Here is a 72,089-nt window from a genome sequence, read left to right on the forward strand (position 1 = left end):
TTAAATTTTCATCTCCCTTCACTACCTGAATAATTTCTTTTATCTCATCATACATTTCATCAATTTCCTCATCATCTGCAGAGCTAGTTGGCATATAAACTTGTACTACTGTAGTAGGCGTGGGCTTCGTGTCTATCTTGGCCACAATAATGCGTTCACTATGCTGTTTGTGATAGCGTACCCGTACTCCTATTTTTTAAATTTTTTATTAGACCTACTCCTGCAGTACCTCTCTTTGATTTTGTATTTATAACCCTGTATGCACCTGACCAAAAGTCTTGTTCTTCCTGCCACCGAACTTCACAAATTCCCACTATATCTAACTTTAACCTATCCATCTCCCTTTTTAAATTTTCTAACCTACCTGTCCGATTAAGGGATCTGACATTCCATGCTCCGATCCGTAGAACGCCAGTTTTCTTTCTCCTGATTACGATGTCCTTTTGAGTAGTCCCCGCCCGGGGATCCGAATGGGGGGCTATTGGGGGGCTATTTTACCTCCGGAATATTTTACCCAAGAGGACGCCATCATCATTTAATCATACAGTAAAGCTGCATGCCCTCTTGAAAAATTACGGCTGTAGTTTCCCCTTGCTTTCAGCCGTTCGCAGTACCAGAACAGCAAGGCCATTTTGGTTAGTGTTACAAGGCCAGATCAGTCAATCATCCAGACTTTTGCCTTTGCAACTACTGAAAAGGCTGCTGCCCTCTTCAGGAACCACACGTTTGTCTGGCCTCTCAACAGATACCCTACGGTACGGCTACCTGTATCGTTGAGGTACGCAAGCCTCCCCACCACCGGCAAGGACCATGGTTCATGGAGGGGGATTCTGGCTATGATGGACTCGCATTCGGGAGGACGACGGTTCAATCCCGTTTCCGGCCATCCTGATTTAGGTTTTCCGTGATTTCCCTAAATCGTTTCAGGCAAATGCCGGGATGGCTCCTTTGAAAGGGTACGGCCGATTTCCTTCCCAATCCTTCCCTAACCCGAGCTTGCGCTCCGTCTCTAATGACCTCGTTGTCGACGGGACGTTAAACACTAACCACCACCACCACCACCTGGCTACGACACTAATGGAGTTATGAAAACACTTAAATGGCCCAAAGTTGGAGTCACATGGGAAATCTGTGTGCAGGTTCAGTAAATTGTTCATTTTTGTGTTTTCTTTCTTTCCTTAGTTGCTTGTATATTATTATTATTACTATTATTTGCTACGAAACTATATAAAAGGGTGTTCAATTATGTGCATTTCACTGGCTTCCATTTACGAAGGATCCTCAGTAGTGTTTTTTTGTGATCTTGTTATCACATGTGTGTCGTTCTGGAGTTGGATCTCGTTGTCCTGCGTGCATCAGTAGCGCCGTTTTCGGCGTTTACAAAACACATTACAAATTTTAGGTTTCGACATAACTGTCATCATGGAGTGTGACCGAAAGAAGTTTATAATGTTTATTTGATACCACAAACGGTCGTCACGCCACAGTCACTAAAACAATGAAATTTTTAAACGGCTACATAACTAGTTTCAACGCACTGCGTTATCGTTTTAAAATGTAATCACAAACCTGGAAAACTGCATTAATAACTGCAACCACACTTCTTTCAAATATTACGAAAAATACACTGAAAGCAGTAAACACAATCAAAGGCACCAAAAACGGGTCACAAGATGTCACAACAATTTTTGATTGATCAGTCATTTCGCACCTTAATGCAGTGTAGATGAAAACTCATTACACTGCATTAAGGTGTGAGATGACAGATCAACCAAAATTTTTCATGACGTCTTGTGACACTTTTTCCTGCCTTTGCTTCAGTTTACTGGTTTCAGTGTATTTTTTGGTAATATCTGAAAGAAGTGTGGTTGCAATTATTAATGCATTTTTCCGGATTTTTGATTACATTTGAAAAGCAACCAAAATTTTTCAAGACGTCTTGTGACACATTTTTCCTGCCTTTGCTTCAGTTTACTGGTTTCAGTGTATTTTTGCTAATATCTGAAAGAAGTGTGGTTGCAATTATTAATGCATTTTTCCAGATTTTTGATTACATTGCAAAATGACGACTCAGGGCGTCGAAAGTAGTTACGTAACCTTGTAAAAATTTCATTGTTTTCGTGACTGTGACTTGACGCCCGTTTGTGGTGTCAAATAAACATTTTAAACATTACATTAAAATACTTGATTTTCATTTGGTATGTACGTTTCAAGAATGTATGTTAGTGTTGTGTGTTTACTGTTTATAATCACAGCGACAGTTAGTCGTTTGAAGATGGTTAGTGGGCAAAATGCGTGAGGAGAAGTGATTCAATAAAAAAATTATTCTGGTCAAGTTTGTACGATTGTGTTACATAAGATATATCACTGAAGTCATGGCTGGCGAAGAGGTCGAAAAAGACCATTTTAGTGTACAGACAGCAGAAACATTAGGGAGAGATATGAACGTGTTTATTGTAGGTGAACTCTTGTAGAATAGTGATGGTAGGCAACATTTTATGAATATCATCTTGTCCAATTGCATCACACATAAGGGAACAATTAGTAGCGCATGATAAAGGAACTAGCACCAATGTGTCCTTGGAATATTCGTGCTGGGGCGATGAAAAGTGGAAAACTGAATATAAGTTTTGAAAGGCTATTTTCATTTGATCCTCAATGAACATGTCGATGAGAGAGTGCTATTACTTTTCGATTTTACTCAGTACATAAAGACTGTAGTCTGACTGCAGAATATTTTCCCAAGTAGGGCATTACACAAGATATATTGTCAATGGATATTACCACCCAACACAACCAGGTGCTGCCCCAATGTGCATAAAGTGCCTGTTGCAGGAAGAGTCTGCGACAACTAATTCGATTTATATGGGCATCTTACCGCCCACCACCACCATGTGCTGCCCCAATGTGCGTAATACGCATGCTGCAGGAGATGTTTGCGGCAATTAATTTGATTTACATGTGTGTCTATGTAAAATTTTACCTATATTACGTTAGACTGGGCATACATATCACTTGCAACCTGAAAAAAATGACTGTGAGAGAGCGTGTACCTATTAAGTGACATACAATATTCTAACATCGATATCTTCAAAGCAAAAGTTATTGACAACAGAAAAACACGATCTAAGTAGCCAGCTGGCTCTCCCTGTTCCCGCTGTGCAGTCATAGTGGACTCAAACAAATAAAACTTGCAGCATTAACACCACAACTCCACATCAACTTGAACTCTGAACACGATAGATTGGTCAATAACACAGAAAGGCAACTCTCGACTTCATGGAAGTAACTGAGTCCACATATACATGAATGATATGAAAAACAAAAATTTATTGTCTTTTTTTTCTTCTGAAATGGCACTGAAAGAAATTAGCACCCAAGAAGCCACAGCTGTGACAGAATTATTCAAGTGAATGATATTTATGAAACTTAAGCCTTGCATTGGTAGGTTGTCAGGAATAGTAGGTAGTCAAGAAATTCACTTACTTGTGATGTCCTCATAGCTTTGAAACTGTTCCCTACTTAATACTTTGGAAGGAAGTCTATAATGGACAGTGTCGATAATTTTCAATGACTTGAGAAGATCAAATATCTTTTGTTAGTGATGTATTCCCTGAGAAAATGGTGCTTTCTGTAAAACGAATTTTGAACCATTGCCACATCAATAACTTCAGTTGGTAACACACTGAGGTGATAAAAGTCATGGAATACCTCCTAATATCACGTCGTATCTTCCCACCCAGTGCAGCAACCCTACATAGCATGAACTCAACAAGTTATTGGAAGTTTCCTGCAGAAATATTGAGCCATGATGCCCCCATATCCATCCATAACTGCGAAGCCGGCCGCTGTGGCCGAGCGGTTCTAGGCGCTTCAGTCAGGAACCGCACAACCGCTACGGTCGCAGTTTCGAATCCTGCTTCAGGCATGGAAGTGTGTGATGTCCTTCGGTTAGGTAGGTTCAAGTAGTTCTAAGTTCTAGGGGACTGATGACCTCAGATGTTAAGTCCCATAGTGCTCAGAGCCATTTGAACTATAAATGGGAAGCTGTTGCGAGTGCAGGATTTCGTGCACGAACTGACCAATCGATTATGTCCCATAAATGTATGATGAGAGTCATGTCGACCGATCTGGGTGACCAAATCATTCTCTCGAACTGTCCAGAATGTTCTTCAAATTAACCGCATGCAATTGTGGTCCATCCATAAAAATAATAACGTTGTTTGGGAACATGAGGTCCATGAATGGCTGCAAATGGTCTCCTAGTAGCCGAACATACCCAGAACCTAGTCCACACCATGTAAGCATAGCATATGCCATTATGGAGCCACCACTAGCTTACACAGTTGCTTATTGACATCTTGGGTCCATAGTTTTGTGACGTCTGTGTCACACTCAGACTTCACCGTCAGCTATTATCAAATGAAACTGGGACTCACCTGGCTAGGCCAGGATCTTTTAGTAGTGTAGGGTCCAGCCAATGAGGTCAGCAACCCAGGAGAGGTGCAGGAGGTGGGAACATGAGGTCCATGAATGGCTGCAAGTGGTCTCCAAGTAGCCGAACATACCCAGAACCTAGTCCACACCATGTAAGTACAGCATACACCATTATGGAGCCACCACTAGCTTACACAGTCGCTTATTGACATTTTGCGTCCACAGCTTCGTGGCATCTGTGTCACACTCAGACCCCACCATCAGCTATTATCAAATGAAACCGGGACTCATCTGACTAGGCCAGGATCTTTTAGTCGTGTAGGGTCCAACCAATGCGGACACCAACCCAGGAGAGGTGCAGGAGGTGATGCTGTGCTGATAGCAAGGACACTTACGTAGATCATCTGTGCCATGGATCATTAAAGCCAAATTTCGCCGCACTGTCATAACGGACACCTTCGTCATAGTCCCACATTGACTGCTGCGGTTGTTTCATGCAGTGTTGTTTGTATGTCAGCAATGACAAACAACACTAATCTTTGTCCTTAAGTGTCCTTAGTGCGGTAATACCTGAAATTTAGTATTCTTAGCACACTCTTGAAACTCGGATCTGGGAATGATGAGTTCCCAGACATTCTGCATGCACAGTTCGTTAATTCCCATCATACGGCCATAATAACTTCCGAAACCATTTCGCTTGAATCAAGTGTGCACAAATAGCAGCTCTGCCAATGCACTACCCTTTTATACCGTATGGATGTGATACTACCGCCATTTGTATATGTGGATATGCCTCTGCAATGATTTTTGCAAGTATGTTCTACAGTATGTATTTGAAGCAACAAGTGTCATTTCACAAGATGCTGATGGTCCCTTCCCTTACGTAACGCCCGCTACGGTCGCAGGTTCGAATCCTGCTTCGGGCATGGCTGTGTGTGATGTCCTTAGGTTAGATAGGTTTAAGTAGTTCTAAGTTCTAGGGGACTGATGACCACAGCAGTTAAGTCCCATAGTGCTCAGAGCCATTTGAACCATTTTTGTGTAACGCAGCGAACGGCAGCCACCGTTACTTTTGAGATTAGTATTCCTCTGATCCACGCAACCTTGATGTTACGAGCTTAATTAACCCATAATTCTGGAAAGGGTCTTCAAAAGGGCAACGTTAGTGTTGCCTACGGTAGCAGTGCCAGGTGGAGCTGGGGCAGTTTACTCCTTCAGTGAGTGGCGCAATAAAATGCCTATTGACTGCAACAGCTGTTTCGTGGCTCCCCCTCCCACTCCCACCGCCACCCCTCACACACACACACAGTGAGCCTCTATGTTTGGCCACCTTCAGCATGCTTCCCTCTCTCATGCCTCTCCTATCATGAAACGCTCACATCAATTGCTTTCCACCTACTTGTTTATGTTAATATTTTATATCGTTGTATGGTTGAGAATACCATGGAAAAATTAGTGTTCATCTTATTTGTCTAGAATAAAACATTACTCTCTGATACAGTAGGGCTAATGACTGTGTAAGAGTTGATATCTTCTGTTATTTACACACATAAATCAGAGTGAATGTATGTGTGTCCAGGATCTCCTCCCAAACCCCTATATCGATTTCAACCAAATTTGGCACAGAAACATCAAGCATCACAAGTATCAGCACTGTGGAGTTTGTAAGTTCCTAGCTCCGATTGGATTGGGGATACAGGCAAAGACGTGTATTTTTCAGCCCTTGGCATATAGGCTGCCCTGTATGACAGGTAAATTTTGTGCTAAAAGAGCATTCCAAATAAATCTGCTTTATAGGGCAGCCTAGATACCAGGGGCAAGAAAGGGGTTACTGGACCCCAACACATAGGCTGTCCTGTATGAGAAGTGTTTTGAATTGGAGTAGTATTGGCCTGCTTTATGCACCTGCATTGCATATTGCTTCTATGTTAGGGGCAATAAATGGCTTTCAAGCCCCTGATGTGTAGCCTGCAATGACTGTCAGGTGTGCTATGGGAGTAGTATTGGCTTGCTTCATTGAACTGCTCTGCAGTGGCTGCATGTGCCAATGAGCATTACTGGGTATGTGTTGAGATGGATAGAGGAGGAGATGGGCAGAGGGGGAGAAGGAAATGGACAGAAAGTGGGGAGAGGGGGAGATGCATGAGGCAAGTGGAAGGTGTAGAATGGCTCTGAGGAGGTGAAGAAGGAAGAGGGGCAGGTGGAAATAGAGGGGGAGGAGGATACAGTCAGAGGGAGAGGGAGGGCAGTGTGGTTAGGGAGGGGGGCATGGAAATGGATGAAAAGTCTTTTTTTACCCGAGTATCTCAAGCTGTGGTCCAATGAAATATACACTGAAGAGCCAAAGAAACTGGTACACCTGCCTAATATCGTGTAGGGTCCCCACGAACATGCAGAAGTGCTCCAACACGATGTGGCATGGACTCGACTAATGTCCAAAGTAGTGCTGGAGGGAACTGACAACATGAACCCTGCAGGGCTGTCCATAAATCCTTAAGAGTACGAGGGCGTGGAGGTGTCTTCTGAACAGCATATTGAAAGGTTTCCCAGATATGCTCAATAATGTTCATGTCTGGGGAGTTTAGTGACCAGCGAAAGTGTTTAAACACAGAAAGTGTTCCTGGAGCCATTCTGTAGCAATTCTGGACGTGTGGTGTGTCGTATTGTCCTGCTGGAATTGTCAAAGTCCGTTAGAATTCACATTGAGTATGAATGGATGTAGGTGATCAGACAGGATGCTTATATATGTGTCACCTGTCAGAGTCATATGTCCTTAGGTTAGTTAGGTTTAAGTAGTTCTATGTTCAAGGGGACTGACGACATAGATGTTGAGTCCCATAGTGCTCAGAGCCATTTGATTTTTTGTCAGAGTCGTATCTAGATGTATCAGGGGTCCCATATCACTACAACTGCACATAACCCACACCGTTACAGACCCTCCACCAGCTTGAACAATCCCCTGCTGACATGCAGAGTCCATGGAGTCATGAGGTTGTCTCCATACCCATGCACGTCCATCTGCTCGATACAATTTGAAATGAGACTCGTCTGACCAGGAAACATGTTTCCAGTCATCAACAGTCCAATGCTAGTGTTAATGGGCCCACGCGAGATGTAAAGCTTTGTGTCATGCAGTCATCAAGGTTACACAAGTGGGCCTTCGGCTCTGAAAACCGATATCAATGATGTTTGTTGATGGCGCAGCTTTGAAATCTGCAGCAGTTTGCTGGAGGATTGCGTTTCTGTCACGTTGAAGGATTCTTTTTAGTCGTCATTGGGCCCATTCTTGCAGGATGTTTTTCCGCTCTCAGCGATGTCGGAGATTTGATGTTTTACCGGATTCCTGATATTCACAGTACACTTTGGAATGGTCGTACGGGAAAGTCCTCACTTCATGGTTCAAATGGCTCTGAGCACTATGGGACTTAACTTCTGAGGTCATCAGTCCCCTAGAACTTAGAACTACTTAAACCTAACTAACCTAAGGACATCACACACACCCATACCCGAGGCAGGATTCGAACCTGCGACCGTAGTGGTCGTGCGGTTCCAGACTGCAGCGCCTAGAACCGCTCGGCCAACCTGGCCAGCAGTCCTCACTTCATCTCTACCTCAGAGATGCTGTGTCCCATCAGTCCAGTGCCGACTATAACACCACGCTGAAACTCACTTGAATATGGGTAACTTGCCATTGTAGCAGCACTAATCGATCTAACAGCTGCGCCAGAGACTTGTCTTATGTAGCCGTTGCCGACTGAAGTGTTGTATTCTGCCTGTTTACATATCTCTGTATTTGAATACGCGTGCCTGTACCAGTTTATTTGGCACTTCAGTGTATTTTAATTTTGGGCGAGAAAATGGCGGAATTTATTGGTTCATTTTTCTCTTTGGCGTATTTTGGGCTTATTTATTTACTTCGATATGCATGGTTTCTCGGCAACTTCACCATCCTTTGACTAGTATTGGCTATTCTCAATTCGGACTGTCACCAGGTCACCTCTAATTCATTTTTTTTGCACCAAGCCGAACCATTTCTAAAAGTCAAGATTCTTTGCACCTAAGAACCTGAAAATATCTATTATACTGCAACGCCCATTACAGTAAGCTTTTAGAAATCTAATTTCTGCACCCTTAGTGTGTTTCAGCCAGACATGATCCCATTTATACCAGTTTTAAATAATTTTTGCAGAACGTGTGTTGCAGGTTCGCTGAAATCACTCTGAGTGGCCAAAACTGCTCATCCTAATTTCCCAAAATGCATTACAGCTAATACAAAGTTAGGTTTTTTTTATGTTATGTTAATCTAAAAAGTACATGTGTGAAAGGAAAAGCTATCGTATCATAATTTCTTTGCACTATGCTGCATACCACCAGAATGTGGAATTTACTTCCAATGATACTCAGTGTTTTCCCTGAGTCTATATACAACTAAATGGCATCAAGTCCTTCACATTTCCTCACACTTGTCAGCCACTACTAAGTCTTGTCCTCTTTCAAATATTTATGGGGGAGGGAAGTGCTGGTTAACTTTACAAACATGTCGTATCATATTCGAGGTTGCGGAATGAGTGTTTAGTTTCTTCTATTCACACAATTTGTATTGCGAGACACGTAGCGATTTATTTGTAGCTGCTTCAGAAACACACAGCAACTGTTCCCCTGCTAGACATTGGCTCTGTTTTGTGACAGGTCTATGTTCTCCAATTCTCAAGTTCTCCTCAGTCTCCTTTGGTTTGCTCATTTTGCTACTCCTACCGTTGTGATAAATGAGCTGCAGTGAAACTACCTACGGAAACATACAGGGTGTTACAAAAAGGTACGGCCAAACTTTCAGGAAACATTCCTCACACACAAATAAAGAAAAGATGTTATGTGGATATATGTCCGGAAACGCTTAATTTCCATGTTAGTGCTCATTTTAGTTTCGTCAGTATGTACTGTACTTCCCCTATTCACCGCCAGTTGGCCCAATTGAGGGAAGGTAATGTTGACTTCGGTGCTTGTGTTGACATGCGACTCATTGCTCTACAGTACTAGCATCAAGCACATCAGTACGTAGCATCAACAGGTTAGTGTTCATCACGAACGTGGTTTTGCAGTCAGTGCAATGTTTACAAATGCGGAGTTGGCAGATGCCCATTTGATGTATGGATTAGCACGGGGCAACAGCCGTGGCGCGGTACGTTTGTATCGAGACAGATTTCCAGAACGAAGGTGTCCCGACAGGAAGACGTTCGAAGCAATTGATCGGCGTCTTAGGGAGCACGGAACATTCCAGCCTATGACTCGCGACTGGGGAAGACCTAGAACGACGAGGACAACTGCAATGGACGAAGCAATTCTTCGTGCAATTGACGATAACCCTAATGTCAGCGTCAGAGAAGTTGCTGCTGTACAAGGTAACGTTGACCACGTCACTGTATGGAGAGTGCTACGGGAGAACCAGTTGTTTCCGTACCATGTACAGTGTGTGCAGGCACTATCAGGAGCTGATTGGACTCCACGGGTACACTTCTGCGAATGGTTCATCCAACAATGTGTCAATCCTCATTTCAGTGCAAATGTTCTCTTTACGGATGAGGCTTCATTCTAACGTGATCACATTGTAAATTTTCACAATCAACATGTGTGGGCTGACGAGAATCCGCACGCAATTGTGCAATCACGTCATGAACACAGATTTTCTGTGAACGTTTGGGCAGGCACTGTTGGTGATGTCTTGATTGGGCCCCATGTTCTTCCACCTACTTTCAATGGAGCACGTTATCATGATTTCATACGGGATACTCTACCTGTGCTGCTAGAACATGTGCCTTTACAAGTACGACACAACATGTGGTTCATGCACGATGGAGCTCCTGCACATTTCAGTCGAAGTGTTCGTACGCTTCTCAACAACAGATTCGGTGACCGATGGATTGGTAGAGGCGGACCAATTCCATGGCCTCCACGCTCTCCTGACCTCAACCCTCTTGACTTTCATTTATGGGGACATTTGAAATCTCCTGTCTACGCAACCCCGGTACCAAATGTAGAAACTCTTCGTGCTCGTATTGTGGACGGCTGTGATACAATACGCCATTCTCCAGGGCTGCATCAGCGCATCAGGGATTCCATGCGACGGACGGTGGATGCATGTATCCTCGCTAACGGAGGACATTTTGAACATTTCCTGTAACAAAGTGTTTGAAGTCACGCTGGTACGTTCTGTTGCTATGTGTTTCCATTCGATGATTAATGTGATTTGAAGAGAAGTAATAAAATGAGCTCTAACATGGAAAGTAAGCGTTTCCGGACACATGTCCACATAACATATTTGCTTTCTTTGTGTGTGAGGAATGTTTCTTGAAAGTTTGGCCGTACTTTTTTGTAACACACTGTATACATGGCTAGTAACGTTGGACTGACAGCGCAACCTGTTCTCAGGCGCACCTGGCTGAAAGGGTCCCTTGGAGCTTGCCAGGCTTGCGGAAACCCAAGCTGGCCTGTTTTAATCCACCGTGCTTCAGTACACATGTACTACTGTGTCTCCGTAGCGGCAGGCTGGAAGGAGAGTTTGTACACCGCTGAGTAACTCAGTCGGAAGGTACGGCGAAAACGGCCGTGAAGTCAGAGCAGCGATAACAGGCCAATTGGTTCCGTAAGGCGGCAGCAGGCGGCCTTGGTGTGCTCTGCTGGCGGGGAGAGCGCACTTCCCGCCGTCACGTAACGCAAGCAGGCAGCGCTGCGGGAACACGCACGCTCCTGGCGGCAAATTAACCTCTCACGATGGCAGCACTGCTGCGGTATCCTGTACACAGCGGCCACTGGAATTTGCGTCTAGGAAACGTCCACTAATCCCCTTGTCCGAGCACCTCAACTTGCTCGGCAGGTAATTCAGCCGAGAGCTGTTACGTTGTGCACTGGTGAAGAGGGCTGGAGATGCTCGAACACGAACTGTAACGCCAAAGTTCTCACAATTGGAAGTGATCATAGTTTATTCTATTTGCTGTCGGATGCAATCACTGAATCTTACTCGCCGCTGAACCTTCTGCAACTGCAATTGAAAACATAAAAACAAAATTGCAAGCATGAAATATAAAAATCGTGTCACTTCTACATGACAAAGCATACTTTAAAATAAATATGAAATAAAATCTGATCCAAACCTGAGGATCAGCTTATGGTGTGTCTACAAAAGATACTTTGTCATACTAACTAAAAGGCCAAGTACAGGTAACATAAGCTGTACACAGTTTGTGCTCCCACTCTCACACCTAAATGTGTTCGATGTCTACATATTATGTGACTTCAAGACATTAAATCAGTTCCATGCACACTGAAGAGACAAGGAAGCTGGTACACCTGCCTAATATCGTGTAGGGCCCCCGCGAGCACGCAGAGATGCGGCGATACGACGTGGCATGGACTCGACTAATGTTTGAAGCAGTGCTGGAGAGAACTGTCACCATGAATCCTACAGGGCTGTCCATAAATCCGTAAGAGTACAAGGGAGCGGAGATCTCTTCTGAACAGCACGTTCCAAGGCATCCCGGATATGCTCAATAATGTTCATGTCTGGGGAATTTGGTGGCCACCGGAAGTGTTTCAACTCAGAAGAATGTTCCTGGAGCCACTCTGTAGCAATTCTGGACGTGTGGGATGTCGCATTGTCCTGCTGGAATTGCACAATTCCGTCGGAATGCACAATGGACATGAAGGGATGCAGGTGATCAGACAGGATACTTACATATGTTGAAACGTCCCCTTAGAAAAATTTATGAATTACTGTGCTGATAAACCTCTTACATTATTTGATTTTCAAACAGATGATCAGAACTGAACGTACTCAGACATTTCGCTCTTTACCTATTCTGATCAACACTAAACTGACACACAATATTTTTAGCGCAACGCAGTCTGACTTTCAATAATCTATACAAAAGAATGGCCCTGACTAACAATAACCTATACCTTTCATGAATGACTTACCTCACGAAAATCTTCGTTACTCGAACTACTGCGATACAGCGAGCGCCAATACTGCAAGCTAAATAAAAGATTCTAACTACTGAAGGCACCAACTACTGATAGGCATAGTTAGCAAATGAAAGATTTTGATACAGAACAAACAATGTATTTACCTTAATAGTGTTCAAAAGTCATAATATATATACCAGTTCATGATATCCAATATTACAAATTTACTCTAATGGACACACGTCCAGATCATCCGCTCTCAAAACTCCGCCATCTCACTCCCCACTGACTCACCTGTCAGAGTCATAGCTAGACGGATCAGGGGTCCCATATCACTCCAACTGCACACACCTCACACCATTACAGAGACCCCACCAGCTTGAACAGTCCCCTGCTGAAATGCAGCGTCCATCGTTTCATGAGGTTCTCCCCATACCCGTAAACGTCTATCCGTTCGAAACAATATGAAACGAGACTCGTCCGACCAGGCAACATGTTTCCAGTTGTCAACAGTCCAATGTCGATGTTGAAGGTCCCAGGCGAGGCGTGAAGCTTTGTATCGTCAGTCATCAAGGGTACACAAGTGGGCCTTCGGTTCCGAAAGCCCATATCGATGACATTTCATTGAATGCTTCTCACGCTGGCAGCTGTTGATGGCCCAGCATTGAAATCTGCAGCAATTTGCAGAGGTGTTGCACTTTTGTCACCCTGAACGATTCTCTTCAGTCGTCGTTTGTCCCGTTCTTGCAGGATCTTTTTCGGTCACAGCGATGTCGGAGATTTGATGTTTTACCGGATTCATGATATTCAGTACACTCGAGAAATGGTCGTAGGGAAAATCCCGACTTCATTGTTACCTCGGAGATGCCGTGTCCCATTGCTCGTGCGCTGACTCTAACACCACATTCAGACTCACTTAAATCTTGATAAGCTGCCACTGCAGCAGCAGTAACCGATCTAACAACTGCGCCAGACACTTGTCTTATACAGGCGTTGCCGACCGCAGCGCCGTATTCTGCCTGTTTGCACACTTCTGCATTTAAATTCGCATGCCTATACCAATATCCTTGGTGCTTCAGTGTTTAAGTCTACATGTCGTTGTCATCATTTCCAACCGGAAGATATATGAGCATTATAAAACTGTTTAGCCTACATTATGTGATCAGAATTATTCAGATACTTATTAATGGAGGTTAATACGGGGTATGTCCGCTTGAACGCTGCTCGGAACACTTCTAATAATTTTTCTGAATGTCTTCCTCAAGAGCCGAAAGCAAAGAAGGTGTTAATGTGGGACACTGGGGTCCCAAAGATGTTCCATTCGATGTGGGTTGGGACTCTGGTCAGGGCAGTCCATTTCAGGAATGTTATTGCCCAGAAAACATTGCCTCACACATACTGCTTTATGGCAGAGTGTACTGTCACAGTCATTATCTCCGAACTGTTCCCACGATATATTAAATTATTTTCGCTCGTCAGTGTACATTTCGCGAACAGGATTTTAACAGAACTTGCTCCTGAACGAGAATCAGAATGCTACGACTTGGAGTCCTTACTGTCGTAAGTGGGTCTACGTAACATACGTGTACACAGGGTTCGCTCCAGTTCATGATTTACCTATAATTTGATTTAACTTAATTTGATTTAACCTTTCCTGCCGCCATAGTTGTCAGTTAGTTCAAGGGGGAAACTCGTGTGCGGTACATCGTGTGTCGGTACATCGTGTAAACTTCGTCCCTTTATGTTATCGCATTTCATCTCTTACGCTTTTTCTGAGGCGGAGATCAGGGACTTCCCCGGCATTTGCCTAACCGAGTGCGGTGAACAGCCGAAAAACCACACTCAGGCTGTGGGGTTTAACTGACGAAGGATTATTAATCCCGTATGCAGATTAGATCCGTGACTAGCTAACCTCTTTGTCTGGTAATAAAATGATCTGTGGGTTTATTTTCATTTTCTTTCGATTTGTTATTGCTCTCCTCTGTCCCCTTATAGGCTTTCCACGTCTCTCGCGTTGATTGCTTTCTCAGTTCGTGTTCTCCGCTGTGAACTCTCATTAATAAAGTAAACTGAAAAGAAAAAGAAATTTATTTTCGTGCAGAAAAATTGATAACAGTGGTTCTGCAGTGAAGTAAGTGTTCTGCTCTTCTGTATTGGTTTGAAGTAACAATCAAAACGTTTCACGCCGTCTGCTTGTATTTTGGCTGTGTTTTTAGTTTGCAGTGTTCTATATTTAGCATGTGGGTGAAGTTCAGGTAAGACGGTTCTTAACTCTGTAATACATTATTAATATATGACGGAAATAAATGGGTGCAACTTTTTTTTTTTTTTCCTGCGGTACTGCGTACTATCCGTCAACCAAACATGAAGTTATGTTTTGCCGGTTTGTCATAATGGCTAGTCGAATCGCTGTTCTATGGAATTCTTATGGCGACTTTTTGTCGTCTTGCCATAGTAGAGGTGAACTGTATGTGTATATCTTGATTTAACGTGCATGTGTTCCATTTTCACGTAAAGAATAGCTAGGTAATTCCAAATAATTGCTACTAGTAATGTCAACGATACAAATCTGAATCATTTAACGTTTGTTGTTAACAAAGTTATGTTTCATTTGATTGAGGTTCAAAACAAAGGATAGACTCTGAAAAAATAAATAAATTCGGCTTTTTCACTTTATAATTTTACCAATGAAATGGAGGTAATAAACATTGTATGTAAAAAGATATGTATAGCTACATTACTTATACGAATACATATGGCTACATTAATTACCAGAATAATGAATATAATCATATGAATTATTTTTGTGATATTTGATCTATGTGTAATAAAACTTTATGTGGACTTCTACTGCTTTCATGCGAGGGATATTCAGTTCACGCTTCAGTCCCTGGTTTAGAGAGATAGAGGAAGAGGGAGACAGAGAGAATTTGACGTCAATGACTACTGTTCCTGCATATAGTTAATATGAAGTAAATATTTTAAGAACGAAAACATGGTACAAGCAGGCTATAATCTATTTATTGTCTATGCTATTAGTTAATTTCGACCTCGGTCATTTTTAAGCACCTGAAATACATCCACAAAAAGGGAGACATTGTTTTATACAGATCTATCTACATGAAAGATCTGGCGTACATATATACCTGATAGACGAAGTTATTTACTTATCACAAGCTTCAAGCTTCACATCAAATTTGACTAAACAGCCAGTACATATGCAACAGCACACATCGTTTTCATGTGCTTTCGTATGATAAATACAATCCAGTAGTGCTCTAGACTACGTCCATTGGTAATACGCATACAGAAAGCTGCCATATCATAACACGGACACAGCTGTTATGATGTAGCCAAAGATGCTTAGAATTATATCCGTGGATAGTCGATAATACTATGTACGGTTGTGCTGCAATATTTTCTGGCAAGTTATGTTCGTTACACTTAAGCGTCACAAGCAGAGCACAAATCGAGACACAAATCGATAGACTATAAGGTACAATAACAAAACAACGGTATGTGAGTCGTACTCGTTGTACATTACAGATTGCCTAGGTATCTATTAGAGATTGTGTTGGTACATACTTGCTTCTTACAATATGCAATAGATATAGTAAAGTTAGGCTGAATCATACTAGCAGTTAACTGTCGCTATCCAGATTGTATGTTCGCCCTAGCTACGTATTAGGTTATGAAATCACCGAAGTATGAAACGTTCAGTATGATGTGAAGGGAACAAGAGTTTTATCGATATTATCTGCATAAAACACACGAAAAAATTTATTGAGCAACGTATACATTTCTGAAGCAGCAGCAACAGTTCAAAATGGCGATAGCGTAACTAGAAGAAGAATCTTATTAAAGGTTAAGAACTGAACTTTATCATGTTTCATGTTAAATGTAGTGTTGGAATTTACAGTACCAAGTAAGAAATACAGAAGATTACGTCGGACTCTCCCACTGGGCCATGCCATACGATGTTCAAAATCAGATGTTAGTGATACATTAACGGTATGTAACTGGATATTTAAACGTATTAAAGATTTATACATTATGTATTATATTAAAAACAGTAGCAGATTATATATGAAAAGGGCACAATTTTTCTATTACCCAAGTATGGTGATATAATGCAACAGTATGGAATCTTATCTGCCTGTATGGCGTATATTCATATCAGTACATAACGGTATACAAAAAGATGCAACAATTTGAAAGTTATAAAAATTTCGAAACATTTAATACCGTATTACTGTCTGATCACGTACTCACAGGTTTATGCTGATCAGCTTATTTGATTTTCACAGTATGTACGCCAGGTGTAAAGTAGAGGAAATAAAGGTGGATTAATTCATGCCAGTACTTAGCAGCCTCAATTCTGGCTACATATTTGCCCCAGTTATCTATTGGCATATGACAACACAAATGTTGGAACCTTCTGGTATCATGTGAAGGAAAAAGGAGATTTTTCGGAACTATGTGCATGAAACACACAAATTGTTGCATAATGTGATACAATATTGTAGCAGTATCTATAGTTGCAAAGAAACGAGCGTAACTAAAAGCTTATAAGTCTTGCCCTTTTAACAATGCCAAATCATACATCGTATGTTACGTTAGATGTAAAATTGGGATTTGCAGCACCAAGTTAGAAAAACTAGAGATTATGCCAGACTCCCTAATGGGGCACACTAGTCGGTGCATAAAATGAAACAGCAACTACTAAAGTATTAACAAAGGTCTACAGGAATTTTCAAGAAGTCTAAAGGTACATAAACAAAGTAGTGTGTTAAAATACAGTAACAGACCATATACATAAAAACATACAATGTCTGTATACCTCTACTGTTGGGCTACGAAGCAAAACAAATTCTAAAAGCGTAAATGGCATGTAGTCAAGTTGAAAATTTTTTATTTACTTTTATTTTATTTTTTAATTTTGAAATTTTTTTACGCACATACAGAGTGATTCTTATAAAAGACACAAATGCCGGGAAAAAGCTCAAAAGTGGATGACCGATGTTGAACATGTGACGTCACCCGATGACGTATCTCGCTGCACGAGTAGCGGTTGGGCGTATCGATCCGTCCACACAAGCGCGCGCACACACACACACACACACACACACACACACACACACACACACACATATATATATATATATATATATATATATATATATATATATATATATATATATATATATATATTCCCTAACCAGGTCAAGCATTCAAGTCGGCGTGGCGTGGCTCCGGGCTTACATATGCAACTTTAGCGGCTCGGGTTCAGGGATCGAGCCCTGCGGTGGACAAGCAGTATTGTTTTTCATTGCGTCAGACGGTTATGCGTTTACATTGAGGTAACATTATTTTATTTATCGGTTTCGCGGTCTCCACTAGTTTATTGTAAAGTACAGTACAACATAACGTACCGTACTGCGTCACAAGTAAATCAGTAAAGCTTCCAAAATTGCGACGTTACCAGTAAATGACCGAAGTTTTCTGTACTAAATAAAGTTTGTAAATAAGGAAAGAAGGGAGAAAAGGAAAGAAACACAAAATAAGAACAGCTTTCGTTTGGTTACATGAAGGATAGCAATTCTGTGACTCTACCCTTACAAAAGGCCACTTTTTCAAAAGATGTTTGAACTTTGTAGCACTGCCCCCTACCGGCTATGGCAGGATCGACAAGCCCAGACACTACACTTGCGACGATGTGACGTCACGTGTTCAACGTTTCTCATCCACTTTGGGTTATTTCTCGACATTTACGCCCCCATGAGTCATTCTGTATATGAAGAAAGGTAGGGAAAGAAGTGGTACCACACATATAATGAAGCCTTGACGGTACTTCATGATATCTTCAGTGTTGATGTACCTCCTACAGAAATGCGTGATGCTGCGAGGAATGAGGAAAATGGCCAGGGGGCCGCTACAGAAGCAGTGTGTGACAAGTTGGGAATTTGGGTTGTACGTGAAACGTACTCGGATAGCCAAGGTGTTAGGCGATCGCACGCATAAAGCGCGACGCAAATTATCACTTGTTGCCATTGGATTATTTCAGTACGTTAATGCGGCCGACGTCGTTATTTGTCTTTCAGCACGTAAACATACGGGCGCGGAATCACGACTTTGCGCACCCTGTGCTTTCGAACATACCCGAAAGAACAGACACCACACATACAATTGTAATGTGTAAGCCAGTCAACTTTTTGTGGATGTATTTCAGGCACTTGAGAATGTCCAACGGTCGAAATTAGCTAACAGCGTTTTCGTTCTTAAAACATATTCAGGATGTGAATTCCCACGAAAAGATTCTGAAATATATGCGTTTGCAAATACCCTTATCAAAGAATTCACAATAGAGAAATTTCTTGCCGTCCTAATGTTCTTCGCGGTTAGTTTATCACAAAGAGAGCTGATGCTTGGAAGAGCTAAGAATGATCACCAACAGAAGTATAGTGCTGTGCAGCTGAGTAGAAATAAAGCACGGCGATGCTCTCCCAGTTTATTTACATCAAATTGGATTTTACATGGCACATTAAATGAAAAAGATATATACTTCCTATACTTGTGTGAAACAGTCGCTATCATTTTGAGAAGGGATTTAAGCGTAGTTAAATTTTTTTAAGCCTTTCGGAATAATCAGACGCAGCTCACGACATACTCTGTGTAAACGTTCCGAAAAACGAATCACATCAATGGTCTTTTTTACAGCCACTGTAAATTTTTTAAATGAAAACATTTTCTGTTCTTTTATTTTGTAATAAACATTTCCATAATCCATAACGAGTGTGTGCAGCATCAGAAATTACTTGGAGAAATGCATGATACAGACTGTGCTGCCTTACAATACATTTATTCACTACCGGTTTTGATCACACACAGTGGAAAAATATCTACGGTGACAATTTCACATGGTATACATGCTGTTTAACCAGGAATGTATACGCCATTGCTGATTGGAAAACGTAAGAGTTGCTACTTAATGCCATAATACAGGCTTAAGCAAGCAGTAAACAGCATTGAAAACATCAAAACATGTAAGAGCAGTAAGTGGGCAGCGCCATTCCTCAGGCACAACCTACTGTGGACTTACTGCTCTTACATTGTTTCCGTGTTTTCAACGATGTTTTCTGCTTGGTTAAGCCTGTATGACGGAGTTAAGCATGAGTTTTCTTACGTTTTCACGTCAGCAACGGCTTACACTTCCGTGGTTAAATAGCATGTATGCCATGTGAAGTTGTCGCAATAGATGTTTTTCCACTGTGAAGACGGTCCATGATCGAAACTGGTTGTGGATAAATGTACTGTAAGACAGCATAGTGTGTATCATGCATTGCTCCAAGTATTTTGATGCTGTTGACGGTCATCTGAAAAAAATATTTGATCATAAATTAGCTCGAAAGGGAAATTGAGGTGGGTAACCAAATGCTTGAGGTGCCCCGTAGCCACCATTTGGGTACATATTCTCTGGTGCAAGCCCAGATGGTCCGTAGACATTGTCGTAGGGCATTGGGGATTCCCCATTGTAAGGATAATTGAACATTCCAGCATCTGTATCCACAACAAATATATTAGGATCATTAGTAGCCGGCGTGTCGTCTGAATCATTGTCAACATATTGTGCAACTGGCAGTGGTGAAACTGTATTGTACGCGCTCACAGATTGGTGAAGCGGACATACTAGTCTCGATGGATAAAGTGGGCTAGGGTACCCCATTTGCGGCACAAACATCTTATTCACCGAATCGTCAGATGCGCCGCTTCCCACATTCGTCGGTGCTGAGATTTTGTAACCAATGTAAGGCGGATACACAGCTCCGTTGCTGGTGGCGGCAAATGGTTGATTTGGACTGATATCCTGGTAGACTGGGGATGCAGGGTACAGATAGCAAACGAGGTAGGAAGGAGTCTGCCAGGGGTCGGACGCAGCTGCTCCCGCCTGGTTGCCGTTAGTGTCCTGCGTGTTGCCCTGCTGGACAGGTCTGCGCTGCGGTCTCCTGGCAGGCCGCTGTTTCGCTGGCTTCCGTGTTGGTCGGCGGGTCTGCGTTCCCTGACCTTGCGCGCTGGCTGGAAGTTTCCTGTCAGGTGCGCGCCTCTTCTGTCCCGGGAAGCTACTGACGGCTCCGGCTGGTGGAGGCTTCGCAGTGCCGGCGACACTAGAGGTGCCATCACCGACTGAGGCAGCAGCCGACAGCAGCGACAAAAGCAAAAGAATTATCTGCAACATAGGAACCGGGAAATTTATTTACTACAACTTTTGATAGTAGTAGATTTCGTGAGTTGAATTTCCTTAAAGTGTTGTTCAAGCAATGAAATCGTGAAATTACAATAGAGACAGATTTACAGGCAGTGGTGCCCTAGGTCACAGATTTTTCAGCACCACGAACCACCCCGCCCTCCCCCATACGTCTATAGTTTTCATAAACATTTCTGTTGTCCTACAAAATTAAGATTCCACGTTACCAAACATTTAATCAATAACGGCATCCTTCGCTTTATAAATTCTGTCGACTTTTTCTTGTTTACATTCTAGACGCATTTAGTCTTTTTACGAGTGTTGGAACTTAAATGGTGGCAACTATTTATTCACAACCGATACAAAAGAGTTACATGTTTACACCTGTTACTGTCCTTCAAAGTATTCACCAGCGTTGTGTAGAACCCGTTGCCAACGATGTGGAAGGCGTAGTATACCGTTAGCAGAGCCTGTTCTGTTGATGGTGCGAATGGAGCGCTCTACTGCCTATTAAATCTCTGGAACAGTTCTGAAGCTAATGCCACGAAGTGGTTCCTTCATCTCCGGAATCATATCAACGTCATACGGACTTAAGTCGTACTACTGTTCGGTTTTGGAGCATTACCCGCGACCAGCTTTGCCAAAGAAGCGGCGACACTCTCTGCGCAACCCACACATAATTTTGCACGACAATGCGCGGGCGCATACAGTGCAATCTGTGGCTGCTCTCTTCGGTCGTTGGACTGGGAAGTACTTCAAAAATGGTTCAAATGGCTCTGAGCACTATGCGACTTAACTTCTGAGGTCATCAGTCGCCTAGAACTTAGAACTAATTAAACCTAACTAACCTAAAGACATCACACACATCCATGCCCGAGGCAGGATTCGAACCTACGACCGCAGCGGTCGCTCGGTTCCAGACTGTAGCGCCTAAAACCGCACGGTCACTGCGGCCGGGTGGGAAGTACTGTACCATTCACCATACTCCCCGGACTTAAGTCCTTGTGATTTTGATTTGATTCTGAAAGTGGTATTCGCTTCAGAACTGTTCCAGAGATTCGACAGGCAGTAGACCGCTCCATTCGCACCATCAACAGAACAGTCTGTGCTAACGGTATACAACGCCTTCCACATCGATGGCAACGGGTTCTACACAACGCTGGTGACTACTCTGAAGGACGGTAACAGGTGCAAACATGCAACTCTTTTGTATTGGTGGAGAATAAATAGTTGTCACTATTTAAGTTCCAACCATCGTATATGAAACGCATTTCTCAGTGGATTTAATATGGAAATAATATAGTTTCAGTTTTACATGGATACTTACACATTGGACACAATCCACAGCATAATGGAAAAATGTCATATTACCGCCTTGAATTGCTAGTAAAATGTTATAATTATACAACCAGTTTCAGTCGTGTGACCATCATCAGCTTCATAAAACAATTCATAGCATCATGTTAGGCTAAATATAAAATCGCTGTCGTCAGGTGATAAAACCATGGAACTTATTGGTAGGTAATATAAATTATGTCATCAATCTATAAAAATTTTGCTAGGTAGTGTATACATCCATGTCGGAACTGCTTAGAGTGAGACGTAATTTATATTGTGATATGATGACAGTGTATTATTCATGATTTTATGACCTCAGGATAACGGTTTTATAATTCACCTATCATGGTACTGTGAATAATTTAATGAACCTGATGATGCTCAGACGACTGAAACTAGTTGTGTTCAAATGGCTCTGAGCACTATGGGACTTAACATCTGAGGTCATCAGTCCCCTATAACGCAGAACTACTGAAACCTAACCAACCCAAGGACATCACACACATCCATGCCCGAGGCAGAATTCGAACCTGCGACCGTAGCAGTTGTGCGGTTCCGGACTGAAGCGCCTAGAACAGCTCGGCCACCGCGGCCGGCAACTTGTTGTGTAAAACAAGTTTTTTTACTAGCATGTCATGATGTTTATATGACATTTTTCAAATACGTAAGAGCTGTGGAGCATCACTGAATGAAAATATAATCACAGTATAATGTTTACATGAATAAATTATCACTTACAGTTATTCTTCCTACTTGCCGAGATCTGCTCTTAGGTTAAGGGTCACACTGTCCCTTTCCTTATGAAAAGTCAACGTATATCAAAATAGAGATCTGCTCGTTTTGTAATTTTCATACTTCTTTATTTAAATGATGTAAAACAACACTACTGCTCAGGCGAGGACTGAAGATTTTTCTCGTGATATCTGTGAGCGATTTCTGTCGCAATACTGTTTGTTCACCTGGTGTCCCTTTTCTTATTTGTGTATGCTGTACATAAATGTTACAAATAACGTAAGTAATATTATGAACTGTATTATGCAGTACAGAACTCCGCCAGTATATTTCAGTAGAGAAGATCCATTTCGGTCAAGGGTCAGACTGTTATCGGGTCCAAAAAGCATCTCAGCTATGCAAACAGCTGTATCACTATATTTTATTAGAGACAATCGCTTTCCGTCTAGGATCAAACCATCATCTGATTCAAAAAATGCCGCACATCAGCTACGCATTTGTATTTACATAGCTGTTTTTTTGGATCCTATGGTGGTCTGATACCAGATCGAAATCGATCGTCTCTAATAAAATATACTAATACAGGTGTGCATCGCATAACGCAGTGCTTAACATCCATTAAAGCTGTACAACACCACCTCAATGAAATAATTCTATAAAGAATAATGTATTCACGTAAAAATTATGACGTGAACTGTTTCGATCAAGAAGCCTGTATTATTCTAGATTAAATCCACTAAAGGTGTCATAATACGTATAAAAGGCGAAACGCGTCGAGAACGTAAATAAATATTAGACTACAGCAAGAAAAAGTTGTTTGAATTTTTACAACGAATATTTATATACTCTCTGTGGAAAACGACCACATCATGAATATATATTAACGTAATTACTTAAAAGAAACATGTCAAGGACTCTGGAGATCAAAGTGATCTTTCTGCTTACAGTTGTCTCTTTGCTGTAAAAAGGAGTACTACATCAGAGTGAGGGGAGGAGCAATTTCGACTTAAATGTTCTTGGGTTCTGAATATGGAGTATGTAGTAGGTTTTGTTATGATGTGATGTGACTTTTGTTGATCTCAGAAACCCTATTGTGTGTTGCCACACGTGGATAGGGACAAGTCATAATTACAATTTTTATAAATATTATAATTAACACTTAATAAGAAGAAACAATTCATATGGGACAATTTACAATTACATTACAATAAACTGATAGCAAGAAATAACAATAGTTACATCCCTAGAAAGGAAGCGGAACAGTTAATTTCACCGTAGAGTAACAACGAAACAAATCAAACCGAAGTGGTTCATTAAAAGGACGAAAAGAAAAGAGGCAAATAGTTTTTAAAACTATTAAAAGAGTTTGATTCATTTCAGTTATTATCATTTTTTAACTTCCTCCTATTACAAGAGTCTGCAAATGAGGCAAAATACGTCACATCTTTAAAGAAAAAACAAACCACTGCCCGAAATTCTCTTCTCCATTTTATGGTTTACTGAGTATTCTAAGTGGAAAATACGAGTATAATACTCTCATTTTGAGTTATCAAAATCCCACTTACGTTTTGCCTAGCAGTGCAGCAGCAATAAACTCTCATACTGCATCGTTATTGACCCAATTCGCAGGGTCTTTGATTTTTCTTTTTTCATTTTTCGCATCTTTAAAACACAATTTTATTGCAAAGTCCACATGTGTACTAGCACCTCCTGTGTTTACATCCATACACTCTTCACAACTTCTCTTGTCACCGATACTGTCCTCCTCTAGTTCCGTGTCCCCAAACTCCATGCAACCTTTACAAGCTCCCGACTTTAAAGCCACATCAACATGAACCACAGCGTCGTTTCTGTTTCTAATTCTATTGCCACTGTCGCCACTCATTTCACCGACACCAAAACTTTCATCTAATGGTGTTAAAATTTCACCTCTAGAAATTAATATTACTACTAAGATAGGGCGGTTGCAATTTGCATGTGCAGTCTTAGAAAAGTATTCACTAAATATTTTAACTTGAGCGTGATATACCTTTATTCGTTCACTAGATAGTTTTCTCCTTTGTGCACCAGTTAGCTTCTTCGCGAGTCTCATTATGTTGGACAGAATACTTTTAAACATAGAAATAGGTAACACACGCAAAGATGACAACCGACAAGGTAGGAGATGATAACTTGCACACGAAACAATTTTCTGAATTTATTATATTCGTCTGGTGTGTAGTCTTGCGTGGACGTGAAACATCGATGATATGCAGCTCAAAGAAGAAAACAGAAGCCATTGAAATTTGGTGTTAAAGAAGAGTGCTAAAAATTATATGAGTAGATAGAATAACTTACGTGGAAGTACAGAATCGAACTGGAAGAAAAAGAGATTTATGCCACAACTTGACTAAAAGTAGGGATCGGTTGACAGGACACATCCTGAGGCATCAAGGACTCATCAGTTTAGTAATAGACTGATGGGTTGCAGAGGGGGACCAACGTATGAATACAGTAAGCAAGTTCAAATGGATGTAGACAGAGTTAGTCGTGCAGAGATGAAGATGCTAGTGGAGAACAGACTAGCGTGGAGAGCTGCATCATCCCAGGCTACAGATAGAAGATCACAACAACAACAGAAAATTTTCAAAATCATGCACTACTCTATAAGTTCTACCCAACCACGATATTATCGAACTTGGCCTCCTGTAGCCGTTATCGGAAACACGCAGTGACGTTAGAGTAAAGAGGTACAGTGCTGACTAAGGAAAGCACATCACACCGAGAATGATTTTAAGATAGTTGTGTATATACCGGATGATCATAAAGTCAGTATAAATTTGAAAACTGAATAAATCACGGAATAATGTAGATAGAGAGGTACAAATTGACACACGTGCTTCGAATGACATGGGGTTTTATTAGAACCAAAAAAATACAAACGTTCAAAAAATGTCCGACAGATGGCAGTTCATCTGATCAGAATAGCAATAATTAGCATAACAAAGTAAGACAAAGCAAAGATGATGTTCTTTACAGGAAATGCTCAATGTGTGCACCATCATTCCTCAACAATAACTGTAGTCGAGGAATAATGTTGTGAACAGCACTGTAAAGCATGTCCGGAGTTATGGTGAGGCATTGGCGTCAGATGTTGTCTTTCAGCATCCCTAGAGAAGTCGGTCGATCACGATACACTTGCGACTTCAGGTAACCCCAAAGCCAATAATGGCACGGACTGAGGTCTGGGGACCTGGGAGGCCAAGCATGTCGAAAGTGGCGGCTGAGCACACGATCATCACCAAACGACGCGCGCAGGAGATCTTTCACGCGTTTAGCAATATGGGGTGTTTCTTTTGGTTCTAATAAAACCCCATGTCATTCCAAGCATGTGTGTCAATTTTTACCTCTCTATCTACATTATTCCGTGGTTTATTGAGTTTTCAAATTTATACTGACTTTTTGATCACCCGGTATTATGAAAGGGGTTAAGGGTATTTTCGTGAAATATCACGATAAAAACTCACGATAAGCCGACCAAAGCGCTTTCTCACAAAGTGCAATAATACAGAGGTCTACTACTAGTGTGCTTGAGATTGGAGTTTCGAAAATGGTAATCATAACAGTTTAGTCATGGCCTAAAGTTAATGATCCATGTTAAATAAAAGTCATTAAATGTGGTGTCACCGCCAGACACCACACTTGCTAGGTGGTAGCTTTAAATCGGCCGCGGTCCATTAGTACATGTCGGACCCGCGTGTCGCCACTGTGTGATCGCAGACCGAGCGCCACCACAAGGCAGGTCTCGAGAGACTGACTAGCACTCGCCCCAGTTGTACGGACGATTTTGCTAGCGACTACATGGACTAAGCATTGCTCATTAGCCGAGCCAATAGTTAGAATAGCCTTCAGCTAAGTCAGTGGCTACGACCTAGCAAGGCGCCATTAGTAACATTGCATGTATCTATGGAGTCTCACTTATATCGTCAATAGCGATGTACCAAGGATGGATTAAAGTTAAGTATTCCAGAAGCTACGTACTTTTCTTTATAGCATTCATTACGTATCCTGTTACAGACCTATCTCTTGCCTGCTAAACGCGTGCCTTTCGGCTACTTCCGTGGCGTGGCTGTCTTGCTACGCCACAACATTAAAATCACACAATTATGTACATCCAGGTCCTACAGCTGACACACCTCATCTCTTTGAGTGTGTAGTTACGAGGGTTGCCCAGAAAGTACTGCACCGCATTTTTTTCTACAAAAATTCTTCATTGAACATAATGAGAATTACACGCATGAAAGAATGGTGTTTTATCTGCACACCCGGTTTTTGCACGTAATCTCCTCCCCATTCTGTGGCCTTCCTCTAGCACGAAGCAAAGGCGTGTATGTCGTGTCGGTACCAATCATTTTTCTGGTGACAGAGCCAGTGCTTCACCGTGTGAATCACCTCATCATTGACAGATGCAGCACCAACTGTCGAGTCGTAATGCGTCTCTCCTCGCGAACATCAGCCGCTGCAACGTGTGAGGTGTGACAGCTGTGCATGGTCTCCGAGACTGCTGCATATCGTGGAGCTCCACCTAACCGCCTTCTGATAACCTTATCCTCTGTGCTCTGCCGCTAACTGTACCTCTGTCGACAGCAAATGTTCACAGACTTTGCACAACCGATTGTCAATATTCCCCACAGTTTCTTTCTCTGCAGTAAGAAATTCAATGACGGCACGTTGCTTGTAACGTATGTCATCAACTACAGACGCCATTTTGGAACTGTCCCGCAGCTACGCTATCTGTTGGAAGTGACGGAAACTTGGCGCGCTCACTCAGGAGACTTCAAAATAATACATACGTAACGTTTCACATTCGTAGCATTGTTTTCGGCTGAGAAAAAAATTCATTGCATTACTTTCTGCGTAACCCTCGTACAAAGCCACGTTCAAGAACATTTGCTTAATTATTGATTTATTGTTAATTAATTAACATTTACTTTGTGTATCGCATAAGAGAATGAAACACTAAACATACAAGGAAGGTGGCACAGAAGATATTTTAACGTAGTTCATTTTTTCCTCTTTTATTTTTAATTTGATTTTCTTTAAATTCTCATCCATGTAAAAAACTAAAGGCGGTTACTTTTGCGACAGAGTTTTAATTCCAATTAGAGAAATAACGATTACATTTTTTCTCAATACTCATTTGAATATAATCTATTGTCCTCTCATAGTCAATCTGTCTATTTGTAACTACTATTATCCAAAACTGAACTCATCCTTTGAAAACAGTACGGAGAATACCGCGATATGACGTTACATCCTCCATTACAGCATGGTAACACCAGGTTGCACAGTTGGAAAAATAATTCGATAGTACAGCATTAGTTACGCCGGTAATATGGAATCGAATGGACTACAAAAATATGCTCTTGCCGGAATGGTATATTTTCCGTTGCAACATATCGCTGTCAATCTATTGGGAAAGACTGTGACTGCAGAGACATTACAGTGTGGTTCTTTTTTTATTGCGCTCTACGAGCCTAACATCTTGTACTATGGAGTCATCTGTTTAGTTTAACAAACATTGGAGATAAGTTGGACCAGGCACCTCAAAGATTGCCACCTACATCCGTGTCTACTCTCCGCAAGCCACCTTATGGTGCGTGATGGAGGGTACTTTGTGTAGCATTGTCACTTTCTTCCGTTTCTGTTTCGGTGGTGCACGGGAAGGAAGATTGTTGGCGAGCCTCCGCGAGAGTTCAGATCTCTTTAATATTGGCTTAATGGTCTCTTCGTAAAATATATGTAGGAGGTATCAGTATATTGGCTGAATCTTCTAGCACTGTACTGTCTCGGAGTTTTAACAGTTAACAGCATTGATATGCGTCTGGTACTGGAGACGGGCGATCATAACGCTTTCGCGCCTATTAAGCGACCAAGTGACGAAACACACTGATCTTCTTTAAATCTTCTTTATTTCCTTAATCCATTCTATCTTTACTTTTTGTGTTACTGTAAATTACTATAAATAATAATAAAAAACCCATCGTATCTGGGAAGGGTCCTAGATGGACGAGCAAAAGTATCAGCTGCAGTTTTTTTCGTAAGCTGTGTCTTTCGTCTGTTTCGTCTGTTACTGAATCTCAGTCTGGCATCTGCTTTCCCTACGATTATTTATATGTGGTCGTTCCACATTAAATGACTCCGTACACATACTTCTGCCTGTTTGATGCATGTGTGTGCCACCGTGCTGTTTGCGTAGGCAGCAAAAGTGTTTAGTATGATGACAACATACATACACCTCAAGATAAGACAGGAATTCGAAAGGTAACCACGGAAAAAGACTGCACCAGACGATGAAGCGATTTTTCAGTTAGAACAGCAGAGGTATTTCATCACACGTGAGTCAAGTCGATATCCGATATTTGAGTAAATGGGATACAAAAGTTAAGTGTAAAGCTAAATTCATGAATATGGGTACTGAGACCCAATGCAAACGAACTTCTTATATGTTTAGAAGATTGGAAAATTCCGAAGACATAAATGTTCTTTGCCTGTTTGAACGTCGTGTAACTACAGGGATAAAAAAATTAAATAAATGTGGATATAACCTAGCATCATTTTTTTTACGTAAGATCAACATGAAAGAAATGAGGTGTTGCTACATACGTAAAAGACGAACAAAAAGTAAAAAATAATGAATCAGTCATATTTGCGCAAATCAGAACCTGGTATGTGCGTGTAAGATGCTATAGTCTTATGAATCCACACTAAGAAAGTCTCTGGTAGGTTCAGTTTTGTTTGATCCCTCTGTCAAATAAAAGGAAACAGTTAGTAGTTTGTAGCTATATCAACGTAGATTCCTTAAAAGATGCTGACAGAAAAAGAAACCGGGTAAGTACGAGCAGGACTTAAATTTCGAAGGTTTCATATAAATTTAATTATGTTTATAGATGGTTCATTCATCCTCGGAATTGAGAATGTTGACGATATTTGCCTGTTATCGATGTCAACACTGGCGAGATGTCGGTCCCAAAAATTCCAAGACTTTCAAGAATATTTTAAGTTTAAATTGTTTGTGTAATTTCACATTCGCTATTTAAATTATTCGTTTTTTGGAGTTATATTGACATGTTGCACTAATTGAAATTGCAGATGCGCGTTGACTTCTCTGCTCTTGTTTCTGTTGCAATTAATGGTAAGATTTAACGGAAGTCTCCAGAGAGAAAACAATAGAGCCAGCCATAGGTCTATTGCTGTTACACACCTGTTGAATGTTCTGTGTGTTTCAACGGGTATTTAATGGGATATTGGAACCTCATCCGAAACAATGGAAATGCAATCCTGAATCAAATACCGTTATTACTTTGCTCTGAAACATTACAGATGCTGTATGCATCATACGCAAAGACTGCCAGAGGATGTTTGTATGTAGAACAAGCAGTTCATAAAGGAATTGTAATGCTAGCACCAGCATGGCGTTGGTAGTCGGGTGGCCTTACACTTATCACTACTAGATGTCAAGGGCGTTGTTTTCACAGCAGTAGGTGACTTTATTTCATCGTAGCACAGCAAATAGCCATGAAATATATATAAATTGCATATACAAACCTTGCTTGTAACTCGCTCTATCTATTACAGAAAACCAGATCAAAATCTCTACAGCATTTTATGATTTTATGACAGATTACAAGTGCAATGTAAGTTTGTAATGGCAAAAGAATATTTTTTATTTGATATAATTAAAAATTAACAATGTTCGTATTTTTTCAGTTACTTTTACTGTGAATCCTTGATTCTTGATAAATATCACGATTATAGGTCAACAGGAAGCACCTCATAAGTTAACAGCAAATACGCTATGGGTTTTCATGAGTGAGTTTGCGAGTGTAAAAAAATACTGTTTCCAATGTCTATATATAACGGTCTACTATGAAATGTATTTCAGAGTTGCATGCATGTCTGAAGGAACAGACACTGTTCTAATCTATAGCTGCATGGTTAAGTGTATTTGCAGTTGTGAATATGATGAGCCCCAGCTGTAAAGTTTATCGGCGATGTACGAAAATTTGTGCCAGGCTGGTACTCGAATCCAGATTTCCTTCTTTACGCACGCCCCTACGTCACCGTGTGCCCACGTCCTGCACTCGCTCAAACACTGTGATTCTCCCCATAGGAAGTGATTTATTAATGTTGTGGGCTTTGCCCAGGCATGTAAATACTGTTTGCAGTGCACGTGTATAACGGTCTACTATGCAATGTACTTCAGACATACATACGTATCTTTTGATTACATTGATGAAAAGTTAAAATTTTTATGCCGCCGTGGGCCGCAGACCATAGTATGTGACATTAAATTTCAACTTGTTAATCTTAGCAGACAGACATACAGGATGGCAACACTATGTTGGTCCGAGACATATTTATGCAAAACACATCTTCATTAATAATTCTTACATCAATGTTTTAAAAATAAGATTAAACGCGTGGAATGGAGAGAGATAAACAGGGAAATGAATGATAATGCGAATTTCAATGTATTTGGTAACTACACTCCTGGAAATGGAAAAAAGAACACATTGACACCGGTGTGTCAGACCCACCATACTTGCTCCGGACACTGCGAGAGGGCTGTACAAGCAATGATCACACGCACGGCACAGCGGACACACCAGGAACCGCGGTGTTGGCCGTCGAATGGCGCTAGCTGCGCAGCATTTGTGCACCGCCGCCGTCAGTGTCAGCCAGTTTGCCGTGGCATACGGAGCTCCATCGCAGTCTTTAACACTGGTAGCATGCCGCGACAGCGTGGACGTGAACCGTATGTGCAGTTGACGGACTTTGAGCGAGGGCGTATAGTGGGCATGCGGGAGGCCGGGTGGACGTACCGCCGAATTGCTCAACACGTGGGGCGTGAGGTCTCCACAGTACATCGATGTTGTCGCCAGTGGTCGGCGGAAGGTGCACGTGCCCGTCGACCTGGGACCGGACCGCAGCGACGCACGGATGCACGCCAAGACCGTAGGATCCTACGCAGTGCCGTAGGGGACCGCACCGCCACTTCCCAGCAAATTAGGGACACTGTTGCTCCTGGGGTATCGGCGAGGACCATTCGCAACCGTCTCCATGAAGCTGGGCTACGGTCCCGCACACCGTTAGGCCGTCTTCCGCTCACGCCCCAACATCGTGCAGCCCGCCTCCAGTGGTGTCGCGACAGGCGTGAATGGAGGGACGAATGGAGGCGTGTCGTCTTCAGCGATGAGAGTCGCTTCTGCCTTGGTGCCAATGATGGTCGTATGCGTGTTTGGCGCCGTGCAGGTGAGCGCCACAATCAGGACTGCATACGACCGAGGCACACAGGGCCAACACCCGGCATCATGGTGTGGGGAGCGATCTCCTACACTGGCCGTACACCACTGGTGATCGTCGAGGGGACACTGAATAGTGCACGGTACATCCAAACCGTCATCGAACCCATCGTTCTACCATTCCTAGACCGGCAAGGGAACTTGCTGTTCCAACAGGACAATGCACGTCCGCATGTATCCCGTGGCACCCAACGTGCTCTAGAAGGTGTAAGTCAACTACCCTGGCCAGCAAGATCTCCGGATCTGTCCCCCATTGAGCATGTTTGGGACTGGATGAAGCGTCGTCTCACGCGGTCTGCACGTCCAGCACGAACGCTGGTCCAACTGAGGCGCCAGGTGGAAATGGCATGGCAAGCCGTTCCACAGGACTACATCCAGCATCTCTACGATCGTCTCCATGGGAGAATAGCAGCCTGCATTGCTGCGAAAGGTGGATATACACTGTACTAGTGCCGACATTGTGCATGCTGTGTTGCCTGTGTCTATGAGCCTGTGGTTCTGTCAGTGTGATCATGTGATGTATCTGACCCCAGGAATGTGTCAATAAAGTTTCCCCTTCCTGGGACAATGAATTCACGGTGTTCTTATTTCAATTTCCAGGAGTGTAATTTCTGTCAGTGTTTGTAAGTAATTTTTCCACAAAATAGTTCAGAAAGTCTACTATAAAAAGCAAGTTTGCTGTAGGTAACAGAAGTGAGTAAAATATCATTTAAAAGGAAAAGAGGAATTTCTGTGTAACCAAAACATGTTGAACAAACGTATGTTACTTGCATTCTACAAGAAACACTGTGTTAACTTAAGGAGATTTGTTAATAGATCCAGAACATACACAAAATGACAGAGATTAATAGTACTGATTACAAAATTAAAACAATATGGGATATGTTAAATGAGAGCCACAACAGCCAATTAGTATACAAGACACCATCTCAAACGGAATGACTGTGTTGTGGTTAATGAGTCACAAGCTGCAATGGTCAATTTGTAACTGTAGCAACAAAAGGATAAAGTAGTTAGGTTGAAGAAGCAAGGGAATGCAGTAAAATTAGATTCTGTAGAACTTTACGGAAGTAGACGTAATGCGCTCAACCTACCACTGACAGTGTCAAACTCATAACAGTTCTCACAATAGCTCTTTCATGTTGTAGATGGAACTTAGAAGCTGGAAGAACTGTTCTAACTTAATAAATCACGTCACTAGCTATTTATGAGAAGAGTTACCAACACAAAATATTTCTTCTGACAGGTACAAATGTACCACTGTTAAACCTATTTACAACAAAGGTGTCAGAAAAGATATAGTTATCATCCTACTTTCTCACAGACATCATTTTCGAAAATAATCGTTGGATACGTTTCAAGACAGGGTTTTCTAGCCTCGATTTTTTCCTCGACATATCCTCTACAACCCCTCGAAGTCTGTCCCAACATTTCTGGGACACCCTGTGGGTACAAAAGGACTCAATGAAGTGAAATGGGAAGAAGATAAGGGTTTCTCATCAGGTGAATTCAGAACAGTATCTAGAGCATCAGAAATGTAATAATGGAATAGGATTCTTTATGAATAGGAAAGTAGGGCAAGAAGGTAGTTACTGTGAGCGGTTCAGTTATAGGGTTGCTCTTACCGGTTCGACAGGAAATCAAGGCCGACAACAACAGCGAAACGCAGGAAGATCTGCAGCGGATAGGCACTTGGTGCAGGGAATGGCAACTGACCCTTAACATAGACAAATGTAATGTATTGCGAATACATAGAAAGAAGGATCCTTTATTGTATGATTATATGATAGCGGAACAAACACTGGTAGCAGTTACTTCTGTAAAATATCTGGGAGTATGCGTGCGGAACGATTTGAAGTGGAATGATCATATAAAATTAATTGTTGGTAAGGCGGGTACTAGGTTGAGATTCATTGGGAGAGTCCTTAGAAAATGTAGTCCATCAACAAAGGAGGTGGCTTACAAAACACTCGTTCGACCTATACTTGAGTATTGCTCATCAGTGTGGGATCCGTACCAGATCGGGTTGACGGAAGAGATAGAGAAGATCCAAAGAAGAGCGGTGCGTTTCGTCACAGGGTTATTTGGTAACCGTGATAGCGTTACGGAGATGTTTAACGAACTCAAGTGGCAGACTCTGCAAGAGAGGCGCTCTGCATCGCGATGTAGCTTGCTCGCCAGGTTTCGAGAGGGTGCGTTTCTGGATGAGGTATCGAATATATTGCTTCCCCCTACTTGTACCTCCCGAGGAGATCACGAATGTAAAATTAGGGAGATTAGAGCGCGCACGGAGGCTTTCAGACAGTCGTTCTTCCCACGAACCATACGCGACTGTAACAGGAAAGGGAGGTGATCACAGTGGCACGTAAAGTGCCCTCCGCCACACACCGCTGGGTGGCTTGCGGAGTATAAATGTAGATGCAGATGAACAGTTATGGTATACTTACCTTTGTAAAACGAGCAGATGAAGAGATAGAGTATATGAGGGCACTGAACTAGGAACTCTGTATGTGGATGGAAGTTAAAATCTTACAGTCATGAGGGATTCCAACATTGTGGTAAGGGAGGATGTAGATGACTGCATCACAGACGAATAAGGGTTGGATAGTAGGAATGACACAGGAGAGAAGCCGTCGAGTTCTACAATAAATTTTGACTGGTAATAGGGAACACTCTGTCCAAAAATCGGAAGATCAGGAGGTACATTTAGAAACAGGTTGGAGACCCGGGAAGATTCCAGCTGGATTACATCGTGGTGGAGCAGAGGTTTCGAAATCAGACATGTGATTATCAGGTGCACCGAGGACAAGATACAGACTGATACTGCAATTAAGTGATGACGAAACGTATGTTAAAGGTTGCGAGAACTATAAGGAACGACGAGGTGCGTTTAAAGTTCTCTAAGGCTGTAGATACTGCGATAATGAATAACACAATAGGCAGTTCAGATGAAGAAGAATGGACATCACTAAAAAAGGTAATCACAGAAACTGGAAAAACAAATACAGAGCAAGTAAGATAAATGCGAAGAACCCTTGTGTAATAGAACAGATACTCAGTTGATAGAAGAGAGAAAAATATCAGGGAAAATGCCGGAACACTGCAATATACGCCACTTAGGAATGAAATGAACAGTGAGTGTAGGTAAGATAAAGCAAAATAACTGCATAGAAATGTGAAGAAATCGAAAAAAAATTGTCTTCGGTAGGAGAAATTCAGCATATAAAGAAGCCAACCTGATTTTCAGTGAACTTAAAAGCAATACCATGAACATTAAACAATTCAAACGGAAGCCTACTAGTAGCAAAAAGCTATGAGAATGTGTGTCTGAAGCAAAGTGTTCTTTGGACGTGAAACATGAACCATGAGAACATCGGTAGAGAGAAATATGGAAGCGTTTGAGTTGTGGTGTTACTGAGTTGTGCTGCGAATTAAGTCGGCTGATAAGAATCGAAATGCAGAAATTAAATGTTGAATTAGCGAGGAAAGAAATATGTGGAACATACTGACAAGAAAAAGGCACAGGGTGGTACGACATCTATATATGTATCAGATAATAGTTCAGCATAGTGCAAAACCTTCAGAGCAAGAGAGAGATTTGAATAAATCGAACACATCGCGATGTAAGTGCTTATCTGAAATGTGGAGGTTGGCGCAGGAGTGAAAATTGTGTCGGGGCGCATCAGACCAGTCAGAAGGCCGATAGAAATAAATAAAAAAAGTTTTATGACAAACCAATCAGTGTTTGAACCAAATGTTCACTTGTCATCATCAGTCTTTTCCTGTGTTAGCAGGTCCACAGCTTCACCATTTACTGCCATCCATTGCTTCCTTCTCCGTGTTGTATGTGCTGCACTGGAGCACATAATCCAGAATGTAATGGCCCAAAATGGAGTTATCTTCATCTGTATCTACATATATACACTACACGCCACTGTACGGTGCGTGGCAGAGGGCATCCTGTGCCACCACTAGTCATTTCCTTTCTTGTTCCTCTTGCAAACAGAGTGGGTGAAAAACAACTATCGATATGCCTGCGTATGAACCCTAATTTCTCTTATCTTGTCATCGTGGTCTTTATGCGAAATGTACGCTGGCGGCAGTAGAACGGTTCTGCAGTCAGATTCAACCTTTCTCAGTAGCGTACCTCGAGAAGAACGTTCCTCTCCCTACAGGGATTCCCATCTGAGTTCGCGAAGCATCTCCGTAATACTTGCGTGTTGTTCGAACCAACGGCTAACAAATCTAGCAGCCCGTCTCTGAATTGCTTCAATGTATTGCTTCAAACCCACCTGGTGCGGGTCCCAAACACTTGAGCAGTACTCAAAAATGGGTCACAATAGTGTCCTCTATGCGGCATCCTTCACAGATGATCCACATTTTCCTAAAATTCGCCCAATAAACCGTTCCGTTACATATCGCTTTACAACAATATGCCTAGATATTTAACAGCCGTGACTGTGTCAAGCAGCACATTACTAATGCTGTATTCGAACTTTACGGATTTATTTCCCACTCATCTGCATTAACTTACATTTTTCTACATTTGGAGCTAGCTGCGATTCATCACGCCAACTAGAAACTTTGTCTAAGACATCTTTTACCCTCCTGCAGTCACTTACTGACAATACCATCCCACACTGGACTCGCATTCGGGAGGACGACGGTTCAATCCCGCGTCCGGTCATCCTGATTTAGGTTTTCCGTGATTTCCCTAAATCGCTCCAGGTAAATTCCGGAATGGTTCCTTTGAAAGGGCACGGCCGACTTCCTTCCCCATCCTTCCCTAATCCGACGAGACCGATGACCTCGCTGTCTGGTCTCCTTCCACAAACAACCCAACCCAATACCATCCCGGACGCTACAGCATCATGAGCAAATAGCCGCAGGTTGCTGCTCGCCCTGTCCACCAGATCATTTATGTACGAGGTGCGGCTAGAAAAAAACCGGACTGATGCTGGAAAAAAACATTTATTTACAATTATTTACAATTTCATGTTATCTCCTTCAATCTACTCTCCTCCAAGGTCTCTACACCGCTCCATACGAATTTTCCACTGTTCGTAGCAATGCTGCAGATCATTTTCGGTAAGTCCATACATTACTTCCGTCGCTTTTTCTTTTACTGCTTTAACAGTCTCAAATCTAGTTCCTTTCAAAGCTGACTTGACTTTAGGGAAAAGAAAAAAGTCACAGGGGGCCAAATCAGGTGAGTAGGGTGGATGATCTAAGATGGGAATGTTGTGTTTTGCCAAAAACGTCTTCACTGACAACGCACTGTGAGCTGGGGCATTGTCTTGGTGAAGGATCCATGACTTTTTTCTCCACAAATCGTTCCGTTTTCTCCGTACTCGCTCACGTAGGGTAGCCAGGACGCTAATGTAGTAATGCTGATTCACTGTTTGTCCCTCTGGTACCCAATCAATGTGCACAATCCCTTTGATGTCAAAAAAAAATCATCATTGCCTTGAATTTCGATTTTGACATTCGTGCTTTTTTTGTCGTGGAGAACCAGGAGTTTTCCAATGCATCGATTGGCGTTTAGTTTCGGGATCGTAAGTAAAAAACCACGATTCATCGCAAGTAATAACATTTTGTAAGAAGGTGGGATCACTTTCAATGTTTTCCAGGATGTCAGAACAAATCATTCTTCGGCGTTCCTTCTGTTCAATTGTGAGACACTTTGGAACCATTTTTGAACACACTTTGTTCATGTTGAAACTTTCATGAAGAATCTGCCTAACACTTTCCTTGTCAACTCCTGTTAACTCAGACACTGCTCTGATTGTTAAACGGCGATCTTGTCGGACAAGTTTACCGATTTTTTCAATGTTTGCGTCAGTTTTCGCTGACAATGGTCTGCCAGTGCGAGTGTCATCACTGGTGTCTTCGCGGCCATCTTTAAATCGTTTAAACCACTCAAACACTTGTGTTCGCGATAAGCAATCATCGCCGTACACTTGTTGTAACATTACAAACGTTTCACTTGCAGATTTTCCTAGTTTGAAACAAAATTTGATGTTAACACGCTGTTCTTTCTGTACACTCAACATTTTCCGACGCACAGACAAAACGTCAACTACTTAAAACAGACGCCACGGGCAGACTGAGTGCAGGAGGCAGATGAAACTCGAGCAGTAGGCGGAGCGAGAGTCACGTGACAGGCCACGCGACTTTCAGCCTTATTGCATTCGTTTTATTGTTTCACCAGTACTAGTCCGGTTTTTTTCTAGCCACACCTCGTATATAGAAAATAACAGCGACCCTATCACACTTCAGTGAGGTATCCCTGACTACACCCTTGTTTCTGATGAACATTCGCCGTCGAGGACGAAGTACTGTGTTCTGTTACTTAAGAAATCTTCAAGCCACTCACATACACTAAATGGTCAAAAGTATCTGGACATCCCCAAACACATACGTTTTTCGTATTAAGTGCATTGTGCTGCCACCTACTGCCAGGTACTCCACATCAGCGGCCTCAGTACTCATTAGACATCGTGAGAGAGCAGAATGTGGCGCTCCGCAGAACGCACGAACTTAGAATGTGGTCTGGTGATTGGGTGTCACTTACGGACACGTTGTAAGAGGTCCATGATCAAGGAATTTGTTGCTAGCGCACTCGAGCAGATGTAATTGCTCACGCGCTGGCTGCGATATGTAAGCTATAAGAGAATCTGAGACCAAAGAGCAGTGTTGTATGCAGTAGGAACTGTGTAGCAGTAAGTTGTTGCTAGCGAGCAGTTGTGTCTGGTGTATCGTGTTGGCTGGTCCGGTCGTGGTGCAGCGATGGCGGAGCCTGAGCGTTATAGTATAAGGTAAAAGCAGCGTCACGCATATCTAGTAATGTTATGTGAACTCCCATGTAAATCTTTTAAAAATGTCCTAATAATAATCTTTGTCATATAAAGTAATTTCTAACAAGCATTCATTTCAATTTAGAGAATTTACTAATTTCTCCATTCCATGATCATTCCGATTGTTGCAAAAGAAAAATCAGTTGCTTCCTTTCATAAATGACAAATCTATCGGCCAGCGTTGCATAGAGCTGTGCCGGAAAAAGTTGTTGTAAGAGCAGATAGTTGGCGACTTTATTGAGGTAAGAGTTTTTGCTTGTTATTCAGAATGATATTACAGGGCCATGACGCAGCACTGCTGTCGTCCAAAATTTACTAGGTTACTGAATTTATTTTTTATTACGAGGTTTAGGAATTTTTCTGTTTCGAGCTTACATTAAATGAGAAAGGAATTTTGTGCGTACATTAAATGGGAAACAAATTTTGTGTGGAGGTTAAATGTGAATGAATTTCTGTAGAGAGGTTACACTAAATTAGAATCACATTCATTATTCATATTATTATTAATTAATTTTTGTGGGGAGGTTACAACGTACAGCATAAAAGCGTACAGACCATCACACAGGAATTCCAGACTGCATCAGGATCCACTGAAAGTACTGTGATATTTATACGGAAGATGAAAACTTAGATTTCATGGTCGAGTGGCCGCTCATAAGCCACACATCACACCGGTGAATGCCAAAGGGCGCCTCACTTGGTGTAAGGAGCGTGAACATTGGACGACTGAACAGTGGAAAAACGTTGTGTGGAGTGACGAATCACGGTACACAATGTGGCGATCCGATGGCAGGGTGTGGGTATGGCGAATGACAGGTGAACGTCATCTTCCAGCGTTTGTAGTGACGACATTAAAATTCGAAGGCGATGGTGTTATGGTGTGGTCGTGTTTTTCATGGGGGGGAGGGGGGGGTTGCACCCCTTGTTGTCGTGCGTGGCACTATCACATCACAGGCCTTCTTCTTCTTTTAGACATCTTATTGCTTCCCACAGTTGAAGAGCAATTCGGGGATGGCGACTGCATCTTTCAAGGCGATCGAGCACCTGTCCATAATGCACGGCCTGTGGCGGAGTGGTTATACGACAGAAACATCCCTATAATGGACTGGTCTGCACAGAGTCCTGACCTGAAACCTACAGAACACGTCTGGGATGTTTTGGAACGCCGACTTTGTGCCAGGCCTCACCGACCGACACCAATACCTCTCCTCAGTGCATCACCCTGTGAAGAATGGGCTGCCATTCCCCATGAAACCTTCCAGCACCTGATTGAACGTATGCCTGCGAGAGTGGAATCTGTCATCAAGGCTAAGGGTGGGCCAACACCATATTGATGGCTCTGAGCACTATGGGACTTAACTACTGTGGTCATCAGTCCCCTAGAACTTAGAACTACTTAAACCTAACTAACCTAAGGACATCACACATATCCATGCCCGAGGCAGGATTCGAACCTGCGACCGTAGCAGTCGCGCGGTTCCGGACTGCGCGCCTAGAACCGCTAGACCACCGCGGCCGGTACCATATTGAATTCCAGCATTACCGATGGAGGGCACCATGAACTTATAAGTCATTTTCAGCCAGGTGACGGATACTTTTGATCACGAAGTGTATCTGGGAAGCTATTCCGTATGCTCCTATCTTCGGTAACAGTCTGCATCCTGTAGAACGCTTTTCGGAAATCTAGAAATATGGAATCTGCCTTTTGCCCTCCTTCCGTGGTTCGCAGGATATCATGTGAGAAAAAGACAAGCTGAGTTTTGCACGAGTGATGATTTCGAAAACCGTGCTGATTCGTGGACAGGAGCTTTCCCGTCTCAAGGAAATGTGTAATTTTGGAACTGATAATAAGTTCAAGAATTCTACAATTATATGTGATGCCCCTACACTAGAATTGACTTGTTTGGAATCTTCATTAAAACACTGAACTGCAGACCTTCATCATAGCGTCTAAGCATTGCTTCATAGTGCGCTGTCGCCGTTAATGATCGTAGCTAATTTTCTTATGCAAATGCATTTGTATGATTCTGTGGTGTCACCGCCAGACACCACACTTGCTAGATGGTAGCCTTTTAAATCGGCCGCGGTCCATTAGTATACGCCGGACCCGCGTGTCGCCACTGTCAGTGATAGCAGACCGAGCGCCACCACACGGCAGGTCTAGAGAGACGTACTGGCACTCGCCCCAGTTGTACAGCCGACGTTCATAGCAATGGTTCACTGACAAATACGCTCTCATTTGCCGAGACGATAGTTAGCATAGCCTTCAGCTACAATTGCTACGACCTAGCAAGGCGCCATAATCCTTTGCTATATATATATTGTGGTTATAGCATGTATCATCAAGAGCGATGTTCTACAAATGTGGATTAAAGTTAAGTATTCCAGAAGCTCCGTACTTTTCTTTATAGCATTCATTACGTATCCTGTTTCAGACCTCACGCCAGCCTGCGTGAGTTTAAGCGCGTGCCTTTCGGCTTCCTCTCATTGTGTCTAGGTTGTCTTGCCTAGACACAACAGATTCAATGCTTAGGGAAGAGTGAAGAACTGTTTTCTTTTCTTTTGCTATAATGCTTTTATAAAGAGCAACATATAAATTTTATTTAATTTCGTACTCAGTTCATAATTCACTTGTTTTTGCAACGAGCTAGTGTTACAGGGAATCCAATTCTCCCAGATTTGTTTGTAGTCTCTAAGAGCTATTATTCTTTTCGTCATTGAGGTGGTTTTTAATTTTAGTTTTTAGCCTTTAGTACCACGAATATCATGAGCAACGCTGCCAAACACCAGGTACAATCGTGTAGGTTGGTTCTGCGATAACTGACGAACGTGATGTTAGCGTTTCTATAACCGAAGAGTTTCGAGAATTTCGTACATAAACACAACTGCATCTTCCCCATTTACCGATCTTGGAATATGCAGCTGTGGATCACAGCTCTAAACGGAAACCGTTGTGGGCATCATATTTAAGCTATGTTTTGGAAGATATACCGCCACGTTTGGAACGAAAGATCCAGTAATAATCCTAAATTAGACACTGCAGCGGTGTCTATTCTGAACTGAAGCTTCCCTGAAGACTGAAACTATTTGCCTGACCGGGGCCTGAACGCAGTTCTTATCCTTTGGAAAGAACACTGTTAGCCTTTGAACAATCTGTACACTTGTAGAGATCCGAAGGATAGCTTTTATGCACCATTATCTGTCTTAAAATTTCGGTGGAATGGTACTCCTGAGAGAAAGAATGGTCAAAATCTCTCTCTAGCTCTAGACAGGAATATTAACTATCTTTCTTTAACATCACAAGTGTATTTTATGTGTTAGTGTTAACTATCAAAACAAAGGAAATTAGTATCCCGATAATTTAATCTATCACCTAATTTACAAAAAGAATACGATGCAAATTATTTTACCCTTTTCAATCAGCAACGAGTACGTGAAGGAAAGCACCTTCCTTCCAAGATTCACTCTGTCTCCCTCTTTTTCTCTTTCTCTCTCTTTGCTCTGTAAGGGGCACACTTGCCTTGAGGAAAAGGAAATACATTGCTGAAAGTGGGAACATTTCATACATTAACAGCCAAAATCTAACCAAGGGTTGGAAGTGAAGCAGACAGCTGGAGTAAAACAATCTTTACAGTTATTGAAGTTCGTTATTCCGAACACAGACGTAAGAACATTAACACAGAAATGATTTTAGGGATATACGATAGGTGTTGTGTGATAAAAGGAATTGCCATTTCTGCAACATTTCACACAGATATCAAGATTCCCGCGTTTATAATGATTCTGGGGATTAACGATAGTTCAGTCACTCTTTCACGTTAAATTCAAAATTGTGAACAATACGGATGAAAAACGTATTCCGTAAGATTTCATAACTCAACAACTGCGTGCGAAAAACCTACATAAACCAAAAGGAGGGTGTGAACGGTACGACAAAAATGGTTCAAATGGCTCTGAGCACTATGCGACTTAACATCTGAGGTCATCAGCCCCCTAGAACTTAGAACTACTTAAACCTAACTAACCTAAGGACATCACACACATCCGTGCCCGAGGCAGGATTCGAATCTGCGACCGTAGTGGTCGCGCAGTTCCAGACTGAAGCGCCTAGAACCGCTCGGCCACACCGGCCGGCAACAGTACGACATGATCACATAAGTTAACTACAGGATGTTCGAAAATTCCCTTTACAAACTTCTAATACTTGTAGAGGGGAGTGAGTACATAATATTTTGAGTAGGAACTTGTGTATGGAAACATACCGTTTCTGTTCTATGACGGATTCAAGTTCAGATGTTGTTCTCATACACTTCTGCTTGAGGAACTAAATCAGGCGTAACGGTGTTTAAATATTAGATAACAATTCCAAAGAAAACATAACGAAACATCCATTCATCACTTCATCACATCGAGCCGCCGTTGTAATGCGTCAGTACTGTTCTGTACGTACAGCATGCTGGGTTCCTTTTTGTTTTGGAAAAAGCTAACTCGTAATGTTTAAGCGTTAAACAATCAAATATGCTTACGTGATAAATGGGTATTTCATTATGTTTCCTTTCGAATTCTTACGTAATAATTGTACTGCGTCACGCCTAATTTGATTCCTCAAGAAGAAGTGGACGAGTTAAAATCTGAATTGAAATATTTATAGAACGAAAATGGTATGTTTCCGGACACATGTTCCTATTCAGAATATTGTGCACTCACTCCCCTCTTCAGGTCGAAGTTTGTAACGGGAATTTCTGAACACGCTCTATATCGTAGCCAGATGCTGTGTTTTATACAAAGAAAGTTTTGACAGTACTCACACACGTTCGGGGTAGCATCAGCAACGTTTCACTGCATAAAGAAAACTAAACGCCGTGTGCCTACGTGTGAAGTCCTACTAAAGAACGATAAGGCAGTCGGGTATAATGTTATCAGTCAGAACAAAAAACATGTCGTCTTTCTTAGAATATTAGCTAGAAAGGAAAGCAGCGTGTCGACCTTCATGAAAATGATAACAGAAAATATATGCGGAACAGTTGGAGAGAGCGTAGTTTGTTCACTGAAACAGAAAAATGGTTACTTATGAACATAAGCTTACAGTATTTGAGTATGATAGTAACACTGAAGATTCATATAGGATCCATTGCACTCCATTATTTCCAAATATACCTATTAATTTTGGGAAGATGGGAGCAGTGACAGTGCGATTAATTCTGGATGTTACCAGGTTTGCAATATCGATTCCAGTAGGTGTGGCGTATGTTTATTATTCTTGACTGGAACACCTTGACATAAGACAAAATCACAAAATATAAGTGAGCTCTGGAGTGACTAAAAATGGCCTAATTGTTGTTAACTTATCTACAGCCTACATACGTGATTTAATGTCAGGCACAGATCTAGTGGTGACCAGTTTCTTATTTTCTTCTGCCTTCTCTGCCCCTCCCCCCCTCCCCAATATATACAATTTGCTGGTACTCCAACATGTACTGTACTAAAGGTGCGTATGGTTTTGATAATAGTAATAACAATGAAATATATGAACTATTTAATATAATAATAATTTATCTAGAAAAATGCTTAGTATATTGCTTAAATATAAGTTTCAAGATGTCATTATTCAGAAAAATTTATCATTTTTTAGGCTTTCGTTCGAAAATTTGAGAAGTTCGTCATATAACTAAATTAAGATTTATAATACCATCAGACTGTCCAACTTTGACAATATTGTAGTTTATAGGATTTAAAATTGTGCTCTCATAATCCAGTATTATCGTAGCACTATCCCTACGCAAAACTTCGGCAATGTGAGCGTCTAAATGTGGGGGCTACCGTCTCCTTCGCCGGGCGGTGTGGCCGAGCGGTTCTAGGCGCTACAGTCTGGAATCGCGCGACCGCTACGGTCGCAGCTTCGAATCCTGCCTCGGGCATGGATGTTTGTGATGTCCTTAGGTTAGTTAGGTTTAAGTAGTTCTAAGTTCTAGGGGACTGATGACCTCAGATGTTAAGTCCCATAGTGCTCAGAGCCATTTGAACCGTCTCTTCCAGTATTTCCTGCTTCCTTTCGGGAAGTCAGTATGTCTGTGTCTTTTTTCTTAGTGTAGGATCCTTCTCTCGGTGTCTTGCTTTTCTCGACTTCTATGGTTTACCGGTTCTGCTTGTGAACTCACGAACAGTGTTGGATTTGCTATTGTGTACAGGACAGGCCGTAAAGGCATCCATGAGGCCTAGCACTCAGGCGAAAAATGTACAAATATCTTGTGTTACATACAGCTTGCGCTTTTTTAGAATTCCTTATGGTTTTTGAGAGTAAAAGTAATTTGCTTGCGGAAAGTTATTTGGAAAACTTGTAAATCATTGTACGAGTGTGTAACAATGTAAATGCTTTTAACACAATGTTCCTTGGGGTGTCTTTGATCCGCGCCTGCACCATGTAGCTGGAGGACAACCACATTCATACTCTCTTAAAGAGTAATAATCACATGTTGTTACGGTGATTCTGAACTAGGCTATAGCGAGTTTTTTCCTTGCAATGTATTTCTTCATGAAATATCTCTTCTTCCGAGATACAATTTGTCCGAACGCTCACTATAATATAACTCATTTCGACAGATTGCTTAATAAACAATGACTTACCGCACTATGAGTCAAATTCTTTGTTTACATTATCAACTCTGTTATATCGGAGGGGGGGGGGGGGGGGAAGAGCAGAAAAATGTACACATTTTACCGAAGGGATTGTCAAGCTTTTATTTCTGTGTAACATTAATTAACTTAGCAAGTATGATTAACTACAGCCAGTGGAATGGAAATGAGCGTACGGCATTGTGGGCCGGGAGTCCCCTATTCGGGGAAGTTCGGCCGCTGAGGGCAAGTACTCGTACTTATTGCGTTCGACGCCACATTGGGCGACTTGCGCGTCGGAGATGGAGATGAAATGAAAGAGCTCTTCCTATTCAGAAGGAACGTTATACAGAGCTCATTTATTATCGTTCGTCCGTTTCGAGGTTTTGTGATCATCATCACAAACTAACGTCTTGTTGAGCTACAGCTACATCTACAAGGATACTTTGAAAATCAGACTTCAGTGCCGGGCAGAGGGTTCATCGAACCATCTTCACAATAATTCTCGTTATTCCACTCTCGAACAGAGCGCGGAGAAAACGAATACCTATTTCTTTCCGTGCCAGCTCTGATTTCCCTGTTTTTATTATGATGATCGTTTCTCCCTATGTGGGTCGGGGTCAACAAAATATTATCGCATTCAGAGGAGAAAGTTTATGACAGAAGTTTCGTGAGAAGATTTTGCCACAACGAGAAACGCCTTTGTTTTAATTATGTCCACCCCAAATCCCGTACCATGTCAGTGACACTCTCTCCCCTATATCTCGATAATTGAAAACGTGCTGCTCTTCTTTGAACTTTCTCAATGTACCCGTTAATCCTGTCTGGTAAGGATCACACCCGCGCAGCATTACTCCAAAAGAGGACGAACAAGCTTAGTGCAGGCAGTCTCTTTAGTAGACCTGTTGCATCTCCTGAGTGTTCTGCCAACAAAACGCGGTATTTGTTTCGCTTTCCCCAAAACATTTTCTATGTGTTCTTTACAATTTAACGTGTTAATAATCGTAATTCCTACATATTTAGTTAAATTTACGGCCTTTTGATTTGACTGATCTACCGTGTGATCGAAGTTTATCGGATTCCTTTTAGACTCGTGTGGATGACCTCACACTTTTCAGTATTTAGGGTGAACTGCCAATTTTCGCACCATACGGATATCTTTTCTAAATACTTTTGGAATTTGTTTTGATCTTTTGATGACATCATCTGCAAACAGCATTTATATAGGTAAGGAACAGCAGAAAGCCTATAACACTACCTTGGGGAACGACAGAAATCACTTCTGTGACTTTCCGTTCTGTGACTTCTCTGGCAGGAAATCACGGACCCAGTCGCATAATCGAGATGATATTCCATAAGCACCCAATTTGATTACAAGCTGCTAGTGAGGTACAATGTCGAAAGCCTTCTGGAAATCTAGAAATATGGATTCAATTTTAAATACTTTATCGAAAGCACTTAGCACTTTGTGTAAGTAAAGAGGTAGTTGCGTTTCACAAGAACGATGTGTTCTAAATCCGTATTGGCTGTGTGTCAATAGATCATTCTCTTCGACGTAATTCATAGTGTTCGAACACAATATATGTTCCAAAATCCTGCTGCAGTCTTTCTACATACATACATAAATAACCCGCAAGCTACCAGACCGTACTTGGCGGCGGGTACCTAGTACCACAAGTCATTCCCTTTCCTGTTCCACTCGCAAATGGAGCGAAGCAAAAACGACTATCTATATGCCTCTATACGAGTCCTAATTTATCTTATTTTTGTGATTTTTATGCGAAATGAACGTTGGCAGCAAAAGAAACGTAACTCAGTCAGCCACAAACGCAGTTCTCTAAACTCTTTTAACAGTGTTTCGCGAAAGGAACATCGTCTTCTCTCCAAGGTTTTCCAAATATTTACTGAAAATAATTTCCGCTAGAATTCTCAGAGCATCCCCATTTAACTCATATGCTGATCGAAACTAATGATAACGAATCTAGAAGCACGCCTATCAATTGCTTCGATGTTTTTCTTTAATCCGACCTGGCGATGATCCCAAACAGTCAAACATTGTTCAAGAATGGGTCGCACTAGCGTTCTACATGCGGTCTCTCTTTTCTGGAATTCTTCCGATTAGCCGGCGTCGAATATACGCCTTCACTACAACCGACCTCAATGTGCTAGTTCCATCTCACGTCATAGCAGAGTAGCACTTGCAGACTAAGTCCTAAGTTTTTGCTGGATGTATTCCACTTTGTCTTCCTCTACAGTTTTTACCCTATACAGTTCCCCCTATGGAGGTCATTCCCTGATGTCCTAAAACATATTCTATCATCCTGTCCCTTCTTCTTGTCGGTGTTTTCCATATGCTACTTTCCTCGCTGATTCTGTGAAGACTCTCCTCATTCCCTACGTATCAGTCCACCTAATTTTCAACAGTCTCCTGTTGCACCGCATCTCAAATGCTTCGCTTCTCTGCTGCTTCGGTTTTACCACAGTCCGTGTTTCATTACCTTACAATGCTATGCAACTCTCAGAAATTTCTTCCTCAAATGAAGGCCTGCGTTTGACATCAATAGTCTTCTATTGGCCGGGAATATCACCTTACCAGTTCTACTCTATTTTTTATGCCTTCCTTGCTTCGTTCGTTATTTGTTACTTTGTTTCCCAAGTAGCTAAATTCCTTAACTTCGTCTGCTTCGTGATCACCAATTATGATGTTAAGTTTCTCGCTATTCTCATTTCTGCTACTTCTCATTATTGTTGTCTTTTTCCGGTTTACTCTCAATCCATATTTTGTAGTCATTAGACTTTTCATTCCATTCAACAGATCTTGTAATTCTTCTTCAGTATTACTCATAACAGCAATATCATTAGTGAACTCGTCATTGATATCCTTTCACCCTTAATTTTAATCCCACGCTTGAAACTCTATATTATTTCCACCATTACGTCATCGATGTATAGATTGAACAGCAAGAGTGAAAGATGGCATCTCTGCCTTACACCGTTTCTAATCCGAGCACTTCACTCTTGGACTTCCAGTCTTACTCTTCTCTCTTCGTTTTAGTATGTATTGTAATTTGCCCGTCTTTCCCGATAGCTTACTCCTATTTTTCTCATAATTTCGAACATCTTGCACTTTTTCGAACACTTATTAGCTGCAACACCAGAGGTGCCTATCTGGTGCCTTTACTTTTCATAAGGCCAGACTGATCGTCATCTAACAGAATATTATTTTTCTTTTCCATTCTGCTAAATATTTTTCTCGTTAGTAGCTTGGATGTATGAGCTGTTAAGCTAATTGTGCGGTTGGTCTACAACTTATGTGCTCTTGTTTCTTCGGAAATGTGTGGATGATATTTTTCCGAAAGTCTGATGGTATGTCGCCAGTCTCACTCATTCTAAACAACAACTAGATCAGTCATTGGTTGCCACTTCCTGCAATGATTTTAGAATCTGCGATGGAATGTTGTCTACCCCTTCTGGCTTATTTGACCTCAAGTCTTCCAGACATCATTTATATTCTGATTCTAATCCTGGATCCTCTATATCTTCCATATCGACTGATTCTTCTCCTGTCAAGTCATCAGTTAAATCCTCAATCCTCATAGAGGCCTTCAATGTACGCTTCCAACCTATTCGCATTCTCCTCTGCGTTTACTTGTGGAATTGCTTTTGCACTCAATATTTCCATCCTTGCTTGTAATTCTACCGAAAGTCGTTTTGCCTTTTCTATATATAAAGTCAGTCCTTCCAACGTTAATTTTTCTTTTCGATTTCCTTCACATTTTTACTGTAGCCTTTTCGCCTTGGATTCCTTGCACTTTCTACTTATTTCACTAATAAGTGAATTATATTCCCGTCTTGTTCTGAACATTTTTGTACTTCCTTCTTTCGTCAAGTAACTGAACTACGAGGTCTGTTCAAAAAATTTCGAAATTTTGTCTATAAAATTTTTGTACGTTTACCTTTTACTCTCATTGTGCATGGTCTCCTTCGAAATACTCTCCTCCACAATTGATACATCGCTTCCAACGCCATTTTCACTTCCGGAAGCTGTCCTTATACGCCTCTTGCTGGATCGCACGAAGCGCCGTCTGCGTATTTTCTTTTATCTCATCCATCGTTGCAAATCTTCGTACTTTGAACGAGGTTTTCAGGGCTGAAAATACAAAGAAAAGTTCACAGGGGCCAGATCTGGAGAGAATGGAGGATGAACCAGCACAGTGATTTGGTTTTTTTTGCAATAGTCACGCACCAACAAGGTTGAATGTGGGTGCATTATTGTGATGAAGGAGCCATGAATTCTCACCACATTTCAAGCTTCTACCTTCTCACATTTTCTCGCTGGCATCGCTACACGTCCTGATAGCGCCATCGGTTAGCAGTTTCTTCCTGAGGCATGATTTCATGATGAATAATCCCAAAGTCAAACAAAACCACCAGCATGTCTTTTCCATTTTGACCTGACCCGATGAGCTTCTTTTTATCTTGGAGAACCGTTCCCGACGCGTTATGAAGACTGAACCTTGGTCTCAACATCATACATGTAGACATACGTCTCAACACCAGTTACAGTTCTCTTAAGTGACATCTCATTCTCATTTGCGCGAACCAAAAGCTGTTCGCAGACTGCGAGGCAAAGGTATTTCTACCCTTGACTCGAGAGCCGCGGGACGAACTTGGCGGCAACAAGATGCATTCCAAGATGCTGAATGTTGTATTCTTCTGCAATCTCTCGGATAGTCAATCTTACATGGACATGCACAATTTTGTTGGCGGTCCTGATATGAGCATTGTCGGTAGACGTCGAAGGACATCCTGAACAATGGTCATTTTTAGCTTCTTTCCAGCCATTTTGAAACCGTGTGATTCATTCATAACATAAAGTAAGGCTCAAGCGCGTTACCGTAGGCTTCCCGTGTCATATGGTGTGTCTTTGTAAAGGTTTACTTAAGTTTCATGCAAAATTTAATGCAGACGCATTGCTCCTGTAGCTCTGCCATCTCGAAATTCCCAAACTGTAAGACACAATGTTCTACTCAATGCAGCACTGCGCAGTGACAACAACAATGAAACTTCTCGCAGTCATAGACTAAACACAGGCGTGTGCAGGGATGCCAACAGCGTTTCGCTCCTACACCCCTGGCGCGAAATTACGAATGTTCTGGAATTTTTTGAACAACCCTCGTATTTCTTCTGTTACCCAATGTTTCCTAGTAGTTAACTTCCTCGTATCTATGTTCGTCTCTCCAATATCGTTTATTGCCATATTTAGAGGTGCACTCCTCTCCAACTAAACTGCCTACTCTGGCATTCCTTTTCGCAATATCCACGCCAGTTCGGCGACTTGCGAGTCAGTCAGTAACTATTGACAACATGACTCGTTTATATGATGTTATTTATATATATTTGACGATGCTGGTGCTGATTCTGCATTTAACATTTGACGATGCCACTATGGCTGCAGTACAGTAGGACGTTGTTTTTATAAAACAGAGCTGATGATTGCCATTATAGACCGAAACCGGTAATCTGTTAACATAAAGTTTGTGACCATAGACGTAAATTAGAGGACACTTATTGTATACATGGGTCACTGTTTTATTCGCGACAATGTCGGAGCTTGTGCGACTCTTTATCGTTACTGAAATGTTATCTGTCCTTGATTTTTGTTCCTGGGTACAACTTAACAATCCAAAATCTGATTACTGGTTCGCTATCGACTGTAATGAGAACAAAACTGTTCACAGTAGCACATTTTCAGCCCTACTTTCATAACAAATCCTGCTCCAGTTATACCATTTTCTGTTGCTGTTGATAAGTCCCTATATTCGTCTGACTAGAAATCCTTATCTTCTTTCCATTTCAATTCAGTGACTTCCACTATGTCTAGATTGAGCATCTGCATTTCCCTTTTCAAATTTTCTAGCTTTCCGGCAGTGTTCAAACTTCAGATATTCCATGATACGACTGGTAGAATGAACTCTTCGTTCGTCATGAAACCATTTTCTCATGGGTGCTTCCGCCCTGGCTGTCCCCTCTCAGAGATTCGAATGGGTTACGAATCCGGAATAGTTTGCTAGTGAGGAGACCATTATGGCACGTTTTCAGTTACAGGAAACACATTATGTGTCTTTAATGGACTGGTTTCGATTGCCTTCTGCATCCTCATGCAGATTGCCGTTGATCATTGCTGGTTCTTCCGTCTTTAGGGGCGGATTCACACCACAGGATCGAGAGGGTGCAATGAAAATATGAAATCATCGTGTGGCAATATTGGCCGGGAGGCCCCATTCGGGGGAGTTCGGCCGCCGTATTGCAAGTCCTTTTTAGTTGACGCCACTTCGGCGACTTGCGAGTCAATGATAAATAAAATGATGATGTATGACACAGAACCTTCAGTCTCTTGCAGGGAATTGAACCCGGGTCCCCTGCATGAAAAGCTGTAACGCTACCGCTACGCTACGGAGGCGGAGCAACGGAATGTAATTAAACTGTGTCTACTCATGTGCCCTCTCAAAAAGACCGTTGACAGAACGTCGTTACTGATGCATCGTTATTCGTAGATACGAGGGCTATCCACAAAGTACATTACGTTTTGGAATTAAAAATAAATAAAGTATTGGAAATTTTTTTTATTATATACGGATGAAAGCCACACTTAAATACTACTTTTCTATATAGTTGCCATTTAAATTAAGGCACTTATCGTAGCGATGGACGAGCTTGGAAATTCCTTCGTCGTAAAATTCGGCCGCCTGCGCCTTCAACCACGTGATTACCTCTTCTTGAAGCTGTGTGTCGTCGTCAAAACGCTGCATAGCCAACCACTTCTTCATTGCTGGGAATAAGTGTAAGTCGCTCGGTGCCAGGTAGGGACTGTACGGCGGATGAGGAAACAACTCCCACTTAAAAGATTCGAGAACTTCACGAGTGGCATTTGCAGTGTGGGCCCGGGCGTTGTCGTGAATCAGCAAGATCTTTGAGCCCAACTTTCCCCTGCGCTTGTTTTGTATTGGTCTTCTGAGGTTGTGCAGAGTTTGGCAATACCTTTGAGAGTTTATTGTAGTGCCTCTTTCCAGGAGATCCACAAAAATCACACCTTTTCTGTCCCAAAAGACAGTCGCCATCACCTTCCTTGCCGACATTGTCTACATGCATTTCTTCGGTTTCTGGGGGTAATTTGTGTGCCCCCACTGCATTGACTGCAATTTTGTCTCGCAGTTCACATGCTTAACCCATGTTTCTACATCTACATCTACATCTATACTCCGCGAGCCACCTTACGGTGTGTGGCGGAGGGTACTTATTGTACCACTATCTGATCCCCCCTTCCCTGTTCCATTCACGAATTGTGCGTGGGAAGAACGACTGCTTGTAAGTCTCCGTATTTGCTCTAATTTCTCGGATCTTTTCGTTGTGATCATTACGCGAGATATATGTGGGCGGTAGTAATATGTTGCCCATCTCTTCCCGGAATGTGCTCTCTCGTAATTTCGATAATAAACCTCTCCGTATTGCGTAACGCCTTTCTTGAAGTGTCCGCCACTGGAGCTTGTTCAGCATCTCCGTAACGCTCTCGCGCTGACTAAATGTCCCCATGACGAATCGCGCTGCTTTTCGCTGGATCATGTCTATCTCTTCTATTAATCCAACCTGGTAAGGGTCCCATACTGATGAGCAATACTCAAGAATCGGACGAACAAGCGTTTTGTAAGCTACTTCTTTCGTCGATGAGTCACATTTTCTTAGAATTCTTCCTATGAATCTCAACCTGGCGCCTGCTTTTCCCTTTATTTGTTTTATGTGATCATTCCACTTCAGATCGCTCCGGATAGTAACTCCTAAGTATTTTACGGTCGTTACCGCTTCCAATGATTTACCACCTATGGCATAGTCGTACTGGAATGGATTTCTGCCCCTATGTATGCGCATTATATTACATTTATCTACGTTTAGGGAAAGCTGCCAGCCGTCGCACCATGCATTAATCCTCTGCAGGTCCTCCTGGAGTACGTACGAGTCTTCTGATGTTGCTACTTTCTTGTAGACAACCGTGTCATCTGCAAATAGCCTCACGGAGCTACCGATGTTGTCAACTAAGTCATTTATGTATATTGTAAACAATAAAGGTCCTATCACGCTTCCCTGCGGTACTCCCGAAATTACCTCTACATCTGCAGATTTTGAACCGTTAAGAATGACATGTTGTGTTCTTTCTTCTAGGAAATCCTGAATCCAATCACAAACCTGGTCCGATATTCCGTAAGCTCGTATTTTTTTCACTAAACGTAAGTGCGGAACCGTATCAAATGCCTTCCTGAAGTCCAGGAATACGGCATCAATCTGCTCGCCAGTGTCTACGGCACTGTGAATTTCTTGGGCAAATAGGGCGAGCTGAGTTTCACATGATCTCTGTTTGCGGAATCCATGTTGGTTATGATGAAGGAGATTTGTATTATCTAAGAACGTCATAATACGAGAACACAAAACATGTTCCATTATTCTACAACAGATTGACGTAAGCGAAATAGGCCTATAATTATTCGCATCTGATTTATGATCCTTCTTGAAAATGGGAACGACCTGCGCTTTCTTCCAGTCGCTAGGTACTTTACGTTCTTCCAGCGATCTACGATAAATTGCTGATAGAAAGGGGGCAAGTTCTTTAGCATAATCACTGTAGAATCTTAAGGGTATCTCGTCTGGTCCGGATGCTTTTCCGCTACTAAGTGATAGCAGTTGTTTTTCAATTCCGATATCGTTTATTTCAATATTTTCCATTTTGGCGTCCGTGCGACGGCTGAAGTCAGGGACCGTGTTACGATTTTCCGCAGTGAAACAGTTTCGGAACACTGAATTCAGTATTTCTGCCTTTCTTCGGTCGTCCTCTGTTTCGGTGCCATCGTGGTCAACGAGTGACTGAATAGGGGATTTAGATCCGCTTACCGATTTTACATATGACCAAAACTTTTTAGGGTTCTTGTTTAGATTGTTTGCCAATGTTTTATGTTCGAATTCGTTGAATGCTTCTCTCATTGCTCTCTTTACGCTCTTTTTCGCTTCGTTCAGCTTTTCCTTATCAGCTATGATTCGACTACTCTTAAACCTATGATGAAGCTTTCTTTGTTTCCGTAGTACCTTTCGTACATGATTGTTATACCACGGTGGATCTTTCCCCTCGCTTTGGACCTTAGTCGGTACGAACTTATCTAAGGCGTACTGGACGATGTTTCTGAATTTTTTCCATTTTTGTTCCACATCCTCTTCCTCAGAAATGAACGTTTGATGGTGGTCACTCAGATATTCTGCGATTTGTGCCCTATCACTCTTGTTAAGCAAATATATTTTCCTTCCTTTCTTGGCATTTCTTATTACACTTGTAGTCATTGATGCAACCACTGACTTATGATCACTGATACCCTCTTCTACATTCACGGAGTCGAAAAGTTCCGGTCTATTTGTTGCTATGAGGTCTAAAACGTTAGCTTCACGAGTTGGTTCTCTAACTATCTGCTCGAAGTAATTCTCGGACAAGGCAGTCAGGATAATGTCACAAGAGTCTCTGTCCCTGGCTCCAGTTCTGATTGTGTGACTATCCCATTCTATACCTGGTAGATTGAAGTCTCCCCCTATTACAATAGTGTGATCACGAAACTTCTTCACGACGTTCTGCAGGTTCTCTCTGAGGCGCTCAACTACTACGGTTGGTGATGCAGGTGGTCTATAGAAGCATCCGACTATCATATCTGACCCACCTTTGATACTTAACTTGACCCAGATTATTTCACATTCGCATTCGCTAATAACTTCACTGGATATTATTGAATTCTTTACTGCTTAAATACTCCTCCACCATTGGCGTTTATCCTATCCTTGCGGTATATATTCCATTCTGTGTCTAGGATTTCGTTACTGTTCACTTCCGGTTTTAACCAACTTTCCGTTCCTAATACTATATGCGCACTATTTCCTTCAATAAGAGACACTAATTCAGGAACCTTGCCCTGGATACTCCTGCAGTTTACCAGTATTACGTTAACTTTTCCTGTTTTTGGTCTCTGAGGACGGACGTTCTTTATCAACGATGATAATGTCCTCTCTGGTAAGCCGTCAGGTATTTTATCGTTTCGCCCAAGGGGGGGTCCCTCTAACCTAAAAAACCTCCGTGTGCACGCCACACGTACTCTGCTACCCTAGTAGCTGCTTCCGGTGTGTAGTGCACGCCTGACCTGTCTAGGGGGGCCCTACAGTTCTCCACCCAATAACGGAGGTCGATGAATTTGCAACCATTATAGTCGCAGAGTCGTCTGAGCCTCTGGTTTAGACCCTCCACACGGCTCCAAACCAGAGGACCGCGATCGACTCTGGGCACTATGCTGCAGATATTAAGCTCAGCTTGCACTCCGCGTGCGATGCTGGTTGTCTTCACCAAATCAGCCAGCCGCCGGAAGGAACCAAGGATAGCCTCAGAACCCAAGCGGCAGGCGTCATTCGTTCCGACATGTGCTACTATCTGCAGCCGGTCACACCCAGTGCGTTCAATAGCTGCCGGAAGGGCCTCCTCCACATTACGGACGAGACCCCCGGCAAGCACACCGAGTGCACACTGGCATTCTTCCCCGATCTACCCGCTATTTTCCTAAGGGGCTCCATAACCCGCCTAACGTTGGAGCTCCCTATAACTAATAGGCCCGCCCTCTGTGACTGTCGGGACCTTGCCGGAGAATCGGCCACTGGCCCAACAGGCGAGGCATCCTGTGGTGGCTCGGAAACGATGTCATCACCACTAGGAAGCACCCCGTACCTGTTGGAAAGGGGTAAGGCAGCTGCCACGCGGCCAGATCCCACCTTCGCCTTTCGGCCAGGCACGCGCGAGCCCACCACTGTCCGCCATTCACCCTGGAGTGATGGCTGACCGGTAAGATGCTCACTGCCGGAAGACGCAGCGACATCAGGGGTTCCATGTGATTCCAAGGCCACCGAAGTAGGCACAGGTCTCACCACAGTTGCCCCAACGCCACTACGAGCCGACGCCTGCGCCTCGAGCTCGATGAGCCTAACAGACAAAGCCTCCACCTGCCCCCGAAGAGTGGCCAATTCTCCTTGCGTCCGCTCACAACAACCACAGTCCCTACACATGACTATGTTTACCCTACTCTATACGGTGACAAATTCCTAAGATAACGATGCGATCGAGTAATGAGTCGCCATCTTTCTCGTAAGCGTCCAAAAACGTTAACGCTACAGCCATTCGCTGATTTTTGTGAATCTCTGTCAAGATTTTTGGTATCCATCTTGCACAAAACTTGTGGTAACCAAGCTTTTCGGTAGTGATTTCGTGCAACAAACTTCGTGAAATTTGTGGAAAACTCATAGAGAGTTCCGTTATTGTGAAATAACGGTTTTCACGGACCGCGGCATCGACTTTTTCGACAAGTTCGGCAGTCACTATGCTGGGTCTTCCACTTCGCTCTTCGTCGTGAACGTTAGTTCGGCCATTTTTAAATTTTATGACCCATTGACGCACTCCACCTTCAGTGATTATGTTGTCCCCATACACTTCACAAAGCTGCCGATAGATTTCTATCGGTGTACAGTTTTCTTGCAGTCAGAGACCTTATTACAGCACGCACTTCACACTTCGCGGCATTTTCAATTAACGCTGACATTTCAAACTGTCACAGTAACTCAACGGAGTACGGCACGAACCTCTCACTAGCATGGCAGGATGCCGACTGAGCGGCGGAATGCCATGACACCAAGATGGCCGCGCTAGCCCCACCCCTAACGGACACAAACGAAAACGTAATGTACTTTGTGGATAGCCCTCGTATTTAATCGACCTGACTGTCACGCAGCACACCACAAATATTGTATTCGCAAATTACAGGGGTGTTCTCCCTACTCATTCGCATGAACTTATTTTTACTTCATTTAGAGCAAGCTGTCATTCGTCGCACCAAATATATATTCCGTCTAAGCAATCTTGTATCCTTCCACAGTCGCTCAACGACGACATTTTCGCGTACACTACAGCACCCTCAGCAGACAGTCGCAGAGTGCTCCTCACCCTATCTTTTATCATCCTTCTCTTTCCTTCGCCATCCTTACTATGTGGTTCTAGTGGCTGCAGTTCTTTCCAATAATAACCGTTATGCTTCTTCTGGCCCTGCCTTTTGAGTTTCTTCTTCAGAGATGTTTCCTGCGTAGCCGTTACGTCGAATTACATGTCCAATTAATTTTCTTCTCTGTATCACGCTAACCAATGACCTTTTTTGTTAAATTCAGCCTAGTAGTCAAATATGGGGTGTCTAGGAAACCTACTTTCTCGGATAGCTAGACAACATTCAAACAAATCGTATTAATGAGTTTTATTACAAAATGAAAAGATTACAATGCTTATCTTTGCGATTACACAGATGTGTCGCAAGCAAAGGGCGACAAACAAAATAAGCAACGTTCTTCAGTATAAACAATCCTAAGTCCGTGTTACATAGACAGTACAAGCAAGTGATTAGAGTTGATACTTCTATCCAAGTTGCTAGTCTTGAAGCTGCTGTAGTACTGGCCGTGACCAATCGGGCGTGTCGCTTATGTCCTCTCCGCATAGGGGCCGATGCTGTCACGTTTTCGCCCTGGAGAGGTGTCGGTCAGCGGGCAATTGTCTGACGTCTTGTCTCTTCTCTGTCGTTCCTGACTGGCGTGCCGGCCTTTGACTTTACGCTGTACACTTTTCTCGGTAACTTATTTTCCCATTGGTTTCTGTTGAGTCAGGTTAGTTCAGTAACTCTTGTCGATATTCACATTCCTATTGCTTGTTTTTCTGCTCCTAGAGTCCATCCTCCATATCCAAAGGTCAAAATGCTCGAAATAAACGCTTTGATGAATTTCTTTCTATCTTTTATATTAAGGTGACTTTTTGTTACTGAATTCGTCTTTCTCCTCAAGACTTGTTTGATCATGACTGTTTCTCTTTTAATATTAAAAAAAATGGTTCAAATGGCTCTGAGCACTAGGGGACTTAACATCTGTGGTCATCAGTCCCCTAGAACTTAGAACTACTTAAACCTAACTAACCTAAGAGCGTTACACACATCCATGCCCGAGGCAGGATTCGAACCTGCGACCGTAGCGGTCGCGCAGCTCCAGACTGTAGCGCTTAGAACCGCTCGGCCACTCCGGCCGGCTTTTTAATATTCCTTATCCTTGTGTTGCCGTCTGTTATTCTACTTCCCAAGTAGAAAAACTCATTTATTTGAATTTGCATTGTAAAATTTTTGCCCTTATTTTCCTGTTCGATTAGTAATATCACGATTATTTTAGTCTTGTTAGTGTTTATTTTCAGTTTGTAATCGTCCAAGATATCAGGAAAAATTTTTTCACGTCCACTGGTGATAAAGGAACCATCTATAGATGCTTTAAAAATGCTATTATTTTAGAACCATAACCAGTTTCAGGCATTCATGCCCCTCTTCAGAAGGCTAACGTTTCCTGTTACATTCTTTATTCACGATTCAGTAATGGCCGTGGAGTTTGCTAGATCCAGCATTTCCGAATCTGCTAAGACTGCTCTGCTATCAGCAAATCAAATACTATTCATTGTGACATTACTGTCGCACGCCATCAAGTGATATTGTTTTAATTTCTGCCATTATTTCGTGGTTATTTTATTGAGAGTACTGGACATGTGGTCTTGGAAGAAAGACAGTGTGTTTTTCACACTGCACTACTGGTATTGTGTCAGACTCCTGTCATTGGCAGGAAGCAGCCAGAAAATACCATAGAGAGAGGTTAGCCTCATCAGGCAGGTGGGCAGTTTTCTCAGAAGCTAGGCTGCGGGCTGCTTTGTGCTTTTGTGGGCAGAGTAAGGCTATGAAACGTCCCCTTTGAACAATTATACAAGACTGTGCTTAAACTGATATACAATATTTTTAGCGCAACGCAATCTGACTTTCAAAAATCCCTGCAAAAGAATGGCCCTGAGTAACATTAAACTATACCTTTCAGAAATCACTTACCTCACAAAAATCTTCATTACTCGAACTACTGCAGTACAGCGAGCGCCACTACTGGCAGCTAAATAAAAGATTCAAACTATGGAAGGCACTAACTACTGATAGGGATGGTTAGCAAATGAAAGATATTAATAGAGAACAAACAATGTATTTACCTTAGTATCATCAAAAGTCATAATATACACTCCTGGAAATGGAAAAAAGAACACATTGACACCGGTGTGTCAGACCCACCATACTTGCTCCGGACACTGCGAGAGGGCTGTACAAGCAATGATCACACGCACGGCACAGCGGACACACCAGGAACCGCGGTGTTGGCCGTCGAATGGCGCTAGCTGCGCAGCATTTGTGCACCGCCGCCGTCAGTGTCAGCCAGTTTGCCGTGGCATACGGAGCTCCATCGCAGTATTTAACACTGGTAGCATGCCGCGACAGCGTGGACGTGAACCGTATGTGCAGTTGACGGACTTTGAGCGAGGGCGTATAGTGGGCATGCGGGAGGCCGGGTGGACGTACCGCCGAATTGCTCAACACGTGGGGCGTGATGTCTCCACAGTACATCGATGTTGTCGCCAGTGGTCGGCGGAAGGTGCACGTGCCCGTCGACCTGGGACCGGACCCCAGCGACGCACGGATGCACGCCAAGACCGTAGGATCCTACGCAGTGCCGTAGGGGACCGCACCGTCACTTCCCAGCAAATTAGGGACACTGTTGCTTCTGGGGTATCGGCGAGGACCATTCGCAACCGTCTCCATGAAGCTGGGCTACGGTCCCGCACACCGTTAGGCCGTCTTCCGCTCACGCCCCAACATCGTGCAGCCCGCCTCCAGTGGTGTCGCGACAGGCGTGAATGGAGGGACGAATGGAGACGTGTCGTCTTCAGCGATGAGAGTCGCTTCTGCCTTGGTGCCAATGATGGTCGTATGCGTGTTTGGCGCCGTGCAGGTGAGCGCCACAATCAGGACTGCATACGACCGAGGCACACAGGGCCAACACCCGGCATCATGGTGTGGGGAGTGATCTCCTACACTGGCCGTACACCACTGGTGATCGTCGAGGGGACACTGAATAGTGCACGGTACATCCAAACCGTCATCGAACCCATCGTTCTACCATTCCTAGACCGGCAAGGGAACTTGCTGTTCCAACAGGACAATGCACGTCCGCATGTATCCCGTGGCACCCAACGTGCTCTAGAAGGTGTAAGTCAACTACCCTGGCCAGCAAGATCTCCGGATCTGTCCCCCATTGAGCATGTTTGGGACTGGATGAAGCGTCGTCTCACGCGGTCTGCACGTCCAGCACGAACGCTGGTCCAACTGAGGCGCCAGGTGGAAATGGCATGGCAAGCCGTTCCACAGGACTACATCCAGCATCTCTACGATCGTCTCCATGGGAGAATAGCAGCCTGCATTGCCGCGAAAGGTGGATATACACTGTACTAGTGCCGACATTGTGCATGCTCTGTTGCCTGTGTCTATGTGCCTGTGGTTCTGTCAGTGTGATCATGTGATGTATCTGACCCCAGGAATGTGTCAATAAAGTTTCCCCTTCCTGGGACAATGAATTCACGGTGTTCTTATTTCAATTTCCAGGAGTGTATATAGCAGTTCATGACAAATTACAAAACTCCGCCATCTCTCTCCCCACATCCACCACTGCTGGCGGCTCACCTCCAACTGCGCAACGCTACGTGCTGTTGACATCCAGCTGCCCAACACTACAATGGCGAGTATTACAACAATGCAAAGTAGCCACAGACTGCACACAGCACAGCCAGTGATTTTCATACAGAGGTGGCGTTACCAATAAAAAACCTAAACAGCCTACTTACAAGGCCCCTGGCGTAGCTGAGGTAAGCGGATACCGTACCGCTTCTATCTTCCACAGAGAGTAATTGAGTTTGACATTTTCTGCCTTATCTGCATGAGCATCAAGGTTCACCATGTCATGATGCTGCCCCAACAGAATGAGAAAGACAATAGTTTTACTCCAGAATTTTGGCTATCCAAATGAAATGGTTCAAATGGCTCTGAGCACTATGCGACTTAACTTCTGAGGTCATCAGTCGCCTAGAACTTAGAACTTATTAAACCCAACTAACCTAAGGACACCACACACAGCCATGCCCGAGGCAGGATTCGAACATGCGACCGCAGCGGTCTCTCGGCTCCAGACTGTAGCGCCTAGAACCGAACGGCCACTTCGGTCGGCTATCCAAATGAACCGGGTCATGCCACCGGCATGCTTCTTGCGAAGTTCCGGTTTCTTTTTAAAAGTGAAATACGAGATATTCTCGTCTATCACAGTGGAAATAACAATAAGACGTACCCTCCAATGTTATTTTGGAAAGGTTCGGCAGTCGAGGACCGTGAACTACTATTTTGGGCCAGTCTGCTCCGGGCTGCAGTGCTGAACTGTTGCTCTGTGGGCCACCATCCAGTGCTGATCAGCGTATGCTAGCTGTTGTTGGGAAAATGTGTCATTATTATGTTAGCGTGATCAATATTCTGAGCAGCTCAGTTTTGCATGGTTTGCCACACACCTTGTGTTGCTTAATGTGGTTACAGTTTGCAGCTTTCTGTTGTACCGTTAACATTGGCTATGCGAGCTGCCCAAATGAGTGGATCTTGTGGTGCCTTCTCCGTAGTCTTCCACACTTTTTGCTACCTCCCCAGTGTGGTAAAGTAATTTGAAAAGTTTAATGAAACTTTGTTCTCTATTAAATTACTTGTGATTTACGTCGGTCATTGGAGCAAATAAATGTCTGTTAGTATTCACTTAGAATTCAAGATCTCTTTCCATGATTAAATGACCATAACAACAACTAAAACCTGTTGTCCTACAATTTCATTGTTCTCACTGGGGTTGTTTTATGTTGTGCACAGAGGCCAAATCTCGATGATAAATTATTGTAAATTAAAAGTGGTGGGCGAGTATTACACACACTCATAGGTCGTTACTTCCCACTCTTTCCATGATTAAATGACCATAACAACAACTAAAACCTGTTGTCCTACAAGTTCATTGTTCTCACTGGGGTTTTATGTTGTGCACAGAGGCCAAATCTCGATGATAAATTATTGTAAATTAAAAGTGGTGGGTGAGCATTACACACACTCATTGGTCGTTACTTCCCACTCTTTCCATGATTAAATGACCGTAACAACAACTAAAACCTGTTGTCCTACAAGTTCATTGTTCTCACTGGGGTTGTTTTATGTTGTGCACGGAGGCCAAATCTCGATGATAAATTATTGTAAAGTAAAAGTGGTGGGCGAGCATTACACACACTCATTGGTCGTTACTTCCCACTCTTTCCATGATTAAATGACCGTAACAACATCTAAAACCTGTTGTCCTACAAGTTCATTGTTCTCACTGGGGTTGTTTTATGTTGTGCACAGAGGCCAAATCTCGATGATAAATTATTGTAAATTAAAAGTGGTGGGCGAGCATTACACACACTCATTGGTCGTTACTTCCCACTCTTTCCATGATTAAATGACCGTAAGAACAACTAAAACCTGTTGTCCTACAAGTTCATTGTTCTCGCTGGGGTTGTTTTATGTTGTGCACAGAGGCCAAATCTCGATGATAAATTATTGTAAATTAAAAGTGGTGGGCGAGCACTACACACACTCATTGGTCGTTACTTCCCAGTTGTAGCCTCACAAACATTATTTTCCTCTTACATAGCACAATTATGCAGAACCGAGCAAGCAATTAATATGTCACAAAGACTCCTTACGACTGTGAGAGACATATTATCTCTGACTCGTGATATAAAAACACTGTTGACATAATATGGAACATTACATGTACGATGGAAGTACTGTTTCTGACTGAGAATTGCGGAGATTAGGTTCGCAGTGGAATTGTAATTAGCAACATTATTGTAAGCTGTCATCTTGAATATGGAATACAATTCCATTAATTGTAATAACATTTCATCTCATACAAGAGGATGATGTATACTGTAATGTAACTAGGAAAATAGTTTATGGAAAAATATAATTTCATGAATGGGAATGGTATGTTCAATTCTTTGTTTACTTTAACTTCCCCCTTGTCGTGTCTCGGAAAATTATTTGGTGTGTCCTAACTCGTAGGGAACTTTGTGTCCTGGGAAATTAGTAGAGCCTGCATGACGATCTCTCATGCTCTATTTTAAGAGATTAAATTCTGAACGTTATCGAAATTGATACACGATTTGGACGCTGATTATCATGCTGAGAATGAGCACGTCATACCACCCAAGATGGCATCCCCTGGGCGTACAATTGTGCCTCTGATTATTTTAAGAATTTTCAGAGTCGATGATTGCCGGAATTCTGCAGGTCCACAGAGATTTTATTCCAGGTACTAACTTCGACAACAAGCGTCAAGCAGAGTATGATTATGAACCATAACTTCTATTCATTTTGTTTTATGCGTTTAAGAATTCAACGAATAATTAATTTTGTACCTGGAAGTGTGGAAGATAACTGTGTAAAAATATTGAGGAAGCGACTTCTCCCATCCAAAAGCTTCCATTCAAGTAACTACATGTTATTCAGCCATAACTATTTAACTTCAATTTCAGAGGGGGAGGGAAGTTAAGTTGGTGTTTGCTTAGGCCAAGACTCTGTGTATAATATTTGTGTGTATCTGTTTCATGCCACAACGGAACGAGTACTGCTGCTACGACATTTGGTGCAGACTACGAAGGTCCGTCACATGCGAATTTCAGACCAGAAACTCGAAGGAAGACCATATACAGGGTGTTACAAAAAGGTACGGCCAAATTTTCAGGAAACATTCCTCACACACATAGAAAGAAAATATGTTATGTGGACATGTGTCCGGAAACGCTTACGTTCCATGTTAGAGCTCATTTTATTACTTCTCTTCAAATCACATTAATCATGGAATGGAAACACACAGCAACAGAACGTACCAGCGTGACTTCAAACACTTTGTCACAGGAAATGTTCAAAATGTCCTCCGTTAGCGAGGATACATGCATCCACCCTCCGTCGCATGGAATCCCTGATGCGCTGATGCAGCCCTGGAGACTGGCGTATTATATCACAGCCGTCCACAATACGACTACGAAGAGTCTCTACATTTGGTACCGGGGTTGCGTTGACAAGAGCTTTCAAATGCCCCCATAAATGAAAGTCAAGAGGGTTGAGGTCTGGAGAGCGTGGAGGCCATGGAATTGGTCCGCCTCTACCAATCCATGGGTCACCGAATCTGTTGTTGAGAAGCGTACGAACACTTCGACTGAAATGTGCAGGAGCTCCATCGTGCATGAACCACATGTTGTTTCGTACTTGTAAAGGCACATGTTCTAGCAACACAGGTAGAGTATCCCGTATGAAATCATGATAACGTGCTCCATTGAGCGTAGGTGGACGAAACTAAAATGAGCTCTAACATGGAAATTAAGCGTTTCCGGACACATGTCCACATAACATCTTTTCTTTATTTGTGTGTGAGGAACGTTTCCTGAAAGTTTGGCCGTACCTTTTTGTAACACCCTGTATAAAGGCAGAACCTCTAACCAATTATCTTTCATGCCACTTCTTCTAGAAGTGGCAAGGACTCTATTGCTGTCCTCTGTAAAGGGTAGTTTTCCATCTTCGCTATCATTCTGCAGACAAACTTCTGTAGCGGTAGTTTCTGAAGTGCTACGAGATTTTAATTGCATGTGAAATAGTGACTAAATTTATTGTGTGTATTAATCGAAAAAGTAGAATTTACGAAATTGTTGGCAGTATTTCATGGTTTTAACTCGCGCGGAACAAGAAAGCGAAATGCAGTCAACTGATGAAACGAGCGCTATAGACGATCCCACAGCTGCGGCACAGGATCTAGCTAGATCCTCAGCATCCGCGATTGATCCCCTCACCTTAATTATGCAGAAGTCTAGTTTGCTATCTGATAACAAGTCTCTTATGTTGCGAGCGCCGTCAACCATGACACAAGAGCAGTCAACCATGGCTCAAGAGCAAAAAGATATGAAAATTCAAGTCGATCAGATAGCACAAGCGCAGTCTGAAACGCAAACACAGGTCGACGTAATTCTGCTGAACGTTCAAAATCAAAACGAAATGCAACAGACGGTAATTGATCTTATCAGAAAGCAAGAGGCCTTGTTGAATGACTTAACAAGAGTTGCGACAGGCACAAGACAAATTTCCGATAGAGATCTAAAAGAGAGGTGATACTGTCAATGAAATTATGAATCGACAGAATCAGGTAGAAGAAACGGTTGCTAGCATCAGCAAAACACTGCAAAATATTTCCTCAGGACAGGAAGATTAAATCAATGAAAATTTTGAGGTAAATAAGAGTTACTTTTCGGAGGAGATCGACAACTGGGCAAAGGCGAAGGAACGGCAGCTGAATCAGGCGATAACAGATTGTGTAAAATCTGGTATCTCATCCTTATCCATGGATGAATTGCCAGAAGGAAATTTCATTAAGAACTTGAAACGTCCCCTTAGAACAATTTCTACACGACTGTCCTTAACCTGACACACAATATTTTTAGCGCAACGCAATCTGACTTTCAGAAATCCCTACAAAAGACTGGCCCTGACTAACATTAACCTATACGTTTCACAAATCACTTACCTCACAAAAATCTTGGTTACTCGAACTACTGCAATACAGCAAGCGCCACTACTGCCAGCTAAATAAAAGATTCTAACTACTGATAGGCATAGTTAGCAAATGAAAGATTTTAATAGAGAACAAACAATGTATTTACCTTAATAGTCATATTATATATAGCAGTTCATGACAAATTACAAAACTCCGCCATCTCTCTCCCCACATCCACCACCGCTGGCGGCTCACCTCCAACTGCGCAACGCTACGCGCTGTTCACATCCAGCTGCCGCTGCCCAACACTACAATGGCAGACAACAATGCAAACTAGACACAGACTGCACACAGCACAGCCAGTGATTCACACACAGAGCGCTACGTGGCGTTACCAATAAGAAAACCTAAACAGCCTACTTACAAACTGATTAAAAGAGGTTAAGACGCCCCTAGGTTCTGACTTTGTGAAATGGAAGTAACAAGTCGGGGAATCTATCAACATAACCAAAGGAAAGCTAGAAGAGTTTCGAGTGGTAGCAAGGTATATCAAGCTCCACGACCGCAGACTTTGGGCCACGCAACTAGTTACGGAAATCCAAACGTATATTCGCCGTTTTGTAATCCCCTATATATGCCACAAGAAGCCGCTACGGGTCAGTACATGTGAAGGGCTTATTTCAATAGTGGTGCAAGTCTATTACCTCCACTTTTCTGCCTATAATGCTCCTGAAATTAATGATCCAAACAGAAAGAAAGGTTCATCTCTAGCAAGAAGCTATATGCTTGAATATTTCTGGTATCTCAACTGCAGATTTTTCAGCCCTCATTTAACTTAGGACTCTGTATCTCAAAATGAACAAAAATGGACTTGTACCACTATTGAAATAAGCCCTTCATGTATTCTACACCTAATATCGAAGAGAAAATGCTAAAGTATCGCCAATTTCAGTCATATAATCCCGATAAGAGGACGGTAAATACCGTAGTGTTCGTGCGAAGCCTCAGGGGAACTTTGCCATGCAACTGGACTGATGCATAGAAGATAAGCTTTGTATCAGGTTATATACATGGAGAAGGTGCACTATGGGCAACCGACGCATGCGAATCTTGTTGGGCTGACGATGAATTTGAACAGGCGTTCTTCGCAAAATACTGGTCGCATGGAATTCAACAATGGTTGCGGCCAGAACTACACTCCTGGAAATTGAAATAAGAACACCGTGAATTCATTGTCCCAGGAAGGGGAAACTTTATTGACACACTCCTGGGGTCAGATACATCACATGATCACACTGACAGAACCACAGGCACATAGACACAGGCAACAGAGCATGCACAATGTCGGCACTAGTACAGTGTATATCCACCTTTCGCAGCAATGCAGGCTGCTATTCTCCCATGGAGACGATCGTAGAGATGCTGGATGTAGTCCTGTGGAACGGCTTGCCATGCCATTTCCACCTGGTGCCTCAGTTGGACCAGCGTTCGTGCTGGACGTGCAGACCGCGTGAGACGACGCTTCATCCAGCCCCAAACATGCTCAATGGGGGACAGATCCGGAGATCTTGCTGGCCAGGGTAGTTGACTTACACCTTCTAGAGCACGTTGGGTGGCACGGGATACATGCGGACGTGCATTGTCCTGTTGGAACAGCAAGTTCCCTTGCCGGTCTAGGAATGGTAGAACGATGGGTTCGATGACGGTTTGGATGTACCGTGCACTATTCAGTGTCCCCTCGACGATCACCAGTGGTGTACGGCCAGTGTAGGAGATCGCTCCCCACACCATGATGCCGGGTGTTGGCCCTGTGTGCCTCGGTCGTATGCAGTCCTGATTGTGGCGCTCACCTGTACGGCGCCAAACACGCATACGACCATCATTGGCACCAAGGCAGAAGCGACTCTCATCGCTGAAGACGACATGTCTCCATTCGTCGCTCCATTCACGCCTGTCGCGACACCACTGGAGGCAGGCTGCACGATGTTGGGGCGTGAGCGGAAGACGGCCTAACGGTGTGCGGGACCGTAGCCCAGCTTCATGGAGACGGTTGCGAATGGTCCTCGCCGATACCCCAGGAGCAACAGTGTCCCTAATTTGCTGGGAAGTGGCGGTGCGGTCCCCTACGGCACTGCGTAGGATCCTACGGTCTTGGCGTGCATCCGTGCGTCGCTGCGGTCCGGTCCCAGGTCGACGGGCACGTGCACCTTCCGCCGACCACTGGCGACAACATCGATGTACTGTGGAGACCTCACGTCCCACGTGTTGAGCAATTCGGCGGTACGTCCACCCGGCCTCCCGCATGCGCACTATACGCCCTCGCTCAAAGTCCGTCGACTGCACATACGGTTCACGTCCACGCTGTCGCGGCATGCTACCAGTGTTAAAGACTGCGATGGAGCTCCGTATGCCACGGCAAACTGGCTGACACTGACGGCGGCGGTGCACAAATGCCGCGCAGCTAACGCCATTCGACGGCCAACACCGCGGTTCCTGGTGTGTCCGCTGTGCTGTGCGTGTGATCATTGCTTGTACAGCCCTCTCGCAGTGTCCGGAGCAAGTATGGTGGGTCTGACACACCGGTGTCAATGTGTTCTTTTTTCCATTTCCAGGAGTGTATTTTACCCTGAGCTGTTCTCATTCAAGCAAGGGACGTTAAGAAAGTACTTCGAAAAATATCTTAATAAATATCGTTACTGGGACGATCCTTTACCACCATAGGACATATTGAGAATATTAAAAGCTAGATTATCGGCCAGTGTGAGGAATTTTGGAGGATTTTTTGTCTGTGTATTAGATTCGATCGACCTAATCTAAGACCCGGCGGGGTCAGGGATTTTCTCTGCCTCGTGATGGCTGGGTGTTGTGTGATGTCCTTAGGTTAGTTAGGTTTAAGTAGTTCTAAGTTCTAGGGGACTGATGACCTAAGATGTTAAGTCCCATAGTGCTCAGAGCGACCTAATCTAAGAAGACCTCAAGTCCACGTCAGGATCAAATAATGTGCCTACCACACACCAAATGGCCTTGTAAACGGTAGTAATGCACAAAGAACCAACCGAATGGGTAAAGCAAATATAAGCATTGTACCAAATGGTAATTCAAACAATAACCTGGAGAACAACCGTGGAAATGAAAATGGTAGCAGCTTCCGGCCGGCCAGAAACAAATTCATTACAGGTGATCGGAGGTAAAATCCACTCCAATCTAATATACAGCAACCGTTAACTAGCCAGTTTTGAGACAATAACTTTCCACAACAGCAACAACAGAATCAACTGCAGTCTATGCCAGGAGATTGACACATGCAGTCATCAATAATTACGAGTTAATAAACGAAGCAAATAGTGGCAATGACGCTCGTCCAGCAAATTAATCGTCACCCACTCTTGCCGCAGAGACGCGGTCAGGGATTCGAATAGGTGCTGTGACCAGCAGTTCAGACGCTACGGTATAATGACGGAAAGGAATTATCGGAGGAATTGTATGAGGATATTTATCGATGTGACAGTGTCGGAAATCCTTGCTACACTCAAAGAAATTCCAGTCACTGTAACATTATACTCGGGAGCTTCGGCTAATGTGATTTTAAGTGCTTTGTTCTAGAAGCTATCGCGGAAAGCAAAACTAATAATTTTGCCAGTGGAGAACTGTTGAATTAAAAAGCTAAACTCCTCCCGAACAGGCCTTGAAGGCCCAATGAACCGACCGGTCGCCGTGTCATCCTCATGCCATTGGCGTCACCGGATGCGGTTATGGAGTGGCATGTGGTCAGCACACCGCTCTCCCGGCCGTATGTCAGTTTCCGAAACCAGAGCCGCTACTTCTCAATCAAGTAGCTCCTCAGTTTGCCTCACAAGGGCTGAGTACACCCCGCTTGCCAACAGCGCTCGGCAGACCGGATGGTCACCCATCCAAGTGCTAGCCCAGCCCACAGCGCTTAACTTCGGTGATCTGACGGGAACCGGTGTTACCACTGCGGCAAGACCGTTGGCACTGTAGAATTATAGGAGTCTTAAGAACAATATCCACAAGTGTCAGGATGCAGACACAATTGAAGTAGAAATTGGGTAATACAGCAATTACATGTGCGTTCCTGGTTGTTGAAAAGTTGATCGTGGATTGTATTCTGGGCATTAGTAGCATAAGAGAGAGGAACGGAAGCATAGATTTCTCATCAGGGAAAGCTAAATTTTGAATCGACGGTTTTTTAGTGGGGCTTGACTTAATAGTGAAAGAAGGAGTACGAGAGGTACTGCCGTGTGGCCCGCATAAGCTTGATCATCACAAATAATAAACGCCGAAATTTGTTTACCACGAACACAGTGAACATTTCCAGATCAAGTAATCGAGAAATTGAAGGAACCCTTGAACCTCACTGATGAACAGAAGCATCAATTATCAAGTCTCTTATTATCTCATTCAGTTGTTATTGAAGAAAAACTTGAAATAACAAAGGATATTAGTGTCATACCGATTTCATGCCACATAGGACATTGTATTGTATTGAACTGGGGACCTAGAAACGACGGAGAGGCTTCGTCCCCGCCGTAGCCCTCAGCGGTTCACAACCCCACAACAGGCTACAGCAGTCAATTGACCCCAGCACCGCACCAAACCAAACCCAGGGTTATTGTGCGGTTCGGTTCCCAGTGGACCCCCTCGGGAACGTCTCACACCAGACGACTGTAATCCCAATGTTTGCGTGGTAGAATAACGATGGTGTACGCGTACGCGGAGAAAGGATTTGCGCAGCAATCGCCGACATAGTGTAACTGAGGCGGAATAAGGGGAACCAACCCATATTAGCCGAGGCAGATGAGAAACCGCCTTAAAAACCATCCACAGGCTGCCCGGCACACCGGACCTGGACACTAATCCGCCGGGCGAATTCGTTCCGGGGACCGGCACGCCTTCCCGCCCGGAAAGCCGTGCATTAGACGGCACGGCTAACTGGGCGGGCCACATAGGACATACTGTCATACCTTCTGTCCGGTTCACAAGCGTCTTAATAAACCTGTATAAGAGGAAATTATGATCAACGAGCTTCACGCTTCAACCATATTCACGCCTCAACCATATTCACGCCTGCTGAATTGATGTTTAGAAGAAAGAAAAGAAAAGAATGGGAAGATAAAATTTCGAAGACATACCTTGGGAGGAGAAAATTAGACAAGGTCTGGTTAATCTCACCGAGAAGGTCAGAATCAGAAAAAAGTATTATGACAGGAAACTCAAATGGATGCAGACATTCAAGGACGGCGAGAAGGTATTGCTGCGAGTGCATCAGCGATCCTCATTACTTTTCAAAAAGAATAGGAAGTGGCAACTACTATACATTGGACCATTCATAATTGTGAAGATTCCTAACCCTGGCGCGTATTTATTGGCGTATCCAGAAAGTTTACCAAGCCCAGGACTGTACCCCCACCACGATATTACGAAATATCATGTGAAATGATTAACCGTGTGAATAGGATTATGATGATTAAATTAATTGTGATTAGCAATTGAACAGTAAGGAGTGAAGGACTAAGGAGTGAAGGACTATGCTTAAATTTATAGTAATTGTGTTTAGTGTTGGACTATGACACACCCGTAGTGAGATCAGTGTTACTAATTAGAAACTACATACCGCATAGTGAGTACTTTAGAGAGTGTTTATCTAGTAAGTAACTTATTAATTCTTTTTATTGATGACGAACTTAATTCTTTATTTTTCGGAAGAGTGTATATATATTTGTGTGGTTATGTGATCTCTAATTTTAATTACTTAAGTTCTGATTTAGGATGTGTCCTTGTGTTTTATTCACTCAATTTCATGCACCATAAGTTACTCTTTCGTGTGAGAGGAAGTTTACTTAAACTGACTGAACTTACCCGAACGAGGTGTTCTGATTTATAATGATAGTGACATTTTAGGGACTTGCAGAATCATCGATAGTGAAAAGTTAAATTTTGCTA

The 72,089-nt window shown here is 42.8% G+C and overlaps 1 protein-coding gene and 1 pseudogene across 1 annotated transcript; both read right to left on the reverse strand.

Annotated features, from left to right (window-relative positions):
- Nucleotides 1–17,543: 17,543 nt before the first annotated feature.
- Nucleotides 17,544–43,781, reverse strand: LOC124613195. The gene is made up of 2 exons (XM_047141855.1): nucleotides 43,718–43,781; nucleotides 17,544–20,620 (listed from the first exon to the last, which is right to left on the reverse strand). Exons 1-2 carry the CDS (start codon nucleotides 43,733–43,735, stop codon nucleotides 19,787–19,789), a joined length of 852 nt encoding a protein of 283 aa, XP_046997811.1. The 5' UTR covers nucleotides 43,736–43,781; the 3' UTR covers nucleotides 17,544–19,786.
- Nucleotides 43,782–70,003: 26,222 nt separating this feature from the next.
- LOC124614325 lies at nucleotides 70,004–70,120 on the reverse strand (annotated as a pseudogene).
- Between the last annotated feature and the right edge of the window lie 1,969 nt (nucleotides 70,121–72,089).

This window comes from Schistocerca americana, chromosome 4 (assembly GCF_021461395.2).
Source record: "Schistocerca americana isolate TAMUIC-IGC-003095 chromosome 4, iqSchAmer2.1, whole genome shotgun sequence".
NCBI classification, from domain to species: domain Eukaryota; kingdom Metazoa; phylum Arthropoda; class Insecta; order Orthoptera; family Acrididae; genus Schistocerca; species Schistocerca americana.